Consider the following 69609-nt stretch of genomic DNA (forward strand, 5'->3'; position numbering starts at 1 on the left):
AGAGGAGAAAGGATGCTCATAGCGAGCTGTCTCAATCGTGCACAAGGGCCTGTCTACACCAGCCAGGAGGAAAGGGCTGCGGGGCGGCCCTCGGACCTCACCCTGCACAGGGCAGACCGAAATACGTGCACCTGAACAAGGAGGGAGAGGAGGGAGGGACAGGAGGGAGGGAGAGGAGGGAGGAAGAGGAGGGAGGGAGAGGAGGGAGGGAGAGGAGGGAGGGAGAGGAGGGAGGGAGGGGAGGGAGAGGAGGGAGGGAGAGGAGGGAGGAAGAGGAGGGAGGGAGAGGAGGGAGGGAGAGGAGGGAGAGGAAGGAGAGGAGGGAGAGGAGGGAGGGAGAGGAGGGAGGGAGAGGAGGGACAGGAGGGAGAGGAGGAAGGGAGGGAGAGGAGGGAGGGAGGGACAGGAGGGAGGGAGAGGAAGGAGGGACAGGAGGGAGGGAGGGAGAGGAGGGAGGGAGAGGAGAGAGGGAGAGGAGGGAGGGAGAGAAGGGAGGGAGGGAGAGGGGGAATCAGGGGAAGGAGAGGAAAGCGTCACGAACTGACCAAAGCTGCACAAAAGTACGTCTAGCTCTTCTCCAGGTGGAGACGCCTGGGCCTGGGAGCAGAGCAGTGTGGGGGCGCGTGCACGAGAAATGGGGAAGGGGAAGGTTTCGGAAATACCTGGGAAGATTTCTGGGAACTGGCTCTTTTCGAGGCGGAGAAGGGGAGGCTGGGCGGTGGCCCCTCCGGCTTGGGAAGGCGCGGGTGTAGAGCCTGCTGCTGACGCCTCCTTCCCGGCGGCACTCCCCCACCAGGCTCGGGGGCTGTTCCCGACAGCAGCTGGGCCATGGCGTGGGGCATGGAGGGGGCGCCTCTGTCGGCCGCTGCCCAGTTTACCTCAGACACTTCCCTGTGCTCTGCCATTTCCCACGGGCTCCCCCTCGCCCTCCTCAGTGTGATGCCAACGAAGGGCAGCTCTAGACCAGAATTACCCAGAGTGACAGCATCTCAGCGCTGAAAGGCGGCTGTCTCCCCCCAGGAGCCCTGCGAGCGCTCAGCCACTCCCTTCCCCAACACTCTCCTGTCCTTGGAAAGTGCCAAGGAAAAAAGGCAGCAGAAAGGCCACCTGCCTCCTGGCCAGGCAACAGCTCACAGCTCAGGGACTCGGTCCGTTCTTCTCCCGTGTCCTGTCCTCCCCAAGCACATCCGCCTCTGCCCAGCTCCTCCCCCCGGACTTCCTCCCGGGTCTCCCCGACTCCGGTCTCCCCCCTCCACCAGCTGCCACGGTGACACGAAGTCCCGTGCGGAGCAGGGCGCACCCAGTCTCAGGACTTGGGTGGCTTCCTGGTGACTGGGGCTGGAATTTACAAAGAGCCCCTCCCGCCGGGCTCCGGGCTCTCCCCCGGGACCGCGATCAGCTCGCCAGGGGCTCGCGCTCCCTGTGGACTCAAACCTCCCACCTCCGTGCTTTACGCGCCTCCGGCCTGGCGGGCGCCTTCCTCCCGCTGCTCCTGGGGCGCTTACCCAGAGCGTCCCTTACCCCGGGAGACACACCCCGGTTCTTCCAGGTCCCAGAAACCTTCCCGGGTACGTGGCGGGGTCTCAGAATCCCAGCTGGGGGCCGACTGGCCCCGGCAGCAGGTGCCTCACGCTAAGTGAGATTCAGAGAAGTGACTTATCCAGGGTCCGAGCGCTACTAAGAGTAGCTCCCAAGAATCAAGTCCTGGCCTTCTGGGCTCCAAGAGGGGGTTTTCCCTTCTCCCTAGAACGCAAGGGCCCAAGCCAGCAAGCAGACGCTTATTGAGCGCCGTGGGCCAGGGCAGGCACGTGGTGCGGCCGCGGTCAGGAAGACCCGAGGGCTAATGCGGCCTCAAACGCTGTTTGCCTCAGTCTCCCCATCTGCAAAAGGAGCTCGAGAAGGCGAACCGCTCCTGTGTCTTTGCTAAGAAAACCCTCACTGGATCCGAGGGAGTTCTGGGCATCCGTGTGCTGGGCCCTGTGCTCAAAGGCTCAAGGGGTCTTGGGTGCGAGGAAGCACGCCAAGGATTCCCCATGGGAAGGAAGCCGGGCCGGGGAGGCAGGAATGAAGTGGGAGAGAAGGAGGGAGGAGCTGGGAGCCCAGAGCCTGCAAGAAGGGCGGGGCTGCCTGCTGGGAGTCCAGAGCCCCCTTCTGTTCTGGACAGAATTTGGAGAGACCAGGGGTCCTGGGGCCGGCAAGGAGGCCGCAGGGTCCGAGGGGTCAGGGAGCCGTGGGAACCCAGGAGGTGACAGAGCGAGAGAAGTGGGGGGGCAGAGGCTCAAGGACGGAGGCTCGGGGGCAGCCGGGGTTGGGAGGACAGAGGCTCGGGAGCAGCCGGGGTTGGGAGGACGGAGGCTGGGGGGCAGCCGGGGTTGGGAGGACGGAGGCTCGGGAGCAGCCGGGGTTGGGAGGACGGAGGCTGGGGAGCAGCCAGGGTTGGGAGGACGGAGGCTCGGGGAGCAGCCAGAGGCTCAGGAGCAGCCGGGGTTGGGAGGACGGAGGCTCGGGAGGCCACAGGGGCAGCGTCTGGAGTAAGCATGGGGGGTCAGTAGGAGAACCGAGAGAGAACACAGAGACGGGAGGCTCGGCAGGAAGAAGCAGTCAGCAGGGAGGTGGAGGAGGAGGAGCGCTGAGAAGGGAGCACCAGATGGGAGGGCTGATAGCAGAGATGGGCAGGCTTCTGGGGCGGAGGAGCAGAGGGAGGGAGGCGGAGGAGGCCGTGGGGGCCTCCTCTCAGCAGCCTCCAGGGCAGAGGCCATCCTCCTCTCTTCTGCCTCCTGCCCAGGGCCCAGCCTGGGGCCCACACGTTTTCACTGGGCCTCGGGCCGAGGGGAGGGGGCTCGAGGGGCCGGGAGAGAGGGGAAGGTCTGCGGCCTCCAGCCTCCCGAGGCCCGTTTAGGAGGCACCGGCCCCGCGGGGAGGGGAGGTCTGGCCAGTCTACGGTGAGCGGTGGCCCGGAGCGGGCGGTACCGGCACAACCGTGTGCACAAGCCCGGGCCCTGGCACGTGTCGCCGCCATGTGGAAGGAGTGTTGGGGTGCTCATGGGGGGGGGCGGGGCCAATGCTGCAGAACTGGCCACGGCCGGCTTGGGAAATAAAAGCTTTAATTAAAACAAAGATCTGCCTTTCACGAAGCTGTTTTGTTTGGTCCTCGTTCGTGGATGAGAAAGACGCTGTGGGGAGGGAGGGAGGGAGCGCCCAGCCTGGCCCTGGGGGGGCCAAGGAGTCTCAGAGCCCCCCGAAAGGGGCGCCCGCTGTGCCTGTCCCGCCATCCGGGGCGCTCTCCCTGCTCCTCTCCCCGCGGGCGTCCCGGGCTTCCCGCCCCCGTCTCCCTAACGGCGCCCCTGCCCCGGGACCCCCTTTCTCTCGGGGACGTCTCCTGGGCCGCTGCTTGCTCGCCGTGTCCCGGTTCGGCCGGACGCTCTGAGGGCCCGTGCTGCCTCAGCTGGGCGCGGGGCCTGGCACAGGGCAGGCGCCCACGAAGCTTGCCCACCGGACTTGTGTGCCCCGCGCAGTGCCCGGAGCAGGGGGGCTCAATACTTCCTCCCGGCTGATGGGGCTGATCTGGCTCCGCTCCCGACAGGCCCGAGAAGCCAGGGTGGCTCAGGGGGGGGGAAGGGGGCGGGGGGCTCAGGGCCGGGCCCATCGTCAGGGCCCGTGTGGGGGCCGGTTCTGCTCGGGAGGGCAGAGCCGGGCTCCGAGGGACCAGAATCACGGGCCGGGCTGGCTCTGGACATCCTGGGGACTGAGAGGCCCAAGGACGCGGGGGGGCTGGGACCTCAGCTGAGCCTCGGAGACGGCCAGAGACAACCCCGAGCCTCGAGGGAGGGTCTCGGGCACGGCCGGGGCCAGGGGGCTGGATGGCAGAGCCCGAGTGCGGGAGAGACGACGGGACAGGGAGGAGGGGGCGGGTTGGGAGGGGCCGAGCTCACAGTGCTGAATCCCGGAGACACCGGAGGGAGGGAGGTCCCCCCCTTCTCCGGAAGCCTCTGGGACCCCGACGTTTGGTTCCATTCGAAACCGGGGAAATCCCAGGCCCTGGTGGGGAAGCCGTGTGCCCGACGGAGAGCGCCCTGAGCCCAGGAGCCAGAGGTCGGGGGAGGGCCTGTGCCCGGCGCCGCGCCACACAGCACCTCCATGGCACCTCGGGCCTCGTGCTGGCGAGAGAACACTCAGTCTGGGGGGGCTGTTTCACATTTATTAACACACCCGAAGGACTCACCCTGGAAAGGTGGCGTCTTACACCACGATCGGAGGCCCGACCACCCACCCACGGCCGCGGCAGAGGCGAGAGCACCGCCCCGAGCGCGAGGGGGTCACGGGCGGGGCCCCCGGGGCCGGCCCCTAGAACACATACTTCATGTGCTTGATGCCGTACGTCTTGAAGAACACCATGAGGATGAGGGCCCAGAGCCCCAGGATGAAGCCTCCCGGCGGGTGCCAGTCCTTCTGCTTGGGTTTCTGCAAAGAACGACAACACGTCACAAGGGGGAAAGTGCTCGGAACCGGGCCCACGTTAAAGCAAAGCGACTGACTCCGGGGCGGCATGGGGCCCAGTGGGCCGGGCAGGCTCTCCCCTCGGGGAAGGGCACCCACCCCCCTTCGTCCTCCCTCTGGGAAATGGGCCAGGGCCCCACCACGGCCGCCAAAGCTCCCCCACTCCTAGCGAGCGGCTCCGCTCCCCGGGCCGCGGATCCAGACGGCGGAGTGGGGGCCAGCGCTGCCGGGCTGAGGGCCCAAGGGGCCCGAGGGGTCTGCGGGCGTTTGTCCGCCTCTGCCGGGACGGCCGTGCTCCTCCCGTCGCCCCACAACCGCCTGTCCGGAGAAGGAAGCCCGAGATGTGCGGCCAAAAGCCGACTTGGAGTGGCCGGAGGCCTGAGGGCTGTGAGGTTGCTCTAAGAGCGCGGTCCCTCGGTCTTGGTGACTTTTGGACGGCACCCCGTCTAGAGCGGGCCCAGCTCCCCCAACGTGGGGCATCGGACAGGACCTGGGGTCCTTCTAAAGCAATGGAACCGGGGCCGAGGGCGTCCTTCTCAGCCCCGTCTTCCCCGTGTCGGCCTCTCTGGTCTTGGTCTGCTGAATCCTGGCGAGCCAGTCGTCCCTTCACACGCTCACAGGCCTTGTCCTCTGTCCGGCTGTAAAGGTCCGGCTCCTCCCCCTCCCGGCATCTGCTGCCTGAGGTCAGGAGCGTCCCTGAGTCCTCCCCGGAGGACTCACACAATCCCGGGTTTGGAGCGGGGAGCGAGACCACTTCCCCTCATCAGAGGGACGAGGACACGGGGGAGGGAACGGTGGAGGCTCCTCGGGGACCGGCCCCGAGAGGGGGCAGCCCTGGGGGGGGGACGGCCTTGGGGCCCCCACCGCCGGGAGAGCCCCCTCGCGGGAGAAGGCGTGGGAGGCTCCTCACCCCGGAGCCCCGAGGCTGGGCGCCAAACGGGGTCGCGGTCGCCTTCGCTTCAGTGCAGTTCAATAATCGCCCAAATGCAGCCGGGAGTGAAAGTGCGCGTCCCGTCTTGTCTCCTTCACAGTCCTGTCCCTTCCCCAGGCCGGTCAGTCTGTTAGAGGCCCCTCTCTCCTTGGCTCCGGGAGCTCCTGCCCTCGTCCTCTGCCGCGTCAGCCTCCAGCCAGCGGGGGGAGGGGGGGATGAGCCTGAGCGCGCCTCCGAGTGCGGGCTCGGGGGCTCCTCCGCGGATGCTCTGGTGGCTCGGCACTGAGTGCGTCACTGAGCTGCGTTAGGCCGCTGCTGTCCGTAGCGTCCCGCCGCCTCTCAGGCGCGATCCTCCTCTGGGAGCAGGTTTCCCGGGAGGCTCCTGGAGCCAGAGCGAAGGCCGATCTCGAGCCCTCCTCCTCCTGCGTCCTGGCTCCGAGTCTCCTCGGGCTGCCGGAAGCTCTCCGGGAAGTCTTGTCCTTCTCCCAGCCTAGACTCGCCTTCCAGACGCCGCCCCAGCTCAGCGTCCCCGGGCAGCCTTGCGGCTCCTAGATCCTCCCAGAGAAGGGGCTTGTGGGAGGCTCCTCACTGACCAATGAGCAAGCTCCTTCAAAGGAGTCCTCCTCCAAGGTTTGCCAGAGAGCGCTAAGCACCAGGCTGCAGGAGACCACCCTCGTCTCCACCCATGCCAGTGACTTAGCACCTGTAAGAGTCCCAGCACTCGCGGCCACCTTGCCTGGGCACACGCGCTGCTTCTCCCCCGCTCCGCCGGGAGCCCTGGAGAGCAGAGCCTAGCCCGGCGCCAAAGCATACAGGAGGTGCTTCATTAATGCATCCTTTGGAAAGTGAGAAAGGCCACATTAAGAGGCCAGGGGGCCCTGGGGTCGGAGGGCTGTGTGCGAGGCCCCCTCCCCCGCGTGCGTGGGTCTTCTCTCCACAAAGGCCTCTGCAGGGCCTTCCGCCCCCAGCCTCGGCTCCCATTGGACGCCAACCACGCTGCCCTCGAGGCCGCCCCTTCCCCCAGAATGGCTGAGCGAGCCAGGGCGGAGCTCCCCCCCCACGATGCACAAAGCAAGAAGGAAAGCCGACCACATGGGGACAAACCGAGCAGCCGGGGCCGTGATGGAAATGGCCGATGTTCGGATTAAACGCTGGGCAGCTAAGCCACAGCTCCGTCCCGCTGAGAAGGGCCTGGCCCCCACGGGGGGGGGGGGCGCGTCCCCCGAACTCCCACCACAGGTCCCGGGCGGCTCCCAGCGCCGTAATCAAGGGAAGGGGGGGGGGCGGAGGGTTTGCAGATGAAACGAGGCTACGGGGAGGCTGATGGAAATTGTCCAAGATTTTCAATAAGGCCTTTTCATAAAACACATAGAACATAAAAATGCCATTGAAATGGGTTTTATAGAAAGGAGACTCAGCGAGCAGACGTCCCGCAGGCACCGCCGGGAGGGTTCGCAAAGGCGGCTTTGCCTCTCCCAGCGGTGCAGCCGGCAGGAGGTGAGGGGGACCTTCAACTTACCCCCAGTCTGGGTTAAGCAGAGGTCCAGATGCGATGAGGGGGCGAGCGGAGGGGGCGAGCGGAGGGAGCGAGTGAGCGGAGGGGGCGAGCGGAGGGGACCGGAGGGGACGAGCGGAGGGAGCCGCCTCTGCCGCCACGCCCGGAGGCCGAAGGGCCAGGCCCGCTCACCAGCTCGGCTCCTCTGGGTGACTTGGTGTGACCTTTGTCCGGGACCGTTATGTGTGACAACCGCCTGGCAGGTTTGACAAGGGATCAGCGACGTCCCGCGGGGGTCAAGCGCCCGCACAGAGTTGTCCTGAATGGAGCCCCGGGAGGCCGGACTCCCTCACAGAGCTCCTGGCTCCTCCTCCCGGAACCGCGGCTGGAGACAGCCATCCCCGCCAGAGCGCCCCCCAGAGGCGGGGCAGGAGCGCGGGGCGCAGAGGAGGGTGAAGGGGCACAAGGGCCCAGCGCTCTCAGCTCCAGGAGAAGAACCAGAATCATCCCGTCAAGCCCATGGCCGGTGACGGGAGAACTTCAATGGGCCCCTCTGGGGGGTCAGCCCTGTGACCCCCCCAAGTGCCTTCCTGCGCCCTGCAGGGGTCCGTCCGCGGCTGTCCCGGAGGTGGGGGGGCTGCCGCACCTGTTCAAGGCTGAGCACAGGCCCGGGATGCAGTGAGCACTTAATAAATGCTTTTACACCATCATTTGCGTCATTTGCTTTTCCTAAATATGATTTGCAGCTAAGCCTTGGTTCGATTCTGCCTCCCACCACAAGCGGGCGCGCAGGGAGGACGCCGCGTCCTTCACAGCCCCGATGCCGCCTGGCCGGGCACCGACGCTTCACCGCAATTTGAATCCGGCCCCATCCGGGCCACAACCTCAGGCCGCAGGAATCCGTGGGGGGAGGGGGCGTCATGTGGGTCACAGAGGGGCGCCCTTCAGGTGACCGGGACAAATGCTCCCCAAATGGCTTTTTTCTTCGCTTTCCTTTTCAGCCCAATCCCAGGGGCCTGGGGCCACGGAGGCGGCCCGGCCTTGCACCTGGACTTGGGATCACCATCAAAACCGTGGTCCAGGACTGGTCCACAGCGCAGATGCTCGATAAGCTGTGGAGAACTTCCGAAGATCCCGCCCCTCGTCCCCGGCTGTCAATCAGTGAAACGTGGCAATCCACGAAATCACAAATAGCCCAAAGAGGAGAAAAGAGACGCGCCGGCGCCAGGGAAGCGGCATTTCAGCAGCAGCAGGAGAGAAACAGACAGAATCTGGGGGGAGTTTTTTAAGGAGCACGGAAGGGGAGTCCAGACCTAACGCAGCTACTATCGGCAAGGCTGTTAGCAAAACTACTCGCTACTTGTTTAAAAGAAACAAAGAACAAAAAACAGAAAAATAAATCAATGCGACCTGACAGAATCAGGAAGAATCAAAGTGAACAGCCCAATATTCAATGCCCCCCTCCCCCCCCCCAACAAAGACGTTCTTTAACCAGAACTGAGAGGAAAACTGCCAAGAAGTTTGGCTCCAAGTCCCAAATGGACACGTGATCTCTGAGAAAAAAGTCCCACCCTTAAAGCCGAGAGGTTCGGATGCATCCGCGGGGGACTCCTACCCAAAGGGCTAGGAGGTGAGCGTGCGCACCGAGCATCCGGACTAGAAGACATGAGAGCGGAGAAAAATGCCTTCGAGGTCACCTGCGGACCCGCGGGAGCCCACCTGGTGGAGCGGTGGATTTACTGGGACCCGGCAGAGTGCTCCCGCCGCGGTCTCCAGTACCTGTCCCCTCAGTGGCCCCGGGGCTCCTTCTCCTGGGCCGGGCTCCAGGGTTTGCCCTTGCCGCAGAGGGCGGCTAGGTTCTGAAGCAGCCTCTGCCCTCTCCGTAAGAAAAGGGGGCTCTGGTGAGCCGCTGCGGTCACACTCAAGCCCTGGAGGGATTCTTACCTCTGGCCCTCCACACCCACCTGCCCAGATCTAGCGGGGCGGCAGGACACTGGCAGAGCCCTCGCACAACCAAGGCAGCTCCACACTGGGGGGGGGGGGAACTCTGGGGGACCCCAGGAAGCACGCAGGGAATTCTAATCCCCCCGTTTTCGTCCGCCCGCCTTTCGGGTTCCCTTCTCGGGCTCCTTGTCCACCGCTTCAGAGTCCCGCTCTTTTTGTGCAGCAGAACAAGTGTCTGGACGTGGATGCAGAGGGTCCTCAACTGATGTTTTCCACTTGCAGCGTGTATTGGTCAATCTGCCTGGGGGGGCGGGGGGGGTTGGGACGAAGGTTTTGCAGTTGTCAGTGCTGAAGAATTAGGCAGGCGCAGGTCCGGCAAGGAAACGCTGGGATAAAGTAAATGAACTAGCGGAGGGGTACTGGTTCACCAGCAGGGGCGCCCGAGCAATGAAGATGGCAAAGCTTTTTAATGACAATTCTAGCTCAATTCATTCACGGGTAAGGGCCCCCATCAAACTACCCCAGGGCTTCGTGGAGGGGTTAAACAAAGGTCAAGGAGAAAGCAGCGTGAAGGGAGAGGCCGCCCCCCCCCTCAGTCTTTCCGGTAAGAAGTGAAGCATCAAAGCAGGGCGTGGTACCCCGAGGGGGGGAGGGGAGAAGGAGGAGGCGCCCAATTATGGCCGCAGATGAGCCGAGCCATTTCCGATTTGACAAACCCGGAGGCAAGAACTAAAATTCTGACCAGGCCTAGAACCACAAGGGAACGGCCCAGCACCAGGGCCGGCCAGGAGGGCGTGGGGAGGGGCCAGGGCCGGCCAGGAGGGCTGGGGAGGGGCCAGCGCCCGAAGGGGGCCCACCCGCTCTCGCCCCGCCCCGCCGGGCTTTTTCATCCCTACCTGCTCCTACCTAATGAAAATCCGGAACCGCTGAGCAAAGGCAATCTCCTCTTTATCGGAACAGATTAAAGGGAAATGAGCCCATAAATAGACAAACACGCGGCGGGACAGTCCCCAGCACAGAAACAAGAACGGGCACTTTCCACGCAAAAGTGCCGGCTCTCAGTCACTGCGGAGTTTGAGCCATTGAGGAGGAGCTCGGCGGTTTGATTTTAAAATGAATGTCTGTGAAGTAATTGTGAAATTTAATTATGGTGAAAACCATCATTTCTTCTCCCATCTGTCTCCCTACGACAGTCCCCAAACATCGCCTGAATGGCGAGCGCGGGAGCGGGAGGAGAACGTGGCCGGCCGGGCGGAAGCCGGGCTTGGAGCCATCATGGGCCAGGCCTCCAAGCAGGGAAGGGGAACGGAGGGAAGAGAGGGGAGGGAGGGGGGAGGGGGACGGAGGAGGGAGAGGGGGACGGAGGGGGGAGGGGGATGGAGGAGGGAGAGGGGGACGGAGGGGCGAGGAGGGTGGAGGAGGGAGAGGGGGACGGAGGGGGGAGGGGGGAGGGGGGTGGAAGAGGGAGAGGGGGACGCAGGGGGGAGGGGGACGGGCGAGGGGGGTGGAGGAGGGAGAGGGGGAGTGGAGGAGGGAGAGGGGGACGCAGGGGGGAGGGGGACGGAGGGGGGGAGGGGGACGGAGGGGATGGAGAGAGAGGCAGCGGAGCATTGAAAATGATTACCCGTCAGGCTGGGCGGGGCCCTGCTCAAGGACAGGGCAAGTTCTCTCCAACTGGAGAGGAGAGATCGCCCTCAGCGCTCAGTCCCGTTCTGGGGGGGGGGGGGGGCACAGAGAAATCACCCCCGATGACGCTCTGGGCCACTTTTCCTTGTCATTTCACAAGCGTAAGCCCAAGGGCCCCAATGAAAGTTTTTAGAAATTCCGTTTTGCTGTTTAGTAATAAACACAGAACCATTTGGGCCCCTGGGGTTTACAGACTGAGAATCTGGGCGGGGTTTGCTGCAATGCTCTGAATGGGGCCGCTGGGACCTAACGGAGGCAAGCAGGCCCCAAGCCTCAGCTCCCGGGCTTTGTAACCCAAGCAAAACGACGCTGCCGCAGAGTTAAAAAGGAAAAACAAGGCAAACCTGGTGAATGATCTGAGCCACGGGAAGCTGTTCGGCGTAGTTCAGCGGTTCCGTCAGTTCCTCGTCCTTTTGGCATTTGAGGTGACTGAGAGGAAAAAAGAAAATAAAAATAAAGTGACTGCTCCAACGAATCAAATGCTACTGTTAGAACATGCAAAGTTAAGTCTGACTTTTTGTTTTTGTTTTTTTGGGGTTTTTTTGTTTGTTTTTCTGAGGCTGGGGTTAAGTGACTTGCCCAGGGTCACACAGCCAGGAAGTGTTCAGTGTCTGAGGCCACATTTGAACTCGGGTCCTCCTGACTTCAAGGCTGGTGCTCTGTACACTGCGCCCCCTAGCGGCCCCCTAGTCTAACTTTTCACTGCTACTGATTATTAAATTCACATTTAAGCCCAGGGCTCAAGCTACCTTCACTTTTAAAATTCCGTGTTTATCAGACCTCTTGGAAAGAAAGTCAGTAGCAGAGGGGAAAATCCAACTTTGTATCCCTCCGGTTCTCTATGGCCCCAGCTCCTCTTCCAAGTCCCTCCCTGCTTACGCTGCGCCTGTTTGAGCCACTGGGTGCCAAGTGTTACCGCCACCCCAGCAGGACGACACACTAAAGAGGCAGGATCCCCTCAGAGGCAAAGCCTGCTCCCCTCCTCCGGGTCCATCTCATCCAACAGACGGCAGGGTAAGCGAAGATGGGGGACCGCTGAGGAGAGCTGAGAGAGCGTGGTCGGGAGCGGGCGCGGAAGGGTCTCGGCGGCATTTGGAAGGAGGAAGAACCAGGCGGAAAGGCCGGTGGCAGGCCCACCCCGGCGTCCGACTGCGGACTCCCAGGGGGAGGGGGCCCACCCCGGCGTCCGACTGCGGACTCCCAGGGGGAGGGGGGCCACCCCGGCGTCCGACTGCGGACTCCCAGGGGGAGGGGGCCCACCCCGGCGTCCGACTGCGGACTCCCAGGGGGAGGGGGCCCACCCCGGCGTCCGACTGCGGACTCCCAGGGGGAGGGGGGCCACCCCGGCGTCTGACTGCGGACTCCCAGGGGGAGGGGGGCCCACCCCGGCGTCTGACTGCGGACTCCCAGGGGGAGGGGGGCCACCCCGGCGTCCGACTGCGGACTCCCAGGGGGAAGGGGGCCACCCCGGCGTCCGACTGCAGACTCCCAGGGGGAGGGGGCCCACCCCGGCGTCTGACTGCGGACTCCCAGGGGGAGGGGGGCCCGCCCCCGCGTCCGACTGCGGACTCCCAGGGGGAGGGGGCCCGCCCCCGCGTCCGACTGCGGACTCCCAGGGGGAGGGGGCCCACCCCGGCGTCCGACTGCGGACTCCCAGGGGGAGGGGGGCCACCCCGGCGTCTGACTGCGGACTCCCAGGGGGAGGGGGGCCCACCCCGGCGTCTGACTGCAGATTCCCGGGGGGGGGGGGGGGGCCACCACAGAATCTGCCCTGTCTGGAACCCCGCTGTGGCGAGCCTCCAAAGGAGCGCGCAGGATCTTCACTGAGTCCGTGTCCCCTCTGCGGCAGTTAAATGATCTTTTTCTGGGGAAGCGGAAATCTCAACATGAAATGGTCCGCCCGGGCCCTAGTTATCTCGGTGGTCTTCTCCAAAGTGAAGACCATCCGCCCCTAGCTCACTTAGCCGAATGTTAGGAAACAGCGGCTTTTTTCCTTTTTCAGGGACTACTTTTGTCCAATTCCATGGAAAAACAGCAGACGCAGCCGGCCCTGAGGCCGGGCCCACGGAGAAGGGAGGACACGGCTTGGGCGGCTTTCCAAGGACGGGGGGTTGCATTAGGCAGCCCGGAGGAAGATTTTCTACCCCCCCAGAACTTCGAACAGAGCGCTCGGTAAAAGGAGACGGAGGCGGATTAGCTTATCAAAGCCCTCCTATGTACCCGGGAGCGCACCAGGCCCAAGGCCCGAGCGTCCCTGAAGGCTCAGTCCGCACAGAAGGGGCCCCGGCTTCTAAAATCCCGCTCCTTCAAGCCTCCGGGCTCCGCCTCTACCCAGGACGCCCCATCTGACCCCCTTTTTCAGTAAGGGCCTGCAGTGACAGTCACGTGACCCAGGCCAGAGTGTCGCCCCGCCCCCGCGACCCAGCCCCTCCGCGGCCCGCGGCTGTTGGAGCCCATCTCCAGGAGCCCCAAGGAGCCCGGGCTCTGCGTCAACTGCACCAGGCCAAACCGCCCAGGCCCGCGGCTCTCAGGCCGGGTCTCGGAAGGAGCGCCCACCCAGAGCGCCCCCTGGCAGGCGGGGAGGAGGCGGGGGCTGAGGGACCGCGGGAGAGCATCCCTCAGCACACCCTGCACAGCGGGCCGCCAGGTGGCGCAGGGCCCGCCTTTAGTGCAGGCCCTGCCCCCCCCCCACAGGGGGTCCGGGAAGTCGGGGAGTGGAGCCACGCCCCTCCAAGGTGGGGGAGGCCCAGGGCAGGAAAGTTCCAGCCAGGCACACACGTGGTCAGCCCCGAAAAAGCTCTTTTCCCCTTCGAGAGCCTTCCCCGCCCTCCAGAGTCACCAGGAATCAGCCTCCGGCTTCCATCTTGTTTAAGTGTCTCTTGCAGCCCTTCCGGACCTCTTTGGCTCTTTCGCAGATTGAGGTTGCTATGGAAACACGGATCTTTCTGGAAGGCAGGCTTTGCAGGAGGGTTTGGTAGCTCTCGGCCCCTTCCACCTTTGACCTTCTGATTAATTCCCCATGACCCTGGCCCGGGCACTTGGGTGCCCCTCCCCTCAGTGCCATTAATGGAGGGCAGGGTCCCGGGCTGTGCCTCGGACTGTGGGAGAGGGGGACAAAGGCCGCTGCAGAGGCCTCGGGCCCACGGTCCGTCTTCAAGGCTGGGATTCACTGCAGCTCCGCTGGGCTGCCCTCCTCCCATCCGCCGCCGGGCTGGCAGCCGCCCTGCAGACGGACGTCACTCACCAGCCGAGGGCTCGAGGCCCCGCGTCTGCACGCTTCTGCGAGCACGGGCTGCTGGAGCGGCCCGGGCGGAGGCCCCCCGACCCCGGCCCGCCTCAGCGCGCGGGCAGCAGGCGGGGAAAAGCCCTTCCCGGCCGCGGAACCTCTGGGTCAGGGCCAGGCGGAGCGCCGGCGAACATCTATGACAAGGAGCCCTAAGTGTCGTAAACCCTGCTGGGATCCCTATGGTTTAGCCATTCCTCGCGGACAAAGCAACTTTGCACTAACGGCGGGTGCGCTTGTTCGTTTTTTACCTGAAAATTAAATTTCGCGGGATGTCGATCTTTCCCTAGGTCCAGATTTCTCCGCCCCAACCCCATGGGGGGTCTTGACCCACAGCGGAAGGGGCTTTGCCCTGGGCCCCTCCTAGTTCAGGCCCTCGTGGCTACCACAAAACCCCTGAACCCTGCTCCTGGGGCCAAGGCTCTCCCGGCTTGAATCCAGTTTCCACAAAGGCCAGCACCAGGCACTGCTCAGCACATACGGGGGGGGGCTCCCCCGAGACAGCTTCATGCCCAAAGCCCTCCATGGCCTGGCTCCCATCTACCTGTCAGGCCCCTCCGAGCTCAGTCTTCCCATGGCTGCTCCTGGGCTTCTCGGCAATCCCGGCTTCCCTCAAACTCAGGCACAGGCTGGGGGGGGGAGGGGGCCAAGGGGGGATTCTCCCTAGCTCCCGGGCCGCTGGCAGGGACCATCCCACGTCTGTGGCCTGTGTCCATCTCCAGCCACTGCCCTATCTCTACCTGCACTAGAAGCAAACAGAATGGCGGTTCCTTCAGGAGGGGGGCCGCCTGCGCTCATGCCCCAGGGCTTAGTGCCCAGCACAGACTGGCACCGAGCCGGCTTCCGAGGAAGGCCCATCACCCGGAGCAGGAGCACCACCCTGGCTTCTCACGTGGAAAAGCAGCGCCATCTTGTGGGAGCTCAGCATACTGCTACAAAGGTCCCTCAAAGCCACAGCCAGTTTCCTGCCGTCCAGCAGGGGTCAGAGCCATGGTCTGGCCTGCAAGGACACGGGCCCACAGTGGCCCCTCTGCCCACCTGGACTACGCTCGGATGGGGCTATCCTCCCCATCCCGGCCCCCCGCCAGTCCTTCATCGGGCCCTAGGGTCCCATCGCTATTCCTGATCCACCAAAAAATTCCCTTCCCCAGCCCCTCGTCTACAAGGTGCAACCGTAGCAGAATGCAGGCTTCCTGAAGACCAGGATGTAGTTCACACTCGTAAATTTTGTATTTTAAATCTAATTCAATATAAAATGCATTTACATTTCTCTCATCAGTGCCCGGCAGAGGCGGCCCTTGTTCTTAAATTATGAGCACGATATTTATGTAACGTGAACCAAATGTCTGTTTTTCATTCAGATGATTCTTACGTCTATGTTACCTTTTTACCTCGGTTTCATTTGTAAAACCGGGGGGGGGGCTCCCCTCTATCTCTGTGCCCTTGTGACCCCACTACAAATCTCAAGCATCAATAAGTGGCCTTTGCACAGTCACTGAACGGCCTCCCTGGCCTTGCATAAAAACTCACAGCAAACAGACTGTAGCTCTTTGTGCTTGTGTCCCAGAAGTCCACACTACACCTAGGACGGAGTGGGCAATAATGTCCGTCCGAGGCCACACTGAATAAAATGAAGTTTTGCACAAACCAGAATAGAGTACATGTAGCGGGGAAGCCCCCCCCCCCCCCCCCCCCCCCCGCCAGGGTGACAAGAATAAAAATCTAGTCCACACCAAGAGGCCCTGGAATCCAATCCCATCAGTCCTTTGTGCAGACAGCTCTGGAGGAGGCAACGGGCACAGTGGCGCCATCCTCAGGGTTACCGAAGGGCACAGCGGAGCCATCGTCAGGGTTACCGAAGGGCAAGCGGAGCCATCGTCAGGGTTACCAAAGGGCACAGCGGAGCCATCGTCAGGGTTACCGAAGGGCAAGCGGAGCCATCGTCAGGGTTACCAAAGGGCACAGCGGAGCCATCGTCAGGGTTACCGAAGGGCACAGCGGAGCCATCGTCAGGGTTATCTAGCAGGGGCTGGGTCACCCCCCAAGCCCTGAGGCACATGGGAAGCCCACTGGACAACCCCTATCCTTCCCCCCTAGATCGGACATCCTCCATAGATCTGTTTGATTTTCATGTCTGAATGTTGGCCCGGGTTCTGATCCATACAGTCTCCTCATGGGCATCTTCGGAACAAGACCCTGTCAGACCCCAGCAGTTGGGGGGCTTCATGACTACTGGCCAAAGGGCTGGTGCCGACCAGAAAAGTTCCCCTGAGGGGCCCCCAAAACGAACATCGGCTCCTCTGGAAGAGGTGAAATGAGCGGCCCACGTGGCAGGCTCCCAGCTGAGGGGCACCTCAGCCTTTGCTTTCGGCAACAGGCCCATTTCTGCAAGGGGGGACAAACCGCATTTTGGGCGGTTAACCATTGATTATGAGCCCATGGGGCTCAGAGCCATGCTGAGTGCTGGAGGACAAGCCAGAAGAAGACAGGCAGCCCGTGCTCCCCAGGAAGCGCCCCGTCCCAAGGAGTCTGCTGGGGGAGAGAAGGGATGGCCAGCACGGGCCGTGGTGAAATGGTGACTTGGGAGGCCTCGGGGCAGCACACAGGTCTGGGAGCCCAAGCCTACTTCACTCACGGACAAATGGTAAGCCTTCCCCTCGGACCCTTGCCAGGGCTATGCCAGGGCTATGCCAGGGCTGGGGAGAACGTCTCCTGCCTCTGCACCTTCTCTGTCCTGTCAGAGAAGCTGGAAGATGACCAGGAAAGGAGGTCTCTGCTCAAATGAAAAACTCCTTTTAACGGGCAGCGAGCCTCCTCCTGCTCCTTGCTCTCCCCCTTAAACAAGCTGCTCTAAGTTAAGTTCGGTGGGCCGGGTTTTCTGAAGGCGACCCGGCAGGCGCGGAGCAGAACCCACCCTTTCTACAGGCCGGGCCGAGGACCCTCCCGGTGGGTCGCTCTCCCGTCAGGCCTCTGGCTAACGCACCACCAAAAGGCCCTGCTCCAGCTGGGCAAAAGCAGAACGCTGCCGCCATCTGCTGGCCAGAGGAGCCTGTCTGGAGATTTCTGGGGCCTGCCCGGCTAAGGAGCCCCGGGGTGACTGCATCCGGCTGCCGCCCGGGCAGGTCCCCACCTCCCAATTCAGGGAGCCCTGCCCTAAGCCAGCCTCCCTGTGCCCGCAGCCCCGAGGAGCCCCCCGCAGGCCCGAGGAGCCCCCCCCCCCCCCCCGCAGCCCCGAGGAGCCCCCCGCAGCCCCGAGGAGCCCCCGCAGCCCCGAGGAGCCCCCCGCAGGCCCGAGGAGCCCCCCCCCCGCAGCCCCGAGGAGCCCCCGCAGCCCCGAGGAGCCCCCGCAGGCCCGAGGAGCCCCCCGCAGGCCCCGAGGAGCCCCCCCCCCCCGCAGCCCCGAGGAGCCCCCGCAGCCCCGAGGAGCCCCCCGCAGCCCCGAGGAGCCCCCCGCAGGCCCGAGGAGCCCCCCCCCCCGCAGCCCCGAGGAGCCCCCGCAGCCCCGAGGAGCCCCCCCCCTGCAGCCCCGAGGAGCCCCCGCAGCCCCGAGGAGCCCCCCGCAGGCCCCGAGGAGCCCCCCGCAGGCCCAAGGAGCCCCCGTAGCCCCGAGGAGCCCCCGCAGGCCCGAGGAGCCCCCGCAGGCCCGAGGAGCCCCCGCAGGCCCGAGGAGCCCCCCGCAGCCCCGAGGAGCCCCCCCCCCCCCCCCCGCAGCCCCGAGGAGCCCCCGCAGGCCCCGAGGAGCCCCCCGCAGGCCCGAGGAGCCCCCCGCAGCCCCGAGGAGCCCCCCCCCCCCCCGCAGCCCCGAGGAGCCCCCGCAGGCCCCGAGGAGCCCCCCGCAGGCCCGAGGAGCCCCCGTAGCCCCAAGGAGCCCCTGCAGGCCCGAGGAGCCCCCACAGGCCCGAGGAGCCCCCGCAGGCCCCGAGGAGCCCCCCGCAGGCCCCGAGGAGCCCCCCGCAGCCCCGAGGAGCCCCCCGCAGGCCCGAGGAGCCCCCCCCAAGCCCCGAGGAGCCCCCCGCAGGCCCGAGGAGCCCCCGTAGCCCCAAGGAGCCCCTGCAGGCCCGAGGAGCCCCCACAGGCCCGAGGAGCCCCCGCAGGCCCGAGGAGCCCCCGCAGGCCCGAGGAGCCCCCCCACAGGCCCCGCGTCTCGAGCAGACAGAACTCGCTGGCGCAGCTTCTCCGGCCCCATTCCTCTGCGTCTCGTTAGCCACGTTTCACGGTAACGTCCAGATTTCCAACGTTTTCTCTTCTGGACAGAGGACGGTGGGTCGTCTCCGCTCTCATGGCCGAGAACCCGTCTCCAGAGCGCCCTCCCCTGGCCGGCCTTGCCCCAGGGCGCTCTGTAACCCGGGCCTCGGGCTTCCCGCCTTCATTCACTTTTTCCAGTCCTGTCAGGGCTGACTCGGGCGCTGGAGGCCTCTGTGCACGTGCTCCCACGGACACAAACAGGCTTTTCAGGAACAACGAGAAGTGACAAGAGCAGAAGCACGGGAGGAGCCACTGGGACACTTTCTACACCGAGTCCCGTGTTGTGCATACATCACTCCCTCCCACTGAGACTGCGGGGAGGCAGCCTCGGCTCAGGCCGAGCTGAAGAACAGGACCCGCCCTCGGCCCCACGTCCCGCCCACCGTCCAGGGGGGGGAAGGGCCCCCAGGAGGGAGAGGCTTCCCCATGGAAGGAGCCAGCCCGGGGTTCCGAGGTGCCGAAGGAAGAGCAGCTTTTCTTCCTCCTCTTAAGGCAGGAGCCCGCCAGGGATCGTCCTGGAATCGGCTCCACATTGGCCCCAGGGCTCAGGCAGAGGAGGCGGCACCTCCCGCACCCCCACTCGGAGCCTCGGGGCACGTGCGAGGGCGCCCCATCTCTCAGGGCAGACAATGGCTGCCTCTCCTACACTCCCATCCCCCACCCCAGCCCGGAAGGAAAGCCCCGCCCGAGGATGACTGGGGCAGCGGGTCGGCCTCCACGGACTGGCCGTGACCGAAAGCCCCTGGTGACGGCCCGGCCGTCTCTCTCCACGGCCTCCCCCGGAGGGAAGGGGCCGCCGGGCCGGTGCTCGGGAAGGATTTCTGAAGAGCCCCCTCCTCCCCACCCACCCCGACCCCAGGCCCGAAAGCCGCCCCTCCTCCCCGGGCCTTGCTCGGTGCTCGGCACTCCTGGCCCCGCCGGCCGCTCGCTCCCCCCTGTGCCTGTGACGGGCCTGTTCCACCCCCGCCTCGAGCCCGGGTCCGGCCAACCCCAGGGAAGTGCGCAGACGCGGCAAAGGCGGCAATGGGGGTGAGAGGGCGGGGGCGGGGCTGACCGGGCACCAAGTGCGCTCACGAGTCCCCAGGTAAGGCGGCTTCGGAGGGACCTTTCCCTCAGGAACACCAGGGGGCGCCACGACTCAAAACGCGGACCCAGAAAACCCCAGAATACCCCAGCCTTCCCGTCCCGGCGCGGGGTCCCTGGATTCCTGGCGCAGGCGCATTTGCAACACAAACTTTCCGGGCCATTGCCCCGGCTGCCCCAGGGAGGAAGAGCACGGAAGGGCGGTCCTGGGGAGCGGCCGCTGCCAGACTGCACAGGCGGCCTGCCCCCCCCCCTTCGGGGCGCCCTCTCTGTCTCGGGCACTGCCAACGCCCGGGTCCTGCCTCGCCCCACCTCCTCCCGTGTAAGCCGCTGCCCAAGGTGCCCTCCGCGCCCACAGCCCTCCGACTCCATCCCGCGAGGCCTTGCCCGGCATGTGGGACATGAGGCGGGGACCCTGCAGCCCAGCAGAGTCCCAACGCGCGGAGGGCTATCCCTGGGGTCACGCGGTTACCTGTACCCCAGGGAGCCCAGGTCCGGCTTCAGCGCCACCGTCTCCGTGGTGAGCTCCACCTTCCTCACGCTCCCGAAGAAATCCGTGATCAGGACGTGGTGAGGCTTTCTCTGGAAAAGGTCGGTCCGATGTCCGGGCGTGGAGACGCACAGGCTCTTGGGGCACACCTGGAACTGCGAAAGGCGGGCGGTGAGCGCGGCCGGGAACGAGGCGCCCGGGGACGAGGCGCCCGGGGACGAGGCGCCCGGGGACGAGGCGCCCGGGGACGAGGCGCCCGGCGGCCGGGCTAATTTCGCGTGGTGCTGGAACGCTCTGCCCAGAGCGCACCCCTTTAAGAGCCTATAGAGGACAAGCCCGGCTGAGAGAAGATCAGAGCCAGGATTCGGGGGGAGATTCGCAAGTCGGAGGCCAGAAACCCACAAGCCCCGGGGAGTCATTCCCACCTCCACCTTGTGCTGCCTGGAGACGCGGGGAGGACCAGAGGCTGCCCGGCTGGAGGCCGAGGGACAAACCTTTGGTTCGGAGCCGTTCAGAGAGAGCTCTCGAACCAGGGAGAGAGACGGGGGCCTCACCGGGCCCCAGATTCGAGACTTTGAAGGAGAAAATAAAGGACCTGGACTTTAACTCCTGGCGGCATTTGAGGTGATTAAAGTGAACTGAAGCCGAGGCTGCCCCCAAAGCCCCCCAAGAAACCTGCTCCCAGACAATGACTATAATTTAGGGAGGAGAACATCACAGTCCCCCAAGCCGCCAACTCCTCCTGTGGCCCAAGCTGGCCTGGAGGCCCTGCCTGGGACCATTCCAGGGCCCTCTCCCCTCCCGGGCACTTTCACATCTTTCCTGAGCCCCCCCCCCAGGCATCTTCACCAGAGTCTTCCAGCCTCAGACCAAAGATGGCCAGGAGGTGCTTCTTTCCCCCCTAAAAATTCAGTCAACACACCTATCAATGAACTTGCTCTTCACCCAGAAAAACAGCCCTTTACCTGGAGCATCCCTGGGAGAACAGAGCTCCCCTGAGGAAGTCAGGCTTGCCTCTCTGGCACGCCAGGAAATGGCCCCGATAGCCACTCCAAGGGCCTCCCCCAAAGCCAAGAACCTCTTCCCAGGCCCCATCCACCCCCCCCCCCGGGAAGCAGCACCCAGTAGGCCCTTTACCCGAGTTTCCACCCAGGAAGACCTTCCCTAATCTCCCAGCTTGGACTGAAAGCCCCTGGGTTCGTGCCCCTCAGCCCTCCCCCCCCATAGGCCTGCCGCTGGCACTTCAGAACCCTTGTAGATTTCTTCACTGCAGCCGGGCCCTCAACAGCTCGTCCCGGAATAAAGCGATGCCCGCTGTTTTTTAGGGAAGTTACGGAAATCAGTAACTGGAGGGTTACCGGAAGGATCCACCGTACACGTGCAGAAAACACGGGAAGATCCCAGAGAAAACCCAGAGTGCACGGGCACCCCCCGCTCACAAGCGCAAGCATTGCCCGAACAAAAGCAGCCAAAAACTCCCCCCAGCCCGTGCCCAGAGGCGGTGGGCAGGGCGAGCAACGGGGCGCTCGCGGCTTTCTCCCCCAAACTGAAAGAGTGAGGGGCCCCGGGCCCAGATACGAAGCCAGGCTTCTTCGGCCAGTTTGGCTGAACCTGCGTCTACGTGGGAAAGAAGGCCCTGCTTGGTCACGGAGGGGACGGGAAAATGTACACATTGGAGGGGGGGGGGGGGAGAGGAATAAGAACAGACCCAGTTTTCAAGACTGAGGTTTCCCAGGTCCAAGGGGCCACACTCCCGCCTCCCACGCAGCGTCCACGACAGCCCCCGAGTGCGAAGTGAGCCCCATCGGCCGCGCCCCCCACCGGGAGGGGAGGACGGACTCACGAGGTCATTCATGTTGGCCTGGCTGGCCGGGTGGATCTCCTCCAGAAACTCCAGGACATAGAAGGTGTACCTGTCCATGAGGTGGACGCCGATGGCGAGGTCAGGCTGGTGCTGCGAGGGGGAGAAGACGCATGAGCGCCCTGCTGCGCCCGGGACGGCCCCGAGCCCGGAGGGCGCCCGCCGGGACTCACCGAGAGGGAGTCCTCGCCCACTTGGCTGCTGGCCAGCGCCATGACGTTGGGGGAGTAGAAGCGCTCATACATGGACGCCCCCTGGCAAGTGTCGATGATGAACAGCATTTCGTGGTAGCTGAAAGACGACGGGAGCCCATCAGTGAGCGCGCCAAGGGAGGCCTCCCCGGGACAGCGGCCAAAGAGAGCCCCCCTTCCCCAACACCTGTCCCATGGGCGGAGGGCCAAGAAAGCAGCCCCCGGCCGAAGGCCAGGCGCATGGACGACGCGACAGGTTCTGGAGGAGCAGCCGGGTGGGGAAGCACGGGGAGAGCCCCGGGCGCCCTTTCCCAAGGGAGGCCGGGCTCTCCCTGGGCCAAGGTTCTCACCCCCCCGCAGAAGACCCAGGCAGCTTTGTTCGGCCCCCCGACGAGCACTTGCCAGAACTCCCAGAACCAACGAGCACTTCTCACGAACAGACTGAACGTCATTAAGAGCTCACTGCCCTGTCTAACAGGATCTCAGTGAGGAGGAGGGCCCCGGGCCTCCCCTTCATCCTGTGCCCGGGACAAGCCCCCCAAGAACTCCCGCCCCGTGCTCCCATGACACTGCACCCAACTCCTCTTAAGAAAATGAGCGCTCTCTTACCGCCTCTTCTGCCACATTTGTTCGAAGGCATCAGCGAGTTCTACGTTGGTGATCTCTTCAGAGTCCTGGAACTTCAGGAAGCCGTTCCCCCCGTGGCCTGGGAGAAAAGAAAAAAGGGCAATTAGGAGGCACCATGGGCATGCATGGGGGGCAGCTGTGGATACATGACACTTATTCTTTTTGATAGCAGGGAATCCCCTCCACGACACCCTACGTGAGGGGCTCCAGGCACCCTTGTGGCCGCCTCAGGCCAACATGGTGGGGGCTGGGCCCCTGGTGCGCTTCAGCTCCCAGCAGTGCTCACTTCAGAGGAGACGCCCCCAAGCAAAACAAAACCAAAGAAATGCCAACACCAAAACGCACCACCCTCACTGAGCCCCAAATCCAAAGTGACTGCGCCCCGTTTTAGGACAGGGGCAGACTGCACGCCTCCAGCTCCTCTGGATGCCAGGCAATGGGCCCCGAGGCCTGCAGGCCCAAAGGGGCAGGAAGAGCACGAGCATCTCCTAAAAGGCCTGCTCAGCCGGCTGACCGGGGCACAGGAGGGCACGGCCCCCAGAGGTGGCCTGGCCAGGCCTGTACACAAGTGGAATAGGCCCTGGCGGGAGGTGTGGGCCCCGGGGGGAGAGCTGGGCTCCCTGGGCCAGAAGCTGAGACCTGTGACAGGGAAGGCCGACTCCCACGTAGCCTCCCCGTCGGCTGCCCCCCATCCAGACCACTCCGGCCAGCCCATTCAGGACACTCGCAGGCCGAGGCTCCTGGGAGCGAAGGGGGAAGTCGCGGACCCCCAAGGTCCCTAGCTGCCTCCAATTCCCTTGGATCAAAGGCGTTCCTTCCCGTCTCCCCTCCAAGTCACAGCTATCAGAAAGGAGGACCCCTCGCCCCGACAAGGAGTGGGTGCTCGAACCCGAGCCCTCCTCCACCTGAGGAGTCCTGGCAGAAGCTTCCTGTAAGCTGCTGCTGCTGGGTGACACAGCCACCACTGGGTGAGTTTATCCCGGGGCTGGCATCGGGGCTCGGCCTCTCCTTGGAAAGGCCTCGGGAGCGTCTGCTTCCCCTCCTGGTGACCGGATCCCCTCTCCACAGGCCACGAATGCCATGGCAGCTCAGGGGCGGAGATTCCCACCATTATGTGCCCAGGGTGCACAAGGAGCCACTTCCAGTCCCTTTCTGCTCAATACGACCCGCCCGAGAGGCTCAGACGGCCGGCGACCCCCTGACCTACCCGTCATATAAATCAGGATGTTGCTTCTGTCGTCAGAAAGGAGGCGCTTGGACCGCGGGGTGCTGGGGGGGACCCTCCCCGTCAGCACGCGCAGAAAGTTCTCCACGGTCACCTGAAAAAGCCAGGAGTTAGCCCGTCTGCAGCCCAGAGAAAGCGGCCCAACGGGCTCTCCCCTCCGCGGTTCTGGAACGTCGACAAGCCCGGCCCTGACTGCTCAGTCTCCTACTTTCAGTCACTTTTAGACTTGGGCCTTTAAGTGCCGCTCACTGTGCGCTCTAGAAAAAGGGCGGAGTTAAGGCTTGGGGCCCACAGGAGACCAGCTCACCTGAGACTCATATCAGAGTCTTCCCCCATGTCAGACTGATCCCGGCTGGACCCAGTCGGGCTCCAAGGGAAGCTTCCGCACGGAGCGAAGGTGGGAGAAGTCACAGAGTCAAACAGCCCGAGGTGACAGGGAGACGGAGACAAACGGACAACGGGTCCCTCCGTCTCCCTGGTCACAGACCTGGGGCCTTGTGACAGCCTTAGGGGGAGGACCCCTGCCCGGGGGGACACAGATGGACCAGGGCCTCGAAAGCTGCACGTGAGTAGGGACAAAGGGGGGGCACCAGCCCAGGCCCGCAGAGGCGCCCAGAAGCATCACGAAGGTGGGAGCTGCGTGGTCGCACCAGCCTGGGGGCTGAGGGAAGGAGAAGGTGGAGACTGGGGGCTCGAGCTCCAGGCAAGATGTGCTCAGAGTCCAGAGAAGAAGGGGCAGGTGGGAGGAGCCAAGGACAGCACGGACCCCTGGCCCTCCCTCAGCGAGTCTACCCCCCAAGGGACCAGAAATGAGGCGGGCAGGAGTAGGGCCGGTCGGCCTGGCTGTACCGGGGGCCAGGCACCATCAAGCTGAGCTGAGCTAACTCTGCGCCCAGAAGGCCCCAAAGCGAGGCCACAGGAAGGATGAGGGGAGGGAGACGGAACACAAGGGGATGAGGTCAGGGACAGCGGGACCTGGCGGCTTACTGCCCGTGGGGGCTCGGGGAGCCAAGCCGGGGCAGAGCCGGAGCAAAAGCCGGGCTCTGAAGAGAGGCAGATGTCAGGTCACCGTGCCCGAGAGAGCAGACAGGGCTCCCCTCCCCGGGGCCACGGCTGCAGGACCGGGCCTTGGCTCCCAGAGAGGAGACGCCCCCACAGAGGAGACGCCCTACAGGGGGTCCGGAGACCTCGGGGGCATCGTGGCCAAGGGCGCCCCCAGAAGGGCCCTGGACACCCGTATTCTGCAGGCTGAGCTCGGAACCACAACACAGCCCAGAAGGCTTCCCAGTCTCCTCCTCATCCTCTGCAGATAATCAGCTGCCCCCTCCCAGTGAGAATGACCCGTTCCAGATCCCAGACGGCACCCCCTGGTTGGTATGGCTAAATATTAGAAAAACGCCCTTCTTAAAGGGGGAGCAGATTCCCAGAATCCCTAAAACGCGGGGGAAATAAAATGTATCTGGTCTCAACATTTGAACTGATTGATTACTTTCAGTATAAGTTCATTGGGTATGCAGAGAAAATCACTGCGTAAGCTAAGATCAAATGCTGATGCACTGCACTTGGGCCGCAGCCTGAGACAACGAGAGCACTCAGGCTCCCCGTAGGGCGCCGGAGGGAGAGTGGGCAGTGACCCGGCTCTGTCCAATCAGTGCAATTAAAAATGGAGGCCGTGTGAAAAGACAAAGGGAACTCTCACTAAACAGATAATAAAGTTAAAGACACTTTTCCGTGTTAAGCCGCTCACCTCGTAGCTTCTATAATCGACTTCCACGTCATCTCCATAAACGTTCAGTTCCATGTTCTTGTGGCTAAACACAGTGGCCGGCTTAGGGTTTCTGGGGTTGCACGCCATGTCGTCCGCAAGCATCAGCACGATGTGACTGGAATAGACAAAGAGCATCATTCTAACTCGCGTCCCACGGGAGAGAAAAAGACCCAAGCCACCTTGATCAGCCGGAGGAGCAACGGCATTCGTTCCTGTGGCTCGAGAAACCCCAAGGCACTTTCGAGGTCATTTCAGGGATTTGCATCTTGCTTACACTGTATGGTCTAAAAAGAGAGAAATTTGGTCTCCATGGTTTATAATTTATATATTTACTGTCTTTCTCAACTAGACAGAGTTTTACATTTAATCCAAACTCCCCTCGTGAAAAGTCTCCCATTTAGCTGATTACAGGCAGCTGTCTGACCTCATCATGCAGATTGCTACCACAAGGCCATTTATTTCCAACGGCTTTGCACCTGTTCCTTAGCACTTCCTTAGATGAGTGATCTCACAAAGCAGGGCAGTACCACTGCCAGCGCACTAGACACTAGAACCTAAGACGTAAACAGAGAGGAACCGTTACAACACTGCAGATCATTAAGGAAATGCCATTCCTGCGACAGCACGCTGGGACTCGGGAAAATATGTCTAGCCCCAGGATTTGAAGCCTCCCAGGGAACACTTCATTTCCTGAAGTAGTGGTTTGAAAAAGTCGCCAAATTGAGCCTGGACTATCATGGCTCTTCACTTCAGTGCATTCAGCAAAGGCACACAAAGGCTGCGGCGCGAGGACGCAGGGCTGGCCCACCGGGAGAGCACGGAGTGCCTGCCTTGATGAGCCTACTGTCTGGGGGGATTAGGAGGAAAGAAAGGGTGAAGAACATACAAAAAAGGAGCAGAAGCTCCTGAGAGTGGGGGGCTCGGGGAGAGGCACAAAGAGGAAAACAAAACCTTCCAGAGGAAACATTTCTAACTCTCGTAAGCGCCTCATGAATTTCTGCAAAAGCAGAGGGGACCCACTATGATCATTCGTTCAGAAGCTTAACCAAAGGAAACCGCAGCCACGGCCGAGCCCCGAGACCTATGGAAGCCACCAAACACCCACACGGACCATCCACTTGCCCAGAAAGTGCCAGGGTGGTGGGAGACTACGGCCAATTCCATCTGGGGAAACAGAGAAGAACCTCAGAGAAGAAAACCAGGACAGTCAGCTGGTTGCCCCTCAGTCCCTGATGAGCCCCCTAAGCACCCCAAGATGAAACAGATCCTACAGTTGGCTGGGGGAACCACAAAGTGACCCATCTGTCCTAGAGCAATCTGGAACGACTCCCAAAGGCTGTTAACTTGGGCCCACACTCAATACCCCACAGAGATCCAAGAAAGAGCACCAGCATTTACAGCAACTTGGTTTGTGGTGACCAAGGACTGGACCCGAAGGGGAAGCCCCTCCGGTGGGGAATGGCCAGGCAAGTCATAGAGTATGACTGCGGCGGAATGTTCTTGCGCTGGGAGAACTGACAAGCCTCAGGAAAACCCGGGAAGGCTCACGTGGCCGATGCAGAGTGAAGGGAACAATGACACCAGTTACTGTAGGATGCGGCGCCTGGTTACGGCAGAGCCACCCAACGATCAGCTGTGAACAGTCGAGGCGACGACCTAAGACAACTTCAAAGAATTCGGAAAACCTCTTCAGGGAGCAGATGGCCCCGGAGTGGCGGCCGAAGCAGGCTTTTTTCAAGAGCACCTGTCATTGCCAATAGATAACACGAGCGGGCTTAAAAGAGGGCAACGGTTGATCTTCAAATACAGAACTCAAGAGATTTCTAAAAAGGTAAAAAGAAATCTTGAGAACTATACTTCTGCCAAAAAAATATGTAAAGAACATATGTACAATTTGTCTTAGAAACTAGAGGTGGAAAGGAAATTATATCATAAAAAAGGGTAAAGTGGTGGTACTCCATCTCATGAAGAGGAAAAGGTAACCTATTATATCTGAGAGAAAGAAAGGAGGGAGATGAACATAGTGTGTATCAATAGACATATTCGATTTATGGTGAAACTTCTTCCATTTCATTGAAAAGTGAGAGGGGAGGAGTAAGCTAAGGGGAAGAGAATACAGAAATTGTAAGGAAAAGGGGTAAAATAAGGGGAGGAACTTTAAGGTGGGGGAGGGATCCTAAAAAGGGAGGGCTATTCACAAGTTTAATACTGGGTAGGAGGGTAAGAGGGAAGGAAAGGGGAAAAGCCTAAGCAGGGGTTAATAGGATGGCAAGCAATATAGAATTAGTCCTTCTAACCATAAATGTGAATGGAGTAAACTCCCTCATAAAGAGGAAGCAGTTAGCAGACTGGATTAAAAGTCAGAATCCTACTATATGTTGTTTACAGAAACACACCTGAAACAGGGTGATACATTCAGAATAAAAGTAAAAGGGTGGAGCAGAATCTACTATGCTTCAGGTGAAGCCAAAAAAGCAGGGGTAGCCATCCTCATCTCAGATCAAGCAAAAACAAAAATTGATCTAATTAAAAGAGATAAGGAAGGGCATTATATCCTGCTAAAGGGAAGCATCAATAGTGAAGCAGTATCAATATTAAACATGTATGCACCAAGCGGTGCAGCATCTAAATTCTTAAAAGAGAAATTAAGAGACCTGCAAGAGGAAATAGACAGCAAAACTATAATAGTGGGAGATCTCAACCTTGCACTCTCAGAATTAGATAAATCAAACCACAAAATAAATAAGAAAGAAGTCAAAGAGGTAAATAGAATACTAGAAAAGTTTGATATGATAGATCTTTGGCGAAAGCTAAATGGAGACAGAAAGGAGTATACTTTCTTCTCAGCAGTTCATGGAACCTATACAAAAATTGATCATATACTAGGGCATAAAAACCTCAAAATCAAATGCAGTAAGGCAGAAATAGTAAATGCATCCTTTTCAGACCACAATGCAATCAAAATTACATTTAATAAAAAGCCAGGGGAAAATAGACCAAAAAATAATTGGAAACTAAATAATCTTATACTAAAGAATGATTGGGTGAAACAGCAAATCATAGACATAATTAATAACTTCACCCAAGAAAATGACAATAATGAGACATCATACCAAAATGTGTGGGATACAGCCAAAGCAGTAATTAGGGGAAGTTTTATATCTCTACAGGCCTACTTGCATAAAATAGAGAAAGAGAGGGCCAACGAATTGGGCTTACAACTAAAATTGCTAGAAAAGGAACAAATTAAAAACCCCCAGACAAACACAAAACTTGAAATTCAAAAAATAAAAGGTGAGATTAATAAAATTGAAAGTAAAAAAACTATTGAATTAATTCATAAAACTAAGAGTTGGTTCTATGAAAAAACCAACAAAATAGACAAACCCTTAGTAAACCTGATTAAAAAAAGGAAAGAGAAAAAGCAAATTGTTAGTCTTGAAAATGAAAAGGGTGAACTCACCACTAATGAAGAGGAAATTAGAACAATAGTTAGGAGCTACTTTGCTCAACTTTATGCCGATAAATTCGATAACTTAAATGAAATGGAAGAATACCTTCAAAAATATAGCTTGCCCAGATGAACAGAGGAAGAAGTAAGTAGTCTAAATAGTCCCATCTCAGAAAAAGAAATCGACCAAGCTATTAACCAACTTCCTAAGAAAAAGTCCCCAGGACCAGATGGATTTACATGTGAATTCTACCAAACATTTAAAGAACAACTAACTCCAATGCTATGTAAACTATTTGAAAAAATAGGGATTGAAGGAGTCCTACCAAATTCCTTCTATGACACAGACATGGTACTGATACCTAAACCAGGTAGATCGAAAACTGAGAAAGAAAACTATAGACCAATTTCCTTAATGAATATTGATGCTAAAATCTTAAATAAGATATTAGTAAATAGACTTCAGAAAATCATCCCCAGGATAATACACTATGACCAAGTAGGATTCATACCAGGAATGCAGGGCTGGTTTAATATTAGGAAAACGATTAGTATAATTGATTAGTATAATTGGATGAATGTCCATCAGTTGGAGAATGGTTGGGTAAATTATGGTATATGAAGGTTATGGAATATCATTGTTCTGTAAGAAATGACCAACAGGAGGAATACAGAGAGGGTTGGAGAGACTTACATCAACTGATGGTGAGTGAAACGAGCAGAACCAGAAGATCATTATACACTTCAACAATGATACTGTATGAGGATGTATTCTGATGGAAATGAATATCTTCAACATAGAGAAGAGCTAATCCAATTCCAATTAATTGATCAATGATGGACAGAATCAGCTACATCCAGAAAAGGGACACTGGGAAATGAGTGTAAACTGTTATTTTTACCTTCTGAATCCAATTCTTCCTGTGCAACAAAAAATTCGGTTCTACACACATATATTGTATCTAGAATATACTGTAATATATTTAACATGTATAAGACTGCTTGCCATCTGGGGGAGGGGGTTGGGGGAGGAAGGGAAAAAATCTGAACAGAAGTAAGTGCAAGGGATAATGTTGTAAAAAATTACCATGCATATGTACTGTCAAAAAAAAAAAAAGTTATAATTATAAAATAAAATAAAAATTTAAAAAAAAAAAAAAAGAGGGCAACGGTTCGATTCTTCAACCATAAAACTAAGCTGCCCAAACAGAGAATAAATTAACAAAGCATGTGATCGGCTCAAGTAGAAAATGTTCTGCTGCATATGTTCAAGATACAGGAAAGTTCTAAACTGAAACATGATTTTCTTGAAAATTGGCTAAATTTCTTTTTTGAAATAAGTAAGGACTGCCAAATTCGAAGGTCATCTCTTCAGCTGTTCTGACTCGTACTACAGAGGGATAAAACACTATCCTTTCATAATGAAAAACACATCTTCCCCCTTCTATAAGGAAGCTGCTTCACTGGAGCAGGAATTCTCAAAGAAGGCCAACTGCTCCTGCCAATAAAACCTAAAGGACCCCGGACAGCGCCTCCCCATGGACAGCCCCACGGACAGGCTCTTCCTTCTCCCGGGTCCTCCACGACGTCCTCCGTGGTGATGTCCTCTGCGGCGGCGTCCTCCATCCTCCGTGGTGACGTTCTCCGAGGCAGACCTGACTCACTACTGTCCCACCCATCACGCTCACATCCGGCCAGACAGCGCAGGCAGACAGAATGAAAAAACCACCTCAGAAAAGGCTTTCGAGTCTGACCAGAAACACGCACAAGACACATGCAGCACAAGGCCTGCAGCGAGCTCCTGTAGCACTTTCCCAGGATCCCGCCCTCTGAGGGCCGGAGCCTGGCAGGACCAGTGAACAGGGGAGCGGGCCGCATCCCTGCAGGAAGCTCAGTCTATCCATGCAAAATCTCGACTCGGACCCACGTCTCAGCAATGAGGCCAAACGGACCCTAAGCCACGCGGCATCCGGGAAAACGCAGACTGTCCAGACACATGGCACGCTGACTGCAGGGAGGTCTTTGTGGGGGCATTTGTGGGGCCATCCTGGCCCCTCCACATGCAGCAGGAGCTGTTTTTTAGTCACTGACATTAATTACGAACTCACTTTAGCAGGTGTGCTGGTAAATAACGAGCTCTCTGAAAAGCCAAACCGAATCATGACACACTTTCCCACCTAAGCTACATTATTAACATCTTCCCCACCACCCTCTGGTCTCCGTGTGGAGCTAAACCACCAAGCCCGCCCGGAGTGGAAAAGCGTGAACCCCCCCATGCCTACGGAACAGCCGCTCTCAGGAGCTGCCCCTGCTCACAGGCAGCACAAGGGGAGGTTTCCAAGTTGGCTTTTGTTTGTTTCGGCTTTGAGGAGTAAAGTGAGTGACTTTCAAAAAGTGCGCACTAAGAAGAGGGAATTTTGGTAAATGAATGTTTGGGAAAACTTCCATGGTCAGGTGATTTATCACCTATGGAAACTATCTTCAGGCATGTTTTAGAGACGGAGATAAAATAATCTTTACAAATCTTGAATGAAAAAGTTGTGTTCAATGAGCTTAAGCGATACAAATACAAAATGCCAACAGCTTCCAATCAATCTATAAGAGCAACTGATAAACACTGGGGAAGATGGGAATTTACTAGCCTAATTCTAACAAAAATCTTTCCAGAACTGAAGGGAGGGACTGAAAAATAAAAAGCGTGATGTGTCAATGCAATCAACACTGGACTTCTGCGTAGCTTGGGGAGAGATCTTTTCTAGCTATGACAACCATTTCACAAAAAAGCACTGAAATGAAATGACTGATGTTCTCCCTCCTCATCTGGGCCTCCTGGCTTCCTCCATACTCCACGGGAAGCCTTTCTATGTCCCAGAAGTCCAGGGCCAGCCCTCTATTGATTGTTTTCAACGAATCCATCCGGAGTCTGTCTGCAAGGGGTCTTCTCATCAGATGGAGCCCCCTGGGGGCACTTTGCACAGTGCCTGACGATGACTTATAAATACTGATTGACCAACTTCAAGACACTGAATCAGCCAGCTGTAATCAACATTTTCACAAATCATATTTCACATTACTCCTATTAAAATGTTGTCATTACTGATATATAGCAATAGATATAATCATAATGTATTAACATGTCAATATAACATAGTGATATCAACATGAATATATTATTAACATGTAATATACAAAATGATTACTGTGTTAATATACCGATGCGTCTGCACCGGTAATTAATTGATTTAGATGTCTGCCTACAGTCATCCCTTCCACAGCATGACTTTCCCCATCATGCTTCTGATATATTGCAGGTCAGCATAAGATATGAAGTGGGAATTTGGGAGGAGTTTTGTGGAAGCCACCGATGATGCACAAAGGCCAGCAGATGAGAGTCTATGGCCAAACGCTTAACCCAAGTCTTACTCTTGGGTCTCCCTGAGAGCGGCTCCGGGCTCTACAGTCCCCGACAAACGGCTCCCCCGAGAGCAGCTCCCGGGCTCTACGGTCCCCCCCAAGAACGGCTGAATGAGCTGTGTACGCGATCATGACGGAAGACTGCTGTAGCATAAGAAATAATGAGCTGGCTGACTAGAACAACATGGCGGACTTGCACACAACAACAAAAAGCACCACGAGCTGAGCCGAGAGAATGCGCACACAGAGCCAGCCACACGGTGCCGAGAACAGCTGGGCGCGGGAGGCCGTTCTGAGTGAGCCAGATGCTCACCTGGGCTGCGGAGGAGTCAGGGAGAAAGATGGCGGCCGCCTCCCGAGAGAGCGCCAAGGGCCACAAGCGTGATCTCGTGTCTGAGCGCAAGTCACAGCCGTGCGCGTGTGTGCGATGGCGGCCTTCTCCGGCATGGGGTGGGCAGGGAGAGAAAAGATAACAGGGGCAATGCAGAGAACAAACGAAAACCCAGGAGGAAGCAGAGAAAAGTGGGTGTTCTAGAAAACGGCGAGGATTTATGACAACTTTTCCAAAAACCGTAAGCAGAGTGAGACGGAGATCCGTGACCTTACACCGAACCCTCTCCTCACACTGGGCTACGGACATGAAAACGCACTTTCTTCTGGTCTTTTTGCATTTAAATTCAAAATGAATAAATATTTTAAAAAAACTGTTGAAGGAAACAGAAAATGAATGATTTTTAAAATAGCCTTTCTAGAGATTAAGGAAATCTGCAAAGTGCCCTCCTGCTCTTTTACTGTGGACCAAGCTCCCCTCACCAGCATGCATCAGGCACGACAAGGGAGAGCCCCAGGTCGCCATGGGCACCTGGTGGTGAGTCGGGGGAATCCTGGGGGTGCTGAGCTGCCCCCCCCCACTGGGCACATAGCAAAAAACCCTTTCCCCCCATGACTCCTACTTGACAAGGTGACGTTCCACAAATTCCCTACAGGATAACAATAGAACGAGCCATGGTCAGTGTCCAGGGACCGAGGAGCTCCTTGGGGCCGCGCTCAGGCTGCATGATGGGGACCACAAGAGGCAAGGGATGGGCGTCAGCCTTTAGGAGCGCACAGAATGGCGGGGGAGGACGCGGAACAAAGGTGTGCAGAAGGGTTACACACACACATGCGCACACACTCAGTACACATGTGCACACACACTCAGTACACACGTGCACACATACTCAGTACACATGTGCACACTCACACATGCACATATGCACACACACAATGCACACCCACACTGTGTACATGTGCACAAACTCAGTGCACACATGCACACTCACACACACTCAGCACACACATGCACACACTCAGCACAGTGCACGCCCATCACGCCCACATGTGCACACGTGTGTGCATTCAGTACACACATGTGCACTTGCACATACACACAAGCTCACACATGCATATACATGCACACTCACATGTGCACACACTCTGCACACTTGCACACACTGTGTGCTTACACTGATGCACGTTTATACCCAAGGGGAAGGCCTGACTGAGAATGGAGGGAGCTGCTCATGGAAGAGCCAGGGCCGGCCCGATCGGAGAGTAAGGGTGAGGAGACCTCGAAAGGCCCGAGTGCCCAACAGAGCATACTGGGGCGCCCCAGGAGCTGACTGAGCAGGGCAGTGGCTGTGGGGAGACCCCCACGGGAGCTGCTGAGCTTCCAGGTGGCAGGAAGCCTGCCCAGGCCCCTCCCAGAGCTCTGGGGGTGCTCACCACACTGACATTTTCATCTAACTGGGGCTTTTTTGCCCATTTTAAGACAGAGAAGGAAGCTCCAACTCCTTCTGGAGGATCTTACCTGTCAGGAATCCCGAGTCTCTTGACGCTTCTATAAACAGAGAGCGTGTTGGCCACATGGCGATAATTGAACCAGAATCTTGAAGTGCAGACCTAAAGGCAAAGCAAAAACGGCTCATCAGTTCCTCCGGGACAGGAGACACCAAAAGCCGGAGCACGTTTCTCCCTTTCCCCGAACTCAAGGAGCTCAAGAATGTGGAGCCGCCGCCCGCCACGGCCATGTTACTGGTGAGTCGGAGCCAAGACTGGGGACAGAGGGAGAGCTCAACCTCCCGTTGCCCCGAGCCGAGCAGGGCTGCACCGGACAGGAGTAAATGTGTTCTTGGGTCTTGGACGCCCTCATTTCTCTGGGATTTCATGTCCTAAGAATGCAACTCACTGGAACTGACTCCTCAAAATCTGGACCCTAAAACCTCCTAGAACAGTTGGGCTCACAAAAGTGTCCTCTGAAGTTCCAGTGAAATTAAGGGGGGCCAGGAGGAAACAACATGAGAAAGAGGGAGGACACACCGGGAGGTGGATTCAGGGAGGCTGCAGTACCGGGAAGGGGAACTCAGGGAGCCCAGGAGAAAGGCAAAGGGCCCGGCCACCCTGCATGGAGCCAGAATACCTCTGTGTGGGACTGAGGAGGAAAGGGAGGAGCCTCAGGGACAGAGAACAGAAAACTGTAATGTTCTTCTCTAAAGATTAATCTTCTCTGGGAGCAGGTTTCTTGGGGAGCTTCTGGAGGCAGCCTTAATTTCAGTTCAGTATAATCACCCCAAATGCAGCCAGGAGTTAACATCCAAATCCTTTATTTTCTCCTTCAAAGTCTTGTCTCTTTTCCTAGGGCCCGATTAGTTTTAGTAGAGGCCTGTCTCTTTCCTTAGTTCCAAGAGCTCCCTCCAAATCTCCAGCCAGCACAAAAGGGGAATCTCGAATGAGTGTCTTTGTCTCCAAGAGTGGGCTTGTCTTTCTGTGAGCTTGTAAACGCCTCCTTATACATGCTCTCTAAAGGCGCGAATGTGTGAACTAATGTGTGAACTCCTTTAAAAGTGTGAACTAAGTACATAAGCATTAGCACCTTGTTTCAAGTTCTGGCCCATAACATCTCCCCCCTTTCTTTTGATTTAGAACATAGGGTGGTCATGACCTCCCTGCCTTCTCAAGGAGGTGAGAACCCAAAAAAAGAAGGTGATCACCCTTCCCTGACTGCTCAAAAAAGTGAAAACATCATAAAAAGGAGGTGGTCACACGCTCCCAGACTGCTCAAAAAGGGAATGAAAATACCATGAAAAAGAGGTGACCGTGTCCTCCCTGACATCTCAGAAGGGAGATGAAAACACCAAAGGAAAGGGGAAATCAAATCAGATTAGCGGGTTTCTGAAGGGGCTCACCCTTAAAACAGGTATACATCAATCCATCAATATGGGAGGTATTACACATAATTACATAAATTACATAAGCACATAGCAATATGACACAGGCTAGAAGTAATGTAACAAGTAACATGAATCAACGTGAGGAATTAGACATGCCCATAAGTCCTAGAAACAGTCTAAAAGGGATCTATTGTCCATTAGTTCATGTGTCAGGAATCCAATAATTCCTGCAAGTTTTGAAGTCCTGTAACAGTTTCATCTTGTGTTAGGGAATCCAATGATTCCTGCTGGTTTTCAAGTCCTGCAACAGTCCCATTATCAGCCATGCTCTTTCAGTGTCAGATGTTTCTTAGACTTTTGTTTTGAGGTTTTTTTTTTCTTTTTCTGTCTCTCTCCAGGTGCTTGTTGCCACCCATTTGTTTCCTTCTCCGTCTGTTTCCTTCTGTTAAAATACAAGCAAACCCTCTCTCCCAGGCAGTTAGCCTATCTAGTCCCTTCTATTTACTGCTTTGGGGATTTCTCCTCATTACCTGGCAGTTACATTGGAGCTGTTTGTACTGGACACTTCCCTCTTGGTTTAAAAGGCCTGTATGCTCCCCACGTGTAATCCATTTCTGCAATCTGATTGCCTTTTGGCTGACTGATCAGGTAATCCCTTTCTGCCATGTGATTGCTTTTCTGCTGATAGATCACATCAGACCTTCTAAAGGCTCTTTGGGTGTAGCCTCAGTTGCCATCATGCCCCATCTGTCCTTTGATTGATATCTTGGATCTGGGCCCCGCCTCTCATTTCCCCGGGTCAATCTACATTCGGAGGCCCAGTGGAGACCCTTGGACATTTTGGACATGGGGTTTTAGGTCTTCTCTCACCCTGTCTTCTCACTCTATCTCCATAACTACACTGAGCTCTTAGATGTCCAACTTTTCCACATTGAAAACATCGCCGAGTTTCTCTACAAGGCCTTTGCCAGGAGGGACCCTGTCTTTCCACGTTCATCATTGTCCGGGTGTAAAAAGCATTTGTTCCCACTGTAGCACAGCGTCTTATGATCTCCTCTAAAGGAGCATCTTTGTCTAATCCCCATATAATTCTTTTGCAAATCTCATTGGCATGTTCCTTAGCCAGATGTCTGGTCATTATTTCTGTAGCTGCATTTTCTCCAATAGTTCTTTTCACAGCAGTTTGCAAACGTCCCACAAAATCTGCAAAAGGTTCATTGCGATCTTGCTGTATTTTAGTGAAAGCCTCTCCCCGATCCTTCTCTCCCCAAGCTTTTATTGCAGCCTTAGCAATTTGTTCATATATTGTCATGGTATAATTAATCTGTTCTGAATTCTCTCCATACTGACCTTCACCAGCTAAGTGCTCAAAAGTGAATTGTGTGTTAACTCCTATTTCCAAATTGCATCTGACTTGAATTTTACATAATTCATGAAACTCCGCAAGCCATAACAAATTTTCTCCAGGTTCCAGGCATATCCTTGCTATGGATTTCCAATCATTCGGGGTTAGGACTTCATAAGACAAACCATCTAGTAACATTTTAACATAAGCTGATGTAGCCCCATAAAGGGTACAACCTTTTTTCAAATCTTTAATTTTATTCAAATCTAAAGGTGCATATCTTCTCCTTTTATGACCTACAGAGTCAATCTCTTCAATCACAGGATATGCATGTATAAAATCACTTATATCCTGTCCTTCTCTCTTAGCTTTAACCAATGCTTTTTCTAATCTTGTCATAGGCTTAGGCTGCTTCACAGGCAATTCTGTTTGTGTTTCTGCCTCTCCCCTCCTCCCAGGGACCCGGGATAGCTGGGGGGGGGGGCAGGGGGAGAGGAGGGAAGGGGGGCGGGGAGCACTCACCAGCACCGCCCAGTTGTTCGTGTGGCCACTCCGGAAAAGCTGCTCCGCCTGCTCCTGCCAGAGAAGGGGGAGGGTCAGGGACACGCCCCCCTCTTAGCGGCCTCTTGGGGAGGTGGCCCCTGGAGGGGAGGGCGGGGCCTTCTCGTAACCTCCGGATCCGGGGAAAGCGGAGCCGAGTCCCAGGTTCACTTTAGAGACGGAGAATCTCCGGGGCTGCCCCACCCCCGCGGCACTTCATGCCCCGCCCACCCCGATCCTTCAGCACCGCCTCTCGCAAGGCCCCGCCCACCCAGAAAAGCCCTCCCCCCCAGGGCCCGCCCAGCCTGGAAACCCCGCCCCCCGCGGAGAGACCGCAGCGCCCTCCCTCCTTCGCTTCCCCTCCCACTACCTCGATGCGCTTGTCGGCCGCGCCTCCACAGCCCGGCGCCAGCAGCAGCAGCAGCCCGAGCCCCAGGCCGCCCCAGGCCGCGGCATTTCGGACGCAGCCGAGACCCCTGCGCGCCGCCATGTTCGCCGGCTCCAAGCCCCGCGCCGCCGCCGGCCCCGCGCACGCTCACGCGCAAGCGCCTGGGCGTTACCTGTCAAGGCGGGTGCGCCTGCGCACTGCCGCTCTGTGAGACCCGCCCCTCCCCACCGCCGCTGAGGCGGGCCGAGGGCGTGGCCGCGTCTTTCACTGCCCCGCAGCGCGCCCCCTGGCGGGAGCGGGGCTGAAGTTCAGTTCCTAGCCCTCCCTGGCTAAGAAGGAAACCGAGCTCCCTCCCTACTCCCCGCCCCCCGGCCCCGCCCCGCCCCGCCCCGCCCCGCCCCGGAGTGGAAGAGTGCACGGAGGCCGCCCGGAAAGGGACCGTCTCAGCCCCAGGGACCAATGGAGGGACGGAAGGGCGGATGGGGGAGGGGGCATGGATGGATGGTGGGTGGGTGGGTGGGTGGAAAGGATGAGTAGATGAAGGATGGATGGACGGACGAGTGGATGGATGGATGGATGGATGGATGGATGGATGGAAAGGATGAATAGATGATGGACGAGTGGATGGATGGATTGATGGAAAGGATGAATAGATGATGGACGAGTGGATGGATGGATGGATGGATGGATGGAAAGGATGAATAGATGATGGACGAATGGATGGATGGATTGATGGAAAGGATGGATGGAAAGGATGAGTAGATGATGGATGGATGGAAAGGACGAATAGATGATGGATGGATGGAAAGGACGAGTAGATGGATGAAAAGGATGGATGGAAAGGACGAGTAGATGGATGGAAAGGATGAATGGAAAGGACAAGTAGATGGATGGAAAGGATGGATGGAAAGGACGAGTAGATGATGGATGGATGGAAAGGACGAGTAGATGATGGATGGATGGAAAGGACGAGTAGATGATGGATGGATGGAAAGGACGAGTAGATGGATGGAAAGGATGGATGGAAAGGATGAATAGATGATGGACGAGTGGATGGATGGATGGATGGAAAGGATGGATGGAAAGGACGAGTAGATGATGGATGGATGGAAAGGACGAGTAGATGATAGATGGATGGAAAGGACGAGTAGATGATGGATGGAAGGAAAGGACGAGTAGATGGATGGAAAGGACGAGTAGATGATGGATGGATGGAAAGGACGAGTAGATGATGGATGGATGGAAAGGACGAGTAGATGATGGATGGAGGGAAAGGACGAATAGATGATGGATGGATGGAAAGGACGAGTAGATGATGGATGGATGGAAAGGACGAGTAGATGATGGATGGATGGAAAGGAGGAGTAGATGGATGGAAAGTACAAGTAGATGATAGATGGATGGAAAGGATGGATGGAAAGGACGAGTAGATGATAGATGGAGGGAATGGACGAATAGATGATGGATGGATGGAAAGGACGAGTAGATGATGGATGGATGGAAAGGACGAATAGATGATGGATGGATGGAAAGGACGAGTAGATGATGGATGGAAGGAAAGGACGAGTAGATGGATGGAAAGGACCAGTAGATGATGGATGGATGGAAAGGACGAGTAGATGATGGATGGATGGAAAGGACGAGTAGATGATGGATGGAAGGAAAGGACGAGTAGATGGATGGAAAGGATGGATGGATGGAAAGGATGGATGGAAAGGACAAGTAGATGGATGGAAAGGATGGATGGAAAGGACGAGTAGATGATGGATGGAAGGAAAGGACGAGTAGATGGATGGAAAGGATGGATGGATGGAAAGGATGGATGGAAAGGACAAGTAGATGGATGGAAAGGATGGATGGAAAGGACGAGTAGATGATGGATGGAAGGAAAGGACGAGTAGATGATGGATGGATGGATGGAAAGGATGAGTAGATGATGGATGGATGGATGGAAAGGATCAGTAGATGATGGATGGATGGAAAGGACAAGTAGATAATTGATGGATGGAAAGGAGGAGTAGATGGATGGAAAGGATGGATGGAAAGGACGAGTAGATGATGGATGGACGGACGAGAGGATGGTTTTCCTTCTCAGGGTCCTCAGAGCAGCGATCAGCAGGCTGGGATCAGGCTAAGGAGACATCACGCAGGGTCCCCTCTGGTCCCCGAGCCCCCACTCCCTTCTTTCCTCAGGTCCCCAGGAAACAGAGACTCTGTTTTGGCCACTATTTTATTGGGTTCAGCCGAAGAGGTTAAAAAGAGCCTAGAATGAAAGGCCGGCTTGAGCCGGGCCGCTGTCCACTCCATCCAGGCCCAGCTGCCCAGGCGAGAGGCCAGAGCGCCGGCCCTTCTCCCCATCAGCTCGTCTGGGTGCCCCGAGTCACGGTCACTGCTCACTCCGAAGTCTCCACATTTCAGGGCAGCCGAGGCCAGAGAGATGAGGCCCTTGATTCTCTTTTCCTCTCATCCCTTGCCTTCTTCTCTACTCTCCTTTAGTCTAGAGTTTCTTTTCTCCTCTTTCTTTCCACTTTCTCTTCCCTTGACGTCCTTTTCATCTCTTCCCTTCTTTCTCTCCTCTGTCTTCTCTCTTCTTCTTTCTCTTCCCTTCTTTCTCTCCTGTGTCTTCTCCTCTCCTCTTTCTCCTCTTCTCTTCTTTCTCTCCTCAGTTTTTTCTTCTCTTCTTTCTCCTCTTCTCTTCTTTCTCTCCTCAGTCTTTTCTTATCTTCTTTCTCTTCTTCTCTTTTTTCTCTCCTCTGTTTTCTCTCCTCTTCTCTTATCTCTCTTTTCTCTTCTTCCTCTCCTTTGTTTTCCCTTCGCTTCTCTGCTTTCTCTTCTCTTCTCTGCTTTCTCTCCTCTGTTTCGTCTTCTCTTCTTTCTCTTCTTTTCTTCTTTCTCTCCTCTATCTGGACCTCTCTCTGTGAAGGAACGAAGGACCAGTTCTCATCTTTTGCCTCTGCTGGGGCAAACAAACATGGCTCCCACAAGTGGAGAGTGCTTCCAGTGTTCCACAGTTGCTGCTTCCTGAGGGAGATGTGGTGGCCCAGGTGCCCCAAGCACCCATGATCCCAGAACTTCAGGCCACACCTGACTGTTAGCAAGGGTCTCCGGAGAACTCGGAGCAGATTGATGCTGGCAAGGCTCCTATTCATTCTTTAGTCTCTTCCTCCTCTTCTCTATCACATTCAAGCCTCTGTTCTCAATCACAACAGGGGCTGCCCCTGCTATGTCCTGGGGTGGGCTGGACACTCCAAGGCTCACAGCAGGGGCTGCCCTGCTACGTGGTGGGGCAGAGCCCCCCAAGGCTCAGAATGATCCTCCTGGCATTGTTACTCCCCCTTCACAGGGGAGGGAGGCTCAAGCCAGCTGGGGGTGTCCTAAGCCTTTGTGATGCTGCCTCAGCTGGGAGGGCAGGGCGGGCCTGGGGAGTTTAAAGGGCAAGCTGACGCCCCTTACAGAGAAAATCCTCAAAGGCTCTCACTGACCTCCGGTCAGTGTGGTTTTGTCTCCGAAGGGAGAGCTGATCACGGCCCTCCACGGCCAAGTCCGGCGATTTCGGCCTCTCAGAGCCTCGCTCAGGGGACCCCCCTCCCCAAGTCCTACATCATCCTCCCCACCTCCTAGCCGGGCCAAAGTAAGAGCGGCTCCCTGGTCCCTCCAGGACCCACATACAGTTCCGAGCCCCGAGATTCCCCTCCACATCTGACCGTCCTCCACCATCTTCCTCCCTCACAAACCTCCCCTGGTCCTCTCCCTCCAGCTGCCCCGGGGGGGCCATGCCTGGAGAGGGGCTCTACGGCCTCACGCCTCTGACTTTCCCCACCAACCTTCTGCAGGAGGCCCGGTCCCCTGAGTTTCTGGGCTTCCCCTCTTCCATGTGGTGTATGTCTTACTTTGTGTCTGGTCACATCTGGAGTGTGAGCTCCGACCAGGCAGGGTGAGGTCCCAGGGGCTGGGGCAGCGCCTGGCACCGAGCAAGCCTGGGGCAAATGTCTGCAGAGAAAGTGAGAGCAGCCAGTGTTCCCACTGAGCGCAGGAGAGGATGTTGGGTAACCATGGAAATAGAGGGAACTCAGAACAGCCAGAACAGGGCGTGCCGAGGAGCAGCGAAGCCCCCCGTGGGGAGAGCCGAGAGGCGGCGGGCCACGGCCACGCGTCCCCCGGACGGCAGCTGCTCCACTCGGTCTCTGGGCTAGCCTTGCGGTGGCCGGGGACCCCTCGGGGACAGAGGGTTATTTGTGAGGCCGAGTTCAAGGCTCACCCGAGAACATTCTGTAAGGACTTATTTAAATTGGCGTTTCATTAAAATGCCTCAGTTACTGCCACTGGCCGGTAAGTAAAAGCTAAAACTCACCAGTGGGAGGTGAGAAGAATGAGGGGGGGCCATTTAACTGAATCCCCCTCTTTATAGACCAACTGAGGCAAGCAGTTAAGTGCACGCGATTCACCTTGGAGGTAGCAAGGACACCCCCCTCCCGGAGCTGGTAGGGGTTCAGAGGAGAGAATGCTGGAAACGGCCCCGGCGCCCGACATAATGGGCGCCTCACCGTTCTCATTCCCCTACTCCACAAAATGGCGGCGCCAGGGAAGAAAACCACAAGGGCCGGATCCCAACACGGGCGTGGAGGGCCCACCGAGCCCGTTTCTCCCGCTCAGGGGCTCAGGGCCCGGATCCTTGAGAGCGAGAGCTGCCGCCGCCCTCCATGGCCCTTGGGGTCCCTCCCGTTAGGGGCCAGAACTCTGCACTTGAAACAAAGCGTTCTTACAAGGGGCTAAGCGGGGGGACGGGCAGAGACAGCCGTTATCTCCCTGAGCACGGCTCAGCGTGATGGGTCTGAGCCTACAAGGAGATATTCTGGGCCAGAACCTGAAACAAGGCACTGAGTGGGACTGAGGAGACAGTGGTCACATCTAGTCCAGCACCAATTTACAGCAAATAATGGTTTCCCGGTGAGGTCATGACTGGAGTGTGCTCAGTGTGGGGCCCCTGAGGAGGAGGGTCAGGAGGAGGGTCAGGGCCAGAAAGGACAGGGGCACCGGAGGCTCTCGGGGCTGAGACACGCTCGTCCCGTCGTCCTCCTTTGGGGCTGAGGCCGAAGCACAAACTTTGGAGTCGGGGAGATTCCGAGGGCAGGGAAGGAGGCGGGAGCTCAGGCTCTGGGACCGAGGAGAGAGACAGGCCCCAAGAAAGCAGGGCCGGCAAAGGAGACAAGACTAGAGACAATAGAGGATTTGGCCGTTAATCCCCGGCTGCACTTGTGGTGATTACTGAACGAAAACGAGGGCTGCTCCCAGAGACCCCAAGAAAACCCCAAAGAGAGCATTACTTTAGAGAGGATGCCCCCCCCTGTGCTCCATTTTATCAGTCAGCCCAGAGGCACTGAAGGAGTAGTAAGAACAGAACTTTCTCCCCCACAGCCTTGAGCCCGCTCAGCACTCGGTGAGGAGTGGGGGCACAGGCAGGGGGCCCCCAGGTGAGCAGAGCATACACCGGGTGCAGGTCACCGCCCCGGTACAGAGCGGCCGCCCACGCCCGGCTAAGGCTTTCAGAAGTCCTGGACTTCATCCCGTCCAGCTCCCTCCAAGGATGGGGACCGCGCCCAAGTCCTGGGCACGCTCACAAGCTTTTTATCAGGGAGCCTAGCGCAGGCAGACGCCTTTAACGGCAGGAGCTCGGTGGCGTCCGTGTCCGCTCTGCCCAGAAGCAGTCGCCCTCGTCTTTTTCCTGTCACGATATCTCTTTGTAGGCCCTTGCCAGGGTCTGAGCTTCCACTATAAACCACCCCGTGAGGAAGAGCCTCTGGGGGACACTCCCCAAGCTACTTCTGACCTTTCTCCTAGCAAGAGGGTCACCCGAGACCCCCATAGCAGACCTACTTGGGCCCTCCCCTTTTTTGTAGTGAGGGGCCACAAACTACCTCAAACTCAAGAGTAATCATACACTTCTCCCTAACTCGCGGCTATTCCCCTTGTCAACGTCCCTCTCCCTCTGACCCAGACCCCCCAATCCTTCTCTATCACTGGGAAACTCCTGCCTGGGAAGTTCCTACCAAGGCGGGGGAGCGGAGCCGGCGCAATGCAATATTGTCCTTTATGGCAAGTGGAGACCGAGGAAACCCTTCTATTTCCGATCATTCCGGGTTTTCGAAATTCCTCGCCTTGGAGGACTCTGGGAAGAAGGCAGAGGAGAAAACTTTAGGCTCTCCGGATTTCCTCCATAAAAAATAAAGGCAGAACACGGCAACGTCTCAGAGCAGCAGAAACAGTAAAACAGCTCTTTCTCCGACCTCCAGGGCCAAAGCTCCCGGCCCGCTCTACAGAATGACCAACAACAAGCGGGGTCGGCGAGCAGCATCGGCCGGAGAAACTTGCATCCTGCTGGCAGCGCGGGGGGGCCGGAAGGACCGCAGTGCTGAGCGGACGCCTGGAGAAGGTGCTGGGGGAGCCCAAGAGCAAGGGGCAGGGACCCTGCTGGCTGTGGGGGCCCAAAGGGCAGCTGTGGAGCCGCTGGAGGGACAGCAGCGTGGCTGGAGGAATGGAGAAATAAACTCAGATCCAAACCGTTGGAGTAATACTTATTGTTCATGGCTGGGAACGCCAATATAATTTGTAAATGACAAGTTTACCTATTAATGCCATTCCGATTGAATTTCTAAAACTTTTTTTTTTTTTTTACCGAGTTAGAAAAAACAGCAAAGTTCATTTGAAAGAACAAAAGGAAGGAAATTCAAAGAAACCAGAGGGCAAAAGATGTAAGGGAAGTCACTTCAGTGCCTCAAACTGGGTTAGAAGACAAGAGGAGTCTCAAGGTATAAAAAAGAATAATTCTGATTATTTTAGATTAAAATTTTCTTGTACAAATAAAAGTTACATAATAGAAGGACGATGGGAAATTGGGGGAAGCACGTTCCTAAACAGGCTCTCAGACAGAATGCGATTGGGTCAGAATCTTACTGTGGAATAGGAAATGATCAGCTGGTTTGATTTGCAAAAAGACAGGACGTGGACCACGAAGGAAAAGCTGTTCCCCTTTGGAGAGGAGATTTCGGAGGAAATAAGCAGAGCACGTCTTACGTGTGTGTGTGTGTGTGTGTGTGTGTGTGTGTGTAGATGTAGAGATATATCCACACTCAGTTATGGGGGAAGGAGGAGGGAAAGGTAAAAGACACACCGCAGAGCACAAAAGAAAACCACAAGGAAGCGAAGCAAAGCTCCCGCACAAAGCCTTCCCAGTGACCCCAGCGTAGGTGCTCTCCCTTAGACAATTTGGAATTTATCTCTTTGAATATGTTTTGCATTTATTCACTTTGAATTTGTGCTGTAGAAATCAGTGTCCTTGTTCTCTAACGTTACTGACTCTGGCCCTGCATCCCGGGCACCAAGCCCAGAGACGGGCACTTCCTAATGCTTGCGGATTGAATCAGGGTCTCATGCTCCTTATTAAGTCCGGTGCGCTTTATTTTAATTTTAGGTCAGCTAAAAAGAAGTCTACAAGAAAATCAGGACAAGCAGATAAAAGGAATGGGTAACCACGGGAGCATGGGATGTCCGGCCCCGCACTGACACCGGCCAACCACTGGGTGGCAGAACAGGGCGAGGACGCCCGGGAAACTATTCATGGGAAAAGAGCTCCCAAGTTGGGAAGGCCTGGGTGGGTGGCGGTCTCCGGCCGTGAAACACGGTGGTCTCTGAAAGAGGCAGTGGAGACAAAAAGCAGCAAGCCCGTGCCAGGGGTGGGGGGCGGCCAGGCTCTGTGCCCAGGTAAGGACGAAGAGCCCACTCGCCACCAGCAGGTGGCAGGGCGCTGACAAGCTCTCCAACATCGCCTCCAGTCGGGCCGGCCTTTGATTTTCGCTGCGGATAGAGGACCCACGCTAGTAAAGAACCGGACCACTGAACTCTGATTTCTGAACTTGGAAAAGCAGTCTCCTCTCGTTCATCCCTGTGGGACTTTGGCCAAGTTCAACGCAGGGGAAGCTTTTACAATGTCCGCTTTGATGATTTCTTTTTTCTGTATAATTTTCCTTTTGGATATTATTTTTACTGGCACATTTTTCTCCCAAATATGTCCCTTCTCCACCCGGCCTTGTAGCAAGATTTAAAAGGCAGCTTCAGAAAAGCAGCCCCCACGCCCACGACATCAGAGGCCACAGCCATGTCCCCAGCCCCTCAGAGGAGGGAGGAGACTTCGGTCATCTCTTCTCCAGGACCGCCATTCAGTTCTATTCTTCCCATTGCGGACAGCGTGCTGCTGTCCTGGGCGCACCCAGAGGGGCTCCAAACCAAACGAGATTGTGGCGCTTCCTGTGCGAGTTCTTCATAATAGTCTTTGTGGCAAGCGCACCTTTGGCACTGGAACAGGGCGGTGGCCCAACGAGCTGCGGCAGAGCTGGAACGCCCGGTGCTCTAGTTCCAGAAAGAGCCTCGGGCTCTGGCTCCTTCTCCTGCCGGGCGACCTCCCAAATCTCCCTAAAACAGTCCAAATGGAAGCGACGTGGTTTCCTGCCACGTGCTGGGACCCATGCTGGGTTTCACGCACCAGTGAGGTCAGCGATGACCCTGGAGACCCTCAGCCCGGCAGTGGTCTCCTCGGTCCCCTCTCCCACACTTTCCTTCAGGGCCCCCTCAGCACTGGGCTGGCTCTGGAATTGTGTCAGCCTCCTGGTCAGTGTGGACAAACCTGGGAAGACTGAAGACTCCGCCATCAGGGCAGTCGCCGACCTGCATTCCATGTGGTCCCGGCTGAAGGAATTGGACAGCATGGCTAAAGCGTGGGAGCAAGCCCACGGCCTTGTACTCTCCACGGTGACTGGGAGGGGGCGAGAGCGCGGCCCCTTGTCTATCCAGGAACCAGGAAACTCGCTGTGGTAAAACTCGTGTATGACGGATGGATTTTTCCAGACATCCAGATTTGAACGTAATCTTCCATAAGACCTCCCTCCAGTATCAAAATCCTTGATCAGATCCACAAACACTGTGGACAGCCCTCTGCTGTGCTCCTGCGGTTCTCCTGGAATGGCGGGGCAGCGAACATCACTTCCACTGTTCCCCTCTGAGGCCACACTGGCTCTCAACTAACCAATCATCTTCCAGGGGAGGGCTCGGCTCTTGAGGAGGTCTCTGGCTGGACCTTGCCAGCAGTGATTGAGAGACCCACCCCACGCATACACGTCCCGGGATTGTCACAGGACAATCCGTCCCCTGGACCTTCAGAAGGATGGTCAGTGGAAGCCTCCTGGAAGCTCCTCTTGCTATATTACTTGGAAATCTTCCCCCCTCGTAAATCTCAGCAGGATTAGAATCAGCACCTGGGCCTTTGCCACCTAAAAGGAGCCCGGCGGCATGCAAAACCTGCCCTTCAGTTGGCGCTTCCGTTACGGAGGGATTGCCCTCCCCCTGAAGCCGGAACGCTCGGAGCAAGAGCAGCTCGCCTTTCGGATCTGCTGGATTTCGTGTGTCCGCGCGGTGCGCACCTTCCATGGACTCAGGGGAGCGGAATCAAGCCTGCAGAAGGTTTTGAACATTTCTTTGAGTTCCAGCCACAGGATGGGATCCCCATGGGTCCCAGGGATCAGGCTACGGTTGGGAAGCGGACAGTTTTAGGGCTTCCTCACCCCAAGAGATGAGCAGTGTGATCCTTAAAAGGCTGCTCCGACACCCAAGTAGGCCCTGTGGCCTGCGCCCCTGGGTGCGGTGCTCCCACTGTACCCACACCTGTGCTTTGTCACCAGCTCGTCACAGAACCACAGAACAAGTGATAATGGTCTGGAGGGGTGATGTCTTTTGAGTCCCACACAAATTGGGTTTAAGCGAGGCGGAGCTGCAGGAAGTCATCAGCCTCGCTCTGTCCTCCGGAGTCATCGCTGTCCGGTGGCAGGACCAAGTCAAGATGACCGGGCATGGCTCGAGGTGCAGCGGATGACCTTGGTGTCCATGGGCTCTGACCAAGCGCTACAAACTCCACGCTGCCTCCGCTGCCTCCCTGGCCACTGGAACCCCTTGTTCTCATCCCCCTGTTCCACCAGGGGAAGTCTCCACATGCTTGGAGTAGACACTCCCCTACCTCACCGGCGGGTTTGAGCCTCTCACTTACCCTTATCCTGGCCCGCCTGCGTGGTTTATTGGGCTGGGGCTAGTGCACGTGCTACAGATTCTGGGAGTCACAGGTGAGAGTTGGGTGGTTCAGGTGGACCCCAAAGGTAGAAAGCAGCCCCCAAAATGGCTCGGCAGCCCTCACCCAGGGTCCTGCTCTTCCCTGAACACCTTCAGCCCTAAGTAAAATGACAGGCAAACAAAGAAAGGTTTGGGTTTAAGAGTTGCCCCCTACGAACTAATGAAAAAAAAGTCAGAGGAAGGTGGTCTAGGTGTACCTGATCTAAAGCTATATTATATAGCAGCAGTCACCAAAACCATTTGGTGCTGGCTAAGAAATAGACCGGTAGATCAGTGGAACAGATTAGATACAAAGGACAAAAAACGGTACATCTACAGCAATCTAATCTTTGACAAACCCAAAGATACCAACATTAGGGACAAAAATTCATTATTTGGAAAAAACTGTTGGGAAAACTGGAAATTAGTATGGCAGAGATTAGATATGGATCCACACTTAACACCATATACCAAGATAAGATCAAAATGGGTCCATGACTTAGGCATAAAGAATGAGATCATAAATAGATTAGAGGAACAGAGGATAGTCTACCTCTCAGACCTGTGGAGGAGGAAGGAATTTATGACCAGAGGAGAACTAGAGATCATTATTGATCACAAAATAGAAGAGTTTGATTACATCAAACTAAAAAGTTTCTGTACAAACAATACTAATGCAAACAACATTAGAAGGGAAGTAACAAATTGGGAAAATGATTTTACAATTAAAGGTTCTGATAAAGGCCTCATTTCCAAGTTATATAGAGAACTGACCCTAATTTATAAGAAATCAAACCAATTGATAAATGGTCAAAGGATATAAACAGATACTTCTCAGATGATGAAATTGAAACTATTTCCACTCATATGAGTGTTCCAAAGCACTACTGATCAGAGAAATGCAAATTAAGACCACTCTGAGATACCACTACACACCTGTCAGATTGGCTAAGATGACAGGAACAAATAATGACAAATGTTGGAGGGGATGTGGGGAAATTGGGACACTAATACATTGCTGGTGGAGTTGTGAAAGAATCCAGCCATTCTGGAGAGCAATCTGGAATTATGCCCAAAAAGTTATCAAACTGTGCATACCCTTTGACCCAGCAGCGCTACTACTGGGATTATATCCCAAAGAAATACTAAAGAAGGGAAAGGGACCTGTATGTGCCAAAATGTTTGTGGCAGCCCTTTTTGTTGTAGCTAGAAACTGGAAGATGAATGGATGTCCATCAGTTGGAGAATGGTTGGGTAAATTGTGGTCTATGAAGGTTATGGAATATTATTGCTCTGTAAGAAATGACCAGCAGGAGGAATACAGAGAGGCCTGGAGAGACTTACATCAACTGATGCTGAGTGAAATGAGCAGAACCAGAAGATCACTATACACTTCAATGTTGCATGAAGAGTATTCTGATGGAAGTGGAAATCTTCAACATAAAGATGATCCAACTCACTTCCAGCTGATCAATGATGGACAGAAACAACTACACCCAGAGAAGGAACACTGGGAAGTGAATGTAAATTGTTAGCACTACTGTCTGTCTGCCCAGGTTACTTATACCTTCGGAAGCTAATACTTAATGTGCAACAAGAAAATGGGATTTACACACATATATTGTATCTAGGTTATATTGTAACACATGTAATATGTATGGGATTGCCTGTCATCGGGGGGAGGGAGTAGAGGGAGGGAGGGAGGGGAAAATTTGGAAAAATATACAAGGGATAATGTTATAAAAAAAATTACTCATGCATATATACTGTCAAAAATTTTTTTATAATTATAAAATTAAAAAAAAGAAAATGCCTTGAAAAAAAAAAAAGAGTTGCCCCCTACAAAGATTCTTCAATTGTAATGGCTGTGCATTGCATCATAATGTTTTAAATGAACATGTTCCAATAAATTAGGCAGTTGTTGCTACTTAGGTTAGCAAAAAAATATATAATACTGGTATATTTACCAGTTTTCAAACCGAGTCCCCAATTATTGTTATTCTTTTACATAATCTCAAATGTTAAAAACTAATTTAGCAATTTGGCAGATGGCACATTCAACAGTCAACTCGATTAGAATGTCAGATGTTGCCTCCCTTCATTCCTTTTCTTGTTTTTCTAGTGGCTAACGCCCAGAAAGCACAAAATAAATCCTATGAAATCCTACGGTTTAACTGAGTCATTGATTGCTCCAACTTCCCAAGCACACATTAAGAGCCCCCGGAACGAGGCTGGCTGCCGAGGACCCCCCCCCCCCCACGGAAGCAAGGCCTTCCTGCCCTCCAGGAGCTGACCTGCTAATCCAGAACTGCTGCCGTCACACACACCTGTCCCTGCTCTAGGCCCCGTGGATACCATTCTTCTCAGCTGAACTTCAACTCTCATGACCTGGTGAAACATGGAGGTGGCCATGGATGCCCGAGGCCTAAGGAGTGACCCTCTGACGGACCCAACGGTCGGAGTTTACATAGAAGCTCAAGGATGCCCATGGCCCGGCAGGGTTAGATTCAGAGAGGCTGCTCCCCAGGTTTGCTCCAAGGCCACAACTGCCGGAGGAGGTCGACTGGTCAATCACCAACAAGCACCTATTATGCCCCTACTGTGTACTGAGCATTTACCATGAGTTTTTGCTACAAAGACAAAAAATGAAAGACTTTGCCTTCTCCTGAGGAAGTACACACATGCGTATGAGAGAAAGAAATTGTGTACAAAATCTAACTTGCAGAGGACACGCAAGCTCCATGGATGAAGGCGGTACCCCCCCCACGCTGTCCAAACCCCCAGCAGCATGTGGAAGTGCAGAGCTGGGAACGCGACTGCTCCTCCTCCTCCTTATATTAGAGTTATTAAGTAAATAACCACAGGCAAACGGAGAAGACAAAAACAGCGGCAGATGTTAATTTGCAGAGTTGGATGAGCTACAATACACCAACGTGACTCTTGACCGAACAACACATTCTCTTCCGAGGTGGAAATGTTCTGTTTTACTCATCCTGGGCTGATTAATTTCTAAATCACTCATGGGCTGTGCGTGAGACATGTGCTGGGGGCGGACAGGAGGGAGAGTGTAAATACACAAAAGGTCAGCGGAACCTCTTGTGCACAGAGAATTCAGACCCTCTGGCCCCCTGCCTTCTAGAACAATTCTCTGCATCACCATTAGGCTACAAATCACAACGCGGTTCATTAGAATGTGTTATGTATGCCCCATGAGAACAAATTAGAAGAATCCATTTCATTTCACTTCTATATGTTCTCTGGAAATGGTAAAGATTCAGAGCAGCTGCTCCTCCTAAGCATTCATTGTAAAACTGCCCAGAACCCCGGGATCACGCGAGGGAAGGCGCCATGGAGTTGTTGGTAAAGGGTCTGCTCTCCGCCCGGGTTCGATTTCTTATCTGCGCAAGCTCAGGCCGGTGACTTCCTCTCTGCACCTCCTTTCTTCATCCATAAAAAGGGAAGGGTTACATTAAATTCCTGCTAATGTGACTTGCAATTCAGTCCCTTTCTCCAACATTCCAATGGATGGGCAATCTCCCCGGTGCAGATAGCAGCCCGTCTTGAGGCGACTTTTTCCATGCAGAGAGAGGATGTTCTGGCTCGCTCTCCCAGCGTCAGGCTGTTACCGTCCCCAAGGGGCTCTAGGAACCCCAAGTACTCGTGAGGGCCCGAGTTTACAGCACAAGTACTACCAGCTCTGTCTTCCCCCTCATTGGAACAAGAATTCCAGGTCTGCATGTCGAGGATTGGACTTTATAAGGAATATTAACTCCAAAAGCAACGGGCAAACATTTCTCCTCCTGCCCTCCCCTGTACCTCTGTCTCTGGGGACAGAAGGCTCGATTTAGCTCACTTCCAATATATTTAGCAGCTCTCTGACCAAGTTCCCGTCCAAAGACAGCAATGAGACTGGATAAATTCTTGCCCAGTTAACGCTGGGCTCAAGGTTCAAGGGTCGCTCCTTTCCTACTCTGGGGCACTGCTGTGGTCCTGGCTGAAAACCCTACTCTGAAATGCCGGGATGCTAAGGTGCCCTCTGCAAGCTCATGGGGAGGCAGTGTCCGCTCCACGGGCCTGGGAATGTTTCATGCAGAAAGAAAGGGACGTGTAATATTTATTTCTGAAATTCAGAATCACGAGTGCTTCAAATGGCCCAACCAAAGAGGAGGCAATTGGGAAACTCTCCCGTGTACTTAGCATGAGGGCCACCAAGACAAAGCATTAACCTGTCCCGCCCTCGGGGAGTCCCACTGGGTGAGACGCCCGACCAAGCACAGGGACAGTGGGAGGCCGGGTGACACAGATGGTGAAGAGGTCAGAAAAGGCAGCATGTGGAAGGTGTCATTGCAGCAAGATCCGAGGAGAAGACGTTCTCGGAGGCTGAGGGGATGGAGAAGGCCCGAGCAGAGGCAGAGGCAGCCGAAAGGTGTAGACGAGAATTGGAGAGCTGTGTGTGAGGAGCGGAAAGGAGCCGTGTTGGTCCGGAACGTGGACAGATGGAGTCAGGCTGGAGCCAGGAGGAGGAGGAGGGAGAAGCTTCTGCTCGATCCTAGAGGCACGGAGGCTCTGGAGCTGTGGAGCAGGAATGTGATAGGGAGAGAGGAGGGAGCCTCGCTCAAGGAAGCAAGCCGGGACATGAAAGTCATCGAGGAGAGTGAGAGGAGGGAGAGATGCCGGAGATCCAGTGGGAGTCACCGAACCAGGAATCTTGGAAAGAGGGTAAGCATCTTTCAGGTTTAACCTGGGGCGAGGGGGAGAGTTGGGGTGCTCGTCAGTCCTGCCTCAGGAGTCCGCCAGGAAGCTGCAGATGCAGCAGTCCAAGGCTCGGGGAAGGGCCACGGCTAGACATAGAGATCTGGGAGTCAGCTGCACACAGGGGAAGCAGGAGCCGGGGGAGCTCCAAACCACCTGGAGCCTTGTCTCAAGCTCCTGTCCGCTTCAGGTAGGTCAAGGAAGATCCGAGCTGGCCAGACCTCTGGGGGAACGGAGCACTACTGCACATGGGTAGATGTTTGATTCTTGTCGCTCCAAGAGCCAAGAACATCGGAACGTCCCTGGGAGGTCCCAACCCAACGTTCCGTGGCTTTGGGGGATCCCCCTCAGATCTTCAAGGAGCGTCTCCAATAACCAACTTTTTTAAACCAATTTTACTCTCAACAGAGAGGCTCGTTTCCTTCCTCAAAGGGAGGCTCACAATTGTAAGGCCCAAATTGTGAGTCTGTGGAAGATGGGGCCACATAACAGTCCCCACACCTGCTCGTTGGCAGGCTTTGTCACTCACTCGCTCCTCAGAGCCTTGGTGTCTTCACCCGTGAAATGGGGACAAGAGCACTCGTTCTTCCTGCTTTACAAAGGTGAAGTGAGCAAAGGCTTTCTGAAAGGACTGAGTAATCAGGGAAGCCATTAATGCAGATGAGCATAGGTCCTAAACTGGAGGGACCAGCTCACTTTTACAGATGAGGAAACCGAGGCCCAGGGAGATTAAGGACAAAGTCACAGAGGCTATAAGTTGAAGGGCCAAGATTTGAACTCAGCTCTTTGAACTCCAACGTCCAAAGGGCAGCTTGATGGTTCAGTGGATAGTTTGCCAGGCCTGAAATCAATATAGACTTCAGACACATAGTAGCTGTGTGATCCTAAACCAGTCCCTTCCCCCGTCTGCCTCAGTTTCCTCATCTGTAAAATGAGCTGGAGACGAAAACAGCCAATCTCTTCAGCTTTCCCAAGAAAACCCCTACAGGGTCACAGAACAGCTTTGGTCTCCAAAGCCATTATTTAATCCGGTGCATTCTTCTGTGTCTCCAAGTGCAGTCTGTATGCCTTTCTCACTGAATGCCGTCCAGTGTTGATTCTCCTGCTGGTTAACAATAATAGCAAGTGTTCTAGAGGATGAGTAGATAAGTGGACGGATGGATGGATGGATGGATGGATGGATGGATGGATGGAGTACATTCAAGTGGAAGAGTTCCTGAGCCAAGAGGGCTATTTTTTGTGAAACAGACAAGTTGAGAGAAGGAAGGAAGGAAGGAAGGAAGGAAGGAAGGAAGGAAGGAAGGAAGGAAGGAAGGAAGGAAGGAAGGAAGGAAGGAAGGAAGGAAGGAAGGAAGGAAGGAAGGAAGAGAAGGAAGGAAGGAGGGAGGAAGGGAGGGAGGGAAAGAAGGAAAAGAGATGGAATAATGGATGGATAGATATGTAGATGGATGGATGGAGAGAGATAAAAGATGGAAGAAAGGAAAAAAGAGAAGGAAGGATGAATATATAGACAGATGGATGGATGGATGACATAGTTGATAGACAAGCATTTTACTATGTGCCAGATACTGAATAAACCCTTTTAATACATATACACGCAAGCAAAACAGTCCCTGCTTTTGGAGAATTTATGCTCTAATTAAGGAAGACAATACATAAGTGAGAACTGGAAGAGGAGGTTCAAGAGCTGAAGCATGCCATGGAGGGCCAGGGAAGGGCCACCAGGAGGACCCCTACAAAATAAGACAAAGCTGATCCTTCAAAGCCAAAGAACCCAGGGGTGGGGTCCAAGGCAAAGTGAGAGAGGGGGTGGTCTGGTTAAAAGTGATGTGGATGGAGCAGCCAGGAAGGGTAGACAGTTGCCTGGTGCCTTTATGCCATACATTAAGGGTGTTAACCAGTCACCACCTTGAACAAAACCAAACATGCATCCGACTGCTAACCTGCTACCACAGTGCTGGAAGCTCCCACAGTTCTTCAAACCAAGGACCCCACAGACTCTGTGCTGGGCAAACGATTACTTTAATGAACAAATTGCCTTGGAGGTTTTACAAGACCAGAATTAGTTTTTCTGGTCATATCTTGATGTTATTGTTCCTGGACATATTTGATCTTCTTGCTTCGCTTAGAATTCCCAAGAAAACCAGTAATTGGCAGCTCGATGCCATCTTCGGCTGTTTGTTTCCAACAGAGGTTACCTCCTCCTCGGTCAGAAGAAGAGGCAAGAAGCCCCAGAACTGCTTAAAAATTCCTAATGGGACTACAGTGCCATGGAGATGTCTGCGTGCTAGAATGTTCAAAATGAGCTCAGAAAGCTTTTATCTTGTTTTAAATTTGCAAGTAAAAGTGACACAGCTTCTGTAAGGTACTGTGACTGAGTCTATAATAATGCATATTTGTAGTTATTACAGTGTTGGAACTTATAAGCTCCTAATTTAAAATTTATTAGGTGTTATGTGATATACATATATTTACAGTAATTCAATAAAAATTTATTAAGAGCTCACTGGCTTTTTATTTTTAAAAAATTAGTTTTATTCTAAGCTTAACAAACACCAAATGAGAAGTTCCATTTGCATGATAGAAAAGAGGGGCTGTATATGAAACTATAGATCTCTATTCCGTGTAATTTGTCTCAAAAAAATTATGATGTCCAACATGTAGTTTTAAGGCCAACCTTGTACTCTATGCTTCTTCCTGGCCTTTCTCTTGTTCTATTGTCTGAATTTTTTTTTTAATGTGTCAATGACCCACTTTTCTTTCTTTTCTTTTTCTATCCTATCCCTAATCCACCTCACCTTCTCAGCCCTTTTGGAAAAGAGAAACAGTGGGATATATTTGGTTCTAATGCAGAAGAAGATACAGATACAAAATGAAACAATCTTTCCCCTTAATGAGTTACATTCTCTGGAAGAAGGCAACATGGACTTGCCGTGAACAAAATCCATAGAAGACAAATGCAAGGTAACGAAAGGGACCTAGTGGTTTTTGAGGAACAGAAGCCTTGTGGGGAAGGTCACGACAGACCTCAGTGTGGACAGTCACTGGGGTCTTCCGAACCGAGCCAAGAGGAAGAGAAAGGGGGCGCCCCCATTGGTGAAGACATAATCTTTGGACCATTGAAACACTACAAGGAGCTGCCTGTTCATAAGCTAGCTGGTCGGCAAAGTGCCTACTATGTGCTGCTCAGTGGGGCATGCTAAGGAAGGCCAAAAGGGAGTTCCCACCCTTCCCATCCTTCTAGTAAATGGCTGATGTAGGAACACAGAGCACACAAACAGAGCGAGCGCACAGCCCAGCACAAAATGGCAACAGAAACTTTGAGTGCTTTGTTGCTTTTTCACCAGTTGCCAGAATTGGTGATTGAGTGCCGGCCATTCCTTTCACTGATGCAAAGGGTCCCTGATTGATACGGAGCCTAAAGGCAAAGACAGCTTAGGATGCATGAGAGAGGTCAGCGTCCGCTGCAAGGGGCAATTGCGCTTTCCTTGCCCTGGTCAGCCGGTGTTGAGTGTAGCTCTGGGAACTCGCTTTGAGGAAGAGCATGGAGAAGCCCCAGAGCCTGCGAGGCCCGGCAGTTAAAGGCTGCCAAGCCCTAAGGTCCCATTGGTGCAGAGATTTTTGTCTGGGGAAGAGGAGACTCAGTGGCCGTTTCCACTCACCCTCCCCAACTAAGCTCTGGGCCGTGTTCACCGCACTGCCTGCTGGAGTCCCTGCAAGTGGAAGAGATCCTGAGCCACGAGGGCTATTTTTTTTTGTGAAATAGACCAGAGATAGGACTGTGATTTTGTGGCCAGAGCAAGGGATTAAATGAGGTAAGCTGACATTTTCTCGGGGCTGCCTGGGTCACGTGAGCCGTCCCAGGCTACCCAAGGCGGCTAGAGGAGACATCAGATTCAGGCCTTCAGATGCCCCACCTCAGCCAGCTCTCCGTTCACAGACATATTTTTAAATCCATTTCTATTAATATCTTTTCTTTTTTATTTTCCCAGAATTTCTACCTGCCTCCAAAACGTCACCTTGTGGAACAAATCATATTTTTAAAAGATAAAAGACAAAGAAGAGAATAAACGAGCAAAACTGATCACATTAAGGCCGCCTGAAAATAGAGGCCCTGTCCCAATCCTATGAACTTGCCACTCCTGCAAAGGAGTGTGGGAAGGTGACTTCTTCCCCTGGCGCCTTGGGAGTCATCCTGCGACATTCAGCCTGTAGCGTTTTGTGATTTTGCTTTGCATTCCCCTTGTGGGAATCATGTTTCCTTGGCTTAGTTTAATCCACCCCAATGAGATCACGGTCACTTTGATTTTCTGCATTCATCCTATGTGTTATTTCTTACAGATTGTTAGTAATCCTTGACCGTTCATGGACCACCTGAACTTGTTTAGCCTTTCACCAGTCGATGGGTGTGGCCTTTGTTTCCAGTTCTTTACCACCACAAAAATCTTCTAGTGTTTTGGGGCTGTCTTGGAATCTCAGCTCAGTGTGGGTATATTAAGCACTTATTTCAGAATTCTAATTTGCTTTCTAAAATGGTTCTTCATTCCCAACGCCACCAACAATGCACTTGTGTGCCTCTTCCCACAATCCCTCCAACACCAACTGTTGCCATCTTTGCTAATATTCTGGGCATAAGATGAGACTTCAGGGTAGTTCTTCTTTGTGTTTCTCATTCTTTCATGTGATTATGAATACCTTGAAATTCTTGTAGTACTTACACATTAATGCGCTAGACTTTTGTACTTAATTGTGTGTGTGTGTGTGTGTGTGTGTGTGTATCCCAGCAGAAGGTAAGCTCACTGAGGACATTGTCTTTGGGTCCCCAGTGCTTAGGAACGTTCATTGCACATAGTAGGTGCTTTAAAATGTTGTTGAATTGAACTGAACCAGAAAGATGAAAAGAGCTATGTTTAGGCTGTAAGGAAAGGACTTCCTACCAATGAGAATGACCCACAAATGGAACGAGCCGCCTTGCGAAGGACGGCAGATGGCAAACCGCGTCGGACGTGATGACCACTTGTGGGATATATTGGAGAGGACCAAATGAGATGAGAGCTGCAAAGTGCTTAGCCCAGGACCTGACACCTGACAGTAGGTGCTTACTAAATGTGTGTTCCCTTCTCTTTTCCACCGATGGGTTAGACTAGAGAAAGGCAGCCAAGTATGGAGAGAGGCAGAGCGGACAGCGTGGAAGAGCCGCAGTAACACGAGACCTGCCTGAGATTTCCTGGTCCTATGGCCTAGTTTCTTCATCTGTAAAATGGGGGGAATTGGACCAAATGAAGTCATAATTTCCTCCCAGTGCCCTGACTCTGGTCCATGGTCCTGGGGAGGCTCGGTCCAGTTTTGGTGCAGTGGCCAAATGTGTGTGATGAGCCCTTGAAGCCCGGCTCGCCTGGTTCCGAGAAAACAACGGACTTTACATGAAGCCTTCAGCATGGGAGGACACACTGACCCAGCCTCTGAAAGCCCGGCCCACAAAGGCACTGACAGGAAGGCTTAATGATGGCCATGCTTGTTAGAGAGGAAAATAGTCTGTGAGGTGCTGGTCAATGGTTAACAACAACCCCCCCAAAAAATGTAAATGCTCTCTCCCCTCCCCCAGAGAGCCACCGTCGGAAGCCTCTCAAAGGCCAATAGTTCACATCCCCCTCCTTTTAGAGATGGGAAAACAGGGCCACGGGTGTAAGTGACTTACCAAGGCCACACAGACAGTTACATCCCACGTTACACTTGCACTCAGGGTATGAGCCAGGGGTCGGTCTTCTGGGCCACCTGACCACCATCACCCCCCTCCAGGTGAAGGTAAGAGGCTTGACAGCGGAAGAGGTTTCCTTGTTTCTTTGCATCCCTTTGTGCCTAGGCCGGGGCCTGGTAAGGCCAGGGCAAACCGCTTGGAAACGCTTCCAGACACTGTTGTCCCCAGTGGCTGCCCAAAGTCAGCCAGTGCAAGAACTCCCCCACCGGGGCTGGATGAGGGCCCTCCTCTGAGACTGGGTCACGCCCTCGGGACAGCCCCTGCTCCCTTTCCAAGCCCCGGCCCTTTTCGGAAAGCTGCTGCTCAGCGAGGAACGTAGTTCAGTTCTCTCTGTGTGTCTGTCTGTCTGTCTCTGTCTGTCTGTCTGTCCTCTGTCTGTCTGTCTCTCTGTCTGTGTTTCTGTCTCTCTCTGTCTCTCTCTGTCTCTCTGTCTCTCTCTCTCTCTCTCTCTCTCTCTCTCTCTCTCTCTCTCTCTCTCTCTCTCTCTCTCTCTCTCTCTCTGTCTCTGTCTCACTCCTCTCCCCTGTCTCTCCCTGTCTGTCTCACTCCCTCTCCCCGTCTCTCTCTCTGTCTCACTCCCTCTCCCTGTCTCTCTGTCTGTGTTTCTGTCTCTCTCTGTCTCTCTCTGTCTCTCTAGTCTCTCTCTCCTCTCTCTCTCTCTCTCTCTCTCTCTCTCTCTCTTCTCTCTCTCTCTCTCTCTCTCTCTCTCTCTCTCTCTCTCTCTCTGTCTCTGTCTCACTCCCTCTCCCTGTCTCTCCCTGTCTCTGTGTCACTCCCTCTCCCTGTCTCTCCCTGTCTCTGTCTCACTCCTTCTCCCTGTCTCTCTCTGTCTCACTCTCTCTCCCCGTCTCTCTCTCTGTCTCACTCCCTCTCCCTGTCTCTGTCTCTCTGTATCTCTGTCTCTGTGTCTCCCTCTCCGTCTCCGTGTCGGTCTCCGGCTCCCCTCTGTCCTGCTCTCCTTTCGTCTCCTGACACCCCCCCCCCCCCCGCCCCCCCGCCTCCCAGGTAGAACAGAGCGTGCTGTAATCTCGGAAGCCACCAGAGTTGCCGTTTCCGACACGAGCACGGGGAGGAGGCGCGGGGGCGAAGCCGGGGTGGGGGCGGGGGGCGGGGGCTTATAGATCTTCTTAATCTTAGAAGAAGAAGAAGAAGAGAAAGAGACCTGCGGGCTGCGGGGGGGGGGGGGGGGGGGGGGGAGCATTCTCCGATATTTCGGCCCTTCACACCCCCCCCCCCCCGCCCATACAGACGTCGCGGCCGGGGCGAGCAGGTACTGCCTGGGAAGGAGTCTTCTTTCCCCCTTGGGGTCACTGCAGGAGTCGCCTCCAGAGCTGGAAATACTCGCCCCCCCCCCCATAGGAGCCAGGAGCTCGAGGAAGCTTCGGGCCCAGAGCTCGGCAGTAGCTCCCCGCCCCCACCCGGCGCCCCCGGCGGCGGGGGGGGGGTGGCTTCCCGGCCCGGGCCCCTCCCCCCCCCCCCCCCCCCCGCGCCTCCCCATCCACCGGTTTTCAGCCTTTCCCGGGGCTCTCTGACGTCACGCCAGTTCCCGGGACCGGAGGAGGACTCCCTCCCGATCCTGCGGGCGGTGACAGGGCGGCTGGGGACGCCGCGGGAGCTGGCGGCCCGGGGTCCCTGGCCCGACCTCCGGGGGGCCCGCAGATCCCTGAGGCGGAGCCATTCCTGCGAGGGCCGCTCGGACCCCGAGCGCTGCGGAGTGGGGGGCGGGCGTGAGCCGGGAGCAGCGGGGCTCGGGCAGGGCGCAGTGGGCGGGGCGCGCTTTGACTCAGTTTCCCTTTCTGGCGCGTGGCCGCGTCCCGGAGCTGCGGCGGCCAGGGCCCCCCACCGCAGGGCTGCCCGAAGGCTTCCCTCCCGTCCTCCGGCTCCCCGAGTCCCGCCGCCCCCGCCGCCCGCCGGCAGCCAGCTCGGGGCCGGCTGCGCGGCGTGACCGGCTTCCCGCGGCGGCCGGGGCTGGGGGGCGGCGGGGGGCAGCGGCGGGGGCGGCGGCGGCGGGCTGGGCGTCCGGCTCTCCCCGACCTCCCCGGCTCCCCCCGCCATCCGCGCGGCCCGGCTCCCCCCGCTACCCGCCGCGGCCCGGCTCCCCCCGCCATCCGCCGCGGCCCGGCTCCTCCCGACACCCGTCGGGCTCTGCGGACCGAACCCCCCCCGCCCCGGGCAGAAGCGCCGGCCGGGGGCCGAGGGAGGGAGCGCAGAGCGCGGGGGCCTCTGGGGCAGTTAGCGGAGAGCTCCGAGCGAGGGGAGGGGGGAGAGCGAGGGAGCACAGCGGAGAGGAGGAGGGAGGAGGGGAGGGGGCTGAGGAGGGAGGAGCGCGGGAGGGAGAGCCCGGCCCGGGGAGGCGCCAGAAAGCAGTGTGGGCTTTCGCCAGAGAGCGGACCCAGCGGGAGACGGCAGGAGAAAAGGAGAGCCATACTCCGACAGAGACACAGACACGCGGACAGAGACAGAGACTGACAGAGAGAGACACACGGAGAGAGACAGGCACTGACGGAGAGAGACACAGCCCGACACGGAGACGGAGGAGGGCGCTTCTCCCCAGCCGCCGCGCTGCCAGCCTCGCCGCCGTGCCCAGCCTCCCGGAGCCCGAGCCGCGGCATGAACAGCAACGAAGCCAAGGACTACCTGGCCCGGAGGGAGATCCGCAGCTCTTTGAGGTAAGGACCTCGGAGGGGAGCACCTGGCTGCGGGCTCAGTGAGTGTGAGTGATTGTGTGTGGTTGTGTGTGAGTGTGAGTGATTGTGTGTGGTTGTGTGAGTGATTGTGTGTGGTTGTGTGTGAGTGTGTGTGTGTGATTGTGTGTGAGAGTGTGTGTATGAATGTGTGTGTGTGATTGTGTGTGAGTGAGTGTGTGTGTGTGTGAGTGTGTGTGTGATTGTGTGTGAGTGTGTGTGAGTGTGAGTGTGTGTGAATGTGTGTGAGTGTGAGTGTGTGTGTGAATGTGTGTGAGTGTGTGTGGTTGTGTGTGAGTGTGAGTGTGTGTATGAATGTGTGTGTGAATGTGTGTGAATGTGTGTGTGTGTGAGTGTGAGTGTGTGTGTGGTCGCGCCCGAGGTGGGCTGGGCACTCTCCTAGGACGAGCTCAGGTCCGGGTCGGGGTGGGGGGCTCGCCCCCGGGTCCCGCGGCAGGGCTGGGGACGGCTTCCGCGCCTCCCCGCCCCCCACGCCCGCTCGGGCTTCGGACAGCTCCTCTCCTTGCCCGGGGGGTGCTGGGAACCTGCCTCCTGCCGACCAAGAGTCTCTCCCCTGCCTCCCCCCCGTGGGAGCCCCGTCCCCACCCTCGCGTGGCTCTGGTCACTCCACTGCAGGCGGGAGCCCGGCCATCTGTCTCCGCGAGGGGAGAGAGGGGGAGAGGGGGGTGGGCCACGGCTCTGAACACACACACACACACACACACTCACACAGGCACACACACAGACACACACACTCACACCCACACAGTCACACTCACACACTCACACACACACTCACACAGTCACACTCACACACACACACACTCACACACTCACACAGGCACAGACACACACACTCACACTCACACAGTCACACTCACACACACACACACAGACACACACACAGGCACACACACACTCACACAGACACACACACAGGCACACACTCACACACACTCACAGCCACACTCTCACACACACACTCACACAGACACACACTCACAGTCACACTCTCACACACAGACACACACACACTCACACACACTCACACTCACACACACTCACACTCACACATGCACTTGTACACACACAGACAGTGACCGGGCACATAGGAGGGACAGAGGTAGAGTTCTAGGCTGCCCAAGGACAAGTAGTCCTGGGGAGGGGGGCAGAAGGAAGCACAGGGAGACTTGCGGGGGGGGGGGGGGGGGGAAGGCGAGGGAGAAAGGCTCCGGAGAAGGGGAGAGGCCCACGGGGGGCACCAGCCAGCCTGCTCGCCCCACCCTCTCCCTCCCCTGCGCTTTTGGTGAATGAATGAACTCGGAGCACATCCCCCCTCAGGCGGCGGGGGGGGGGTTCCCTCTCTGTTCCAGGGCGGCGGAGATGGGGCTAGCTGCCCTCCTGTTGCTCCGTTCCCTTCACACCGTAGCCTGTCTGGCAGCGGAGGAGGAAGAGAAGAGGGGGGTGGGGCAGAAGGGCCTGGAGGAGGAGGGGCTCTGGCCGCCCCCACGCAGTCCAGGGCCTTTATTGGACGCTACCTATTGGACATAAAGAATATCCTGCCCCGGAGGGGGGAGGGGCCTGCCTTGTGGTGGGGGTGAGGGGCAGCTCAGAAATAACTAGATCCCCACGAGATCCCCACAAGATCCCTGCAGAATCGCGGGGGACTCTGAAGGGAACGTCCTTCCTGGACCGGGCGGCTTCTCCCCTCACGGGCCCTTCCTTCCATATTGGACTTCTGAAGTGCCCCCGGGGCCATTCTGCTGGGGAGACGGAGGGCGCGCCGGGCCAGCCATCCCGAGGGCTGCTGGGTGCGAAGGCCGCAAGCACTGATGGGTGTAGACGGCTGACCGCATGAATGGCTTCAAATCAAACCCCAGTCAAGCTGCGGGGCACGGGGAATGAGCCGTTAAGCTCCCCTGGCGCTGAGCGCCATTGGCCCCCCAGCGCCGGCCTCGCCCCCCCCCAGCGTCCGCCTCGCCCCCCTCCCCCCCCCCAGCGCCCGCCTCGCCCCCCTCCCCCCCCCCAGCGCCCGCCTCGCCCCCCTCCCCCCCCCAGCGCCATTGGCCCCCCCAGCGCCGGCCTCGCCCCCCCTCCCCCCCCAGCGCCGGCCTCGCCCCCCCCTCTCCCCCCCAGCGCCCGCCTCGCCCCCCCAGCGCCGGCCTCGCCCCCCCAGCGCCGGCCTCGCTCCCCCAGCGCCATTGGCCCCCCAGCGCCGGCCTCGCCCCCCCAGCGCCGGCCTTGCCCCCCCCCCAGCGCCCGCCTCGCCCCTCCCCAGCGCCGGCCTCGCCCCCCCAGCGCCGGCCTCGCCCCCCCAGCGCCGGCCTCGCTCCCTGAGCCAGTCTGGCCTTGGGGACGTGTCCTGGTCCGGGCCAGGGCTTGAAGCTCCGCCTGCCGGACTTCCCGCCATCGGTGACCAACCGCCCCGGCGTGGCCGGCCCCAGATCAGCTTTCTTCCCTTTCACTCTCCCGCAGCCCCGAAGTGACCCCAGTCACAGAATTGGGGGGCATTTAATCCAGTGCACTGGGAACTCCTGCTTTAACATGGAGTTAATTGGACACTGGGGGGGGCGCAACCCCCGTGGGTTCCCTCTACCTTCCCAGTGCTCACCCTGTCCAGTCCCTTCTCCACTGCAGATTGCCACTCGGTCGGCACCTCGTGCTGGGACGACCGCAGTGACCTTGGTCTCCCACCGCCAACCGCTCCCTCTCAGGCCGTCTCCCGCACACCTGAGTGGGAGTCCGTGTCCCCCTAGATCCTCAGTGGCTCCCCACGGCCCTAAGCTTAGCCCTGGGAGGATGGCACAATGCAAAGAGTCTGATTCAGATCCTTGTTCTGCTCCTGCCTGCGTGTGACCTTGGCTGAGTCACCGGCTTCCGGAGGGGGCTGGGCCGGGGCCTCGGGGTCCCTGGGTCCTAATCCTGGAGCTCAAACCCCAATTTGTGCTCCTCAAAAACCAGGGTCCGGGGAGCAGCGAGCTCCCAGGCCCCGCGGGGAGTAAGTCACAGACGGGGGTGGAAGCCAGGCTGTCCCACTTCCTCTTTCCGTCGGGCACTGCCAAGCAACAGGAGAGTGGGCCCCTACCGCTGCTCCCACGTGAGCCTTGTAAAGATAAACAAGGGCTGAGCAGCAGGCGTGGGCCCGGGGCGCTGTACCTGCCCTTCTCCCTGCCCTCCGCCAGCTTCTGCTCCAGCCGCCGAGGTCCCAGCGGTCCCTGGGCACGGGTGCGGCGGGCTGGGTTCTAGCTTCTCCCAGAAGGCCATGGGGGAGCTAGCTGGTGAAGGGGCCTGGGGATTGGAAGAGGCAGGTGTGCAATCCCAGCATGCCAGGGGGAGCCTAAGGAGGAGAAGGGAGAGAGTTGGGGGGGGCAGACCGCCGAGGGCCGGCGAGAGGGCGGAAGGGCCAGCTTGGAGCCAGTGTTTTCAGGGCAAGACCCCGCTGTGTACAGCAGAGGAGCCAATGGGGGGGCGGGGGAGCCCATAGGTGACTCAGAGTCTCGGCCCGGGGGCTTTCTCAGGGCTTTCTAGGTAACTTGCTTCCTGGGCGACACGACATCTCTTCCAGGAGATGGGCTCTCCAGCTCTCCAGACTGCCCGTGGGGGGAGGGGCACTCATGGCAGGCTGTGACTGGGGGTGCGATTTCAGCCCCTACGCTGTGCTGGAAATTGTGGGAAGTCCTGGAGATGCAGGAAGGGCCACAGACCATCCCACACACCCAGGGAGCGCCCAGTCTTAGAGGGGCAACGCGCAAACAGTCCAGAGAGAGAGCTGCCACCGACACCCAGAGAGCCCGCAGATCCAGGCCTCCGGGGCGCACAGCCGCGGGGGGTAGAAATGTCCCCCAAGGGGAGGCGAGGGTCTGTGGGGACGGTGGAGAGGGAGGGCCCGGCCTGGGGTCTGGAAGTGCACTGCTGGGCGGGAGGAGGGCCCCGCTAGGAAGGGCCCGGACCCTAATGGGGGACTCTGGGTTTGCTCCTGAGGCCCCGGGGAGGGTCTTTGCAGTCACTTGGGTGGCAGCCCCAGCAGGCAGCCCCCAGCAATAGTCTGAGCAGCAGAGAGGGGAGGTGGAGAAGGGGGTGCGGCGGGATTGGGCAACAACGGCTGTGGGAGAGTGAGGAGGCAGGGAGGACTCTGGAGGGCTGGGAGGAGGGGCCTTCGTGGAGGCCGGCCAGATGGAAGAGGAGAGAGGGAGAAAGACTGACTTGTTGAGTGTGCTTAAAGGAGGCCAGAGACGGAAGCCGGACGTTAGGAGGGAGGCTGGGCTCCATCGCTGGCTGGAGGGGGCCGGCGTCCAGCCGGTGGCCGAGCCTTTGGGAGCCCGTGAAGGAGCTTGGGAGGGAGCGGACGGACAGTGGGAGAACCAGGACAGAACGGCCCCACCGCCCCAGAGAGAAGCAATGGGCAGGGAGAGGAGTGGCTAAGGGAGAAGTTCAGGAAGAGGAGGAGGAGGAGGAAGAGGAGGAGGGAGAAGAGGAAGAGAAGGAGGAGGAAGAGAAGGAGAAAGAGGAGGAAGAGGAAGATGGAGGAGGAGGAGAAAAAGCCTTGGGTTTGGTGATTAAGAGACTGCTAGTAACTTTTCAGTTGAGTCACCTTAGCTGTGTGGGAGAGGGAGCTCAGAACCTTTTAGGGTCACAGCTAATCATGCAGTCGAGTGTCCAGCCAGCTAGTGCAGCTTGGCAGATTTCCCCAATTTCCCTTCTTCAGGCAGCCTCCAGGGCTGCATTTGGGGGGTCTCGCTCTGAAATCTGGAGTTTTAGAGCCCCCCATCCTAAATTCTGGGCCGCGAGATCTCAAAGCTTTCCTAAGGAAACATCTCCATTGGGCTAAGACTCCCGGGGGCAGGATTTGGGCCGAGATCTGTGACCCTCAGCTCGCGAAATGTCATCTTCTGGAGGCGTTCTCCCATGATGCCGTTCTGGGCGCTACCCGCCTTGGGGAATTTTCTAAGCCATTAGCCAGGTTTCTGATCTACTTGTGTGCATCAGCCTGCAGACTCTGGGCGAGAATAGCACACACATGTACAAGTATATGTTGCATAATGCACACGTGTGCTCGAGCATGTGTGTTGTGAGCATGGGCATCCCCTGGTGTTCCTGGCCAAAGCAGCGAGGGGGCTGGCACAGGGAGGCTGAAGGCGGGGCTCTACGGTCCTCCAGAGGCCTCCCCGCCTCCCACCACAGTGTTAGAATTGCTATCTTCCAGTCCCGACAATAATTAATTAGTCTCCCAGGAGCCTTTGCCAGGTGAAGAGGCGGGGCTCAAACAAGACCACGGGCTTCCTTCCTCCAGTGCCCCCCTCCATGGCCCCTTCATGAATGTCCTTTCCTAAGAAAGCTGGGAAACACTCCTTCGTCCCCCATTTTTGCTGAAGGCCTATTAACTGCAAGAGCTGCTCCGCTAGTCATTTGTGCCCTTGACCCCCTGGCTCTGGCCAGCTACTTGCCAAGCTTTCCACACATTTCCCCCTTTCCCCAACTCTACAGCTCAGAAAGAGGGAAGGAAGGAAGGATGGGAGAGAGGGAGGGAGGGAGGAAAGGAGAAAGGGAGGGAGAGAAGGACGTGGCTGCTGCAGCCTTAACAAAACACCATGTTTGCCTATCTCAGGAAGCCCAAGCCATGGCATCAGGGGCAGCCAGAGGCACGGGGTGACAGGAAGGTGACCCCTCCTGTGTTGGGGAAGGGGGAGGAAACTGAAATTGAAAGAGATGGAAAGGACTTGCTCCATGTCACAAGACCAGATTTCAAACCCTCTCCCCCCGTCCCATAATCCACTGAGCAGCAACCATCACAGGGCTATCGCTCCCATGGAGTGCACAAAGGGTATGGATTTTGTAAGGGCTAACGTGCTTGAAGCTCTACAGGGCACGATGCAAATATCTTATTTGAGCCTCTCAACAACCCGGCAGGGTAGGTACTATTAATTACTACTCCCATTTTACAAGTGAAGACACTGAGGCAGGCAGAGATGAAGTGACATTTTCAGGATTCCAAGTATAGGAGAGTAACAAAAAAGAAAAACTAAATAACTGGCAACTCTGGGAGCTGAATATTCAATCAAGAAACATCCATTAAGCTCTTTCTATGTGCCAGGCATTGTGCCAAGGCCTGGGCACACCGAGAAACAGCCCCCACCCTCAAGAGCTTCCACCCCACTCCTGAAATGAAGGTGATGGCTAACCCGTGGGTCTTGCTTTTCAGAGTCTGCTAAATGGACTGATGTGTTACAAGCCTGACGACCCAGTGGAGTACCTCGAGGGCTGCTTACAAAAAGTCAAGGAACTGGGGGGCCCGGAGAAGGTCAAATGGGACACTTTCGTGGGCCAAGAGAAGAGGACGTTGCCTCCCCTCAATGGCGGACAGTCCCGAAGGTCATTTTTGAGAAACGGTAATGTATATGGAAAGTCCCCGATAGTCCTAAGCCTCGTGTTCCTTTTTAAACCCCGCTGCGTAGTGCCTCGTGGCTGGGATGTGATTGATTGGAGTTTGTAATCCAGCCTGGACAATTTAAAACAAAGTCTTTTATTTTTTGATATTTCTACAGGAAAACCAAATATCTGGACTTTGTTTAAAAATGTTTAATAGCAGGCGACTGATTAAATTTTATATTAGTAAGGCTTTATTACTTTATAAAACCATAGCACATGGGTAAACTGTCCATTATTCTCAATGTTTCAAATAAGGGCTTTCTAACAAATGAATGGTGCACTCTTAATCATCATGAACGGCTCCATCCTCGGACGGCTCCGTGATGGTCTCACCTGGCAACCACAGGAGGGGTCCATTCAGGACCCCCAGCTGTCTGTGCCTTTCTGTGCTGTGGCTTTTGTCTGGGAGCCTCCCTGAGGTCCCTAAAGCACAGCGACTTCCCTTGTGACATCACGAGGAGAGCAGTGGATTGTGGGGGAGGAAGAAGTGGAGGCTCTTTCTCGGCCATCCCTCAGTAGGATTTTCTATCCTGTCTCTTGCTGCTTCTCTGCTGTGAGTCCTTGTTTGAAACGTGCTGCAGCCTGCTGGGTCCCCTATTAATTAGCAGTGACACAACAATTCCCATTGTGGGAAACTAAGCCACGATGGGTGCTCATTAATATGAGGAGTATTAATAATATGAGTATGAGGGACGAATTGTGAGACCCTCCGATCATTCATTTCTACGAGCGCCCGGTCAGACCGATGTTCCGGACTTTGTTAGAAGTGGGTCTCCTCCTGCCTGTGGGACCCCATCACGCCTGTGTTTCAGACTCTTTTTCTTCCTCTCTAAAGCGAGCACGGTTGCTCTTTTCTGGAAAGAGGCTGTTTCTTTCACCTTGGATTTTTCTTTGCTGATCAAAAGCCTCTGGGCTTCCTGGGGCGCCTACAAAAACCTTTCCAACAGGCAGGATTTTCAAGCCTCACCGCCGGCTCTAGGAGCAGGCCTTGTAATCAAAGAGCTCAGAGCGGACTGGAAAAGGGAGTTGTGAAAAGCAGATTCTCAGAATGGAAAGGATGAGGCGATTTTCCATCGTTCTCGCCACGAATGTTCAGGGGCATTTTCCTTCAGTTTCACAAGCCGCTTCGTGTAAGGATAAGGCCATGAGTCTAGACAAATATGCGTATGCGTGTGTGTGTCCATACGTGTACACACACACTCATGCAAGGCATTATGGACAGCTCTGGGGAAACCCAGACGAAACTGGACGAAGGCCTGTCCTTGAGGAGCTTTGTTACCCCAGATCTTGGCTATTTCTTCAGCTCTCTCGATGTAGACATTCATTCCTATGGCGTGATTCACTTGTATTCCCTTCAACTCGATTCAGTTCCAGCTGCCAGGCATTTATGGAGTCTGCTATCCGCCAGGCAGTGTTCGGAGCCGACGGCCCCAGGAGCTCCCGCCTGTCCACGCCGTCTCACTCCTGGTGACTTTGACCGTGCCCTTCGGACCCCCTCCACGGGGACACTCTCAGTGAAATGGCGATGCAGAGGATGGGCCCCGTTGGCTAAGGTCGGGCTCTGTTCCGGGGGAGCTCTATATCCGTCCGGCGAGAAGGCCCTGGAACCCCAAAGCCCAGGACTAAATAACCCGGAGCCATTTTCCCATGTGCGAGGGGTCATTTTAATTCTTAAGTGGTTAAGAACAAGCTGCCTTTGGGTTCAAGTAGAAGTTTTGCTGATAGAGCAGAAAAGATTGTAGTTCGCTACTGAACTAAGTAAGCAATTACAAACTACCCCCAACAAAGGACAGGGGAGGGAGAGCCAAAGCTTGAATTCAGCATCGGTATCAGTTGAGTCTAACGGGAGCCCCCTAAGGCTGGATGGTTTCCCGTAGCAAATGACTTCTTAGGGGCCCCACTTAACAAACGACCCGGTGAACAAGGAAATGTCACCATTGTAGGTGGGAGGGGGCCTGTGATTTCCAAAAGCACCCACCTGGTTTCCTGGAGAGCCCTCGCAACATTCCCTTGGAAACTCCAGCTCAAGGTTCAAGCTATGCAGTCCCCCAAGCCCACATCCTCATCCCAGTCTCCTCCTGTGGCTCAAGATGCTTGAAACAATTACATTTCAAGGTTTTCCTATGAGCCGGAAGGCAGCTTTTAAATAGTAAATCAAGATTGCCAA

General features: G+C 56.3%; 2 protein-coding genes across 2 annotated transcripts in view; one reads left to right on the forward strand and one right to left on the reverse strand.

The window, feature by feature from the left end:
- Positions 1-4187: 4187 nt before the first annotated feature.
- On the reverse strand, positions 4188-37872 carry PIGK (phosphatidylinositol glycan anchor biosynthesis class K). The gene is made up of 11 exons (XM_074265596.1): positions 37656-37872; positions 37268-37321; positions 34041-34132; positions 25306-25441; positions 23541-23652; positions 22316-22412; positions 21689-21806; positions 21498-21608; positions 19637-19809; positions 10898-10982; positions 4188-4461 (listed from the first exon to the last, which is right to left on the reverse strand). The coding sequence occupies exons 1-11, from the start codon at positions 37773-37775 to the stop codon at positions 4345-4347; spliced, it is 1215 nt and encodes a 404-aa protein (XP_074121697.1). The 5' UTR covers positions 37776-37872; the 3' UTR covers positions 4188-4344.
- Positions 37873-60810: 22938 nt separating this feature from the next.
- The window catches only part of AK5 (adenylate kinase 5), a 146032-nt gene continuing 137233 nt past the window's right edge, over positions 60811-69609 (forward strand). Inside the window, 3 exon segments of the mRNA XM_074265597.1 lie at positions 60811-60982; positions 60985-61001; positions 67216-67402. Coding sequence (XP_074121698.1) covers positions 60943-60982; positions 60985-61001; positions 67216-67402 — 244 coding nt within the window. The 5' untranslated portion in view covers positions 60811-60942.

Source organism: Sminthopsis crassicaudata, chromosome 4 (genome assembly GCF_048593235.1).
Source record: "Sminthopsis crassicaudata isolate SCR6 chromosome 4, ASM4859323v1, whole genome shotgun sequence".
Taxonomy (NCBI): domain Eukaryota; kingdom Metazoa; phylum Chordata; class Mammalia; order Dasyuromorphia; family Dasyuridae; genus Sminthopsis; species Sminthopsis crassicaudata.

Coding starts and splice junctions, on each gene's coding strand:
- PIGK (XM_074265596.1), bottom strand. CDS start 37,775: ATGGCGGCGCGCAGGGGTCTCGGCTGCGTCCGAAATGCCGCGGCCTGG. Junction 34,133..37,267: donor CGAACAACTGGGCGGTGCTG/GTGAGTGCTCCC, acceptor CTTTGCCTTTAG/GTCTGCACTTCAAGATTCTG. Junction 23,653..25,305: donor TCGATTATAGAAGCTACGAG/GTGAGCGGCTTA, acceptor TGGCTTTTTCAG/GTGACCGTGGAGAACTTTCT.